General features: G+C 46.1%; 1 protein-coding gene across 1 annotated transcript; it reads left to right on the top strand.

Moving 5' to 3' along the window:
- The first annotated feature begins 42,269 nt into the window (after nt 1–42,269).
- Nucleotides 42,270–47,029, top strand: S100A11 (S100 calcium binding protein A11). Its single transcript, XM_081306671.1, has 3 exons — nt 42,270–42,427; nt 45,998–46,150; nt 46,718–47,029. Exons 2-3 carry the CDS (start codon nt 46,004–46,006, stop codon nt 46,877–46,879), a joined length of 309 nt encoding a protein of 102 aa, XP_081162797.1. The 5' UTR covers nt 42,270–42,427; nt 45,998–46,003; the 3' UTR covers nt 46,880–47,029.
- The last annotated feature ends 25,060 nt before the right edge of the window (nt 47,030–72,089 follow it).

The following is a 72,089-nucleotide window of genomic DNA, read 5'->3' as shown; positions in this document are numbered from 1 at the left end:
GCAGAATTTCACGAGCTCTCAGCTCTGAATCCTGCATTTCTCTTAGCAACTTAGGTAAGTCCCGGAGAAAAAAAAATTCTATCCTTGTTTTTATAAATGTTTCTCTTTCTTGGTATTTTTACATAGACGAATAGACTATGCAGATGTGTTTCTGACTTTCTGGAGAATTCTATGTCATTTCCCACACTGACAAGTTCTTTTTAGAATGAGAGGAGCAAAATCCTAGTGGACACTGCTCAAATGCTAAGATTTTCAAAGTACTCCTCTGCCATCGTTAAGAAGAGCCACATCTGAAGAACACTTTGCGTTTTAGTCCCAGCCACTGCCAAGTGTCCCTCAGGCGACTGCACAGGGAGAATCCAGCATCTCCTCCTTCAGACTGTTAGTTCTTTAAGAAGAACTCGTTTTTGTTCATCTCCCACTCCCAGGACACATCAAAGCACTCACACAAAGGAAATCATTATTAAAATGTTCAGTTAATTTATTAGAACTGCCATCACCATGACAGTGGCAAAGGACCTCAGAGTCAGGCGGCCGGTGGTGCTCACGGCTGCGTCAGGATCCGGCAGGAACTTTTTAAAAGCAGAATCCAGGGTTCCTCCAAGACACTACGGAATTGCCATCTCTGGGGGTAGGGCCTGGAGACTTCTACTGTGTTCTAGGCACTAGAATAAAAAATAAAGGTAAGAAATGGTCCTAATGCTCTAAAGAGGTCAGATAAAAAAAAAAAAAAAAAAAAAAAAACAAGCAACTAATACACATCGTGACTTTTATCCTAACAGGGGAAAGAGTGAGGGAAAAGATAATCGGATGTAAATGATTCTCCAAACCTACTCCTAATCTAGCGTAGGCAGCCTTCAGGAATCTTCCATCAGCACGGTCCCTTAGGGACATTTGTGATGTAGAAGAAGCGGCCTCACTGTCCTCACCGCGGGTGAAGGTTCCAGAGTGAATTCTGCCTGGTGCACTCATGGCTACAAGGCCTGTTACAAGGCCTGTTTGGCTCATGCCCTTTGCTTTGGAAGGACTGCAGTCAGAACACTATCATCGGACACAAAAAGGGAGGCCAGATTTCACAAATGCCTTCTAGACATCCAGCATTTCAAATAAGTCAGATCCTGACATTCTAGTGTGAGTTCCACAATGTCCCACCTAGCAGTGGCTGGGGACCAAGACAGGAAGTGTTCTTCAGATGTCGCTTTTCTTGAAAATGAAGGGACAGCTTCTTGAAGGACTTACCTAGCTTGCTGGGAGAAATGGAGAACTTAGGCCCTGAGTCCTCTAAGAGATGGAAGAAGAAAGAATGATAGAAATTCAGGAAAATGAAACCAATTGGATGTGCTCTGTTGGGTTCCAGGAATTCTCCAGTTGGAAGGACAAGATGCGCCACTGTCTCCTGAGGAGTGCCATCAGTATAATTGATGTATTCCACAAGTACGCCAAGAGCCTTGGCGGCCAGAGGCTGAGCAAGACAGAACTCAAGACGCTCCTCAAACAAGAGTTGGAAGTGACCCTGGAGGTATGGAGGTCGGGGCCCATTCCCTCGCGGCCCATTTACTGGGTGGCTTAGGTCTGTCCTCCTGGCTCCAGTGACACTCCGAACTCCTGGTTCTCTTCCTAGCTCCTACCTGCTTTCTCTGAGGGTCTCTTCAAGCTCCTCTTCCTCTGTCCATCACTTAAGGACTGATTCTCTGGAATCCTGTCCCCGCTCTATGCACTTCCCCTGGTGACTTCACTGACACTCTTCGCTGTCACCACTCTGGAGGCTAAAGCTATCAGAGTCCCCTCGTCAGCCAGATCACTGTTTTGGACTTCAGACACACGGAGCACCTCAATTAGACATCACACCGCACCTCAGCTTCAACCCGTGCAAAACTGTCCACTAGACCTGATCCTCCTTCTGCATCCTGTATCTCAAACAATACAGCAGCATTGGCCACTCGTGTGTCTACGCCACGAACTTGGGCACCAGTCCTGACCCTTCCATCCCTGTTACCTCTCACATCTAATTCCATCACCAAGTCCTGCTGATTCAGACCTCCAAATAAACATCTCTCCGACTTCTCTTGACCCCTGCCCCTGCACAGGTCCAGGACACCAACCACAGCCTCCTCATTGGTCTCTCCATCTCTATTTTGCCCCTCACTATGACCACTACCATAGTCTACTACCTAACTGCAGGCAAAGTGATCTTGTTTAGGTGTTTGTCCTACAAGTTCCCATTTCACTTATCTCAGTGTGTTATTGAGGGAAGGGTTGTTTGTTTTTGTTTTGTTTTGGTTTGAGTCCTGGGGATTGAACCCAAGAGACGCTGAGCCACACCCCCAGCCCTTTTCTTATGTTTTGAGACAGAGTGTCACCAAGTTGCTTAGGGTCTCGCTAAATTGCTGAGGCTGGCTTGAACTTGAGATCCCCGTGCTTCAGGCTCCCAGGTTTCTGGGATTACAGGTGTGCGCCACCGCCCAGCTATCACGGTCTGTTAAGATTTACTGTTTACTGTCTAGGAGTGCAGTGACCATGTCAGTTGTCCCAGTTGACCTGGCACCATTCTTGGCACCTAGTCACTTATTTAATCTATATTTACTTAGCCTCAGTCGTGTGCCAGATATCTTCTAGGCTTTGGGGAATATTTGTAGGCAAAACGGACACATTCATTACAACATGGAGTTAAATATGATGAAAACGTTATGCTCTAGCAGGGAGTCAAAGAAGGTTCTTTGAGGAAGAGACATTGAAGCCAAGACTTGAATGATATGAGAAGTTGGCCTGGTGACACAGGAAGAAGGACAGGAGCGGAGAAGAATATGAGTAAGGTCCCTGAGTTGGAAATAGCTTCTGGGGCTCACGGGACTGGACGAAGGCTGGATGGACAGGGAGAAAGGCAGGCGGTGAGAGTGGAGAGCCGGGCAGGAACTAAGTCAGGCAGAGCTTTTTAGACCATGCAAAGGAATTTAGACATTTTCCCCAAAGATAACAGAAGCCAGTAAAGAATCCTAAGCAGAGGAATTGCAAGATCTATTTTACAGGTTTTAAAATCCTCTTGATGTCGGAGAGGAGAACAGATTGTAAGGGAACAAAAGAATAAACAAAGACACCAATTAGAAGACTAGGATCACAACAGACGGAAGATGACAGTGGCCCAGCTGGCTGGCACACTCCTGTCATCTCAGCCACTTGGGAAACGAAGGCAGGAGGATCACAAATTCAAGGCCAGCCTCGGCAGTTTAGCAAGGCTCTAAGCAACTTAGTGAGACCCTGTATCAAAATAAAAAATGAAAAGGACCAGGAATGTGGGTCAGTAGTAAAGCACATCTGGTTTCAATCCCCAGTACTGAAAGAAAGAAAGAAAGAAAGAAAGAAAGAAAGAAAGAAAGAAAGAAAGGAAGGAAGGAAGGAAGAAAGAAAGAAAGAAAGAAAGAAAGAAAGAAAGAAAGAAAGGGAGGAAGGAAGGAAGGAAGGAAGGAAGGAAGGAAGGAAGGAAGGGAGGGAGGGAGGGAGGAAGGAAGGAAGAAAGAAAGAAAGGGAAAGGAAAGGAAAGGAAAGGAAAGGAAAGGAAAGGAAAGAAAAATGGCAATGGCTTACAGGGGAGTCTTAGAAATGAAGAAGAAAATAAGTGACTGGATTCATAATATACTGTTTCAGAGGTAGAAACAAACTGCTTTACTAGGGACTGTACTGGGGGAGTAAATTAGTGCTAGAAGTCAAAAATAGCTTCGAAGCTTCTGGCTTGAGAAACTGGAAGGTGAGCCATTCAATGAAACAAGGGAAGGAGAAGCCCTAGAATGAACGTCTCTGGCTTCCTTTCCTTGTGATAGGTCACGGGGAAGACCTCCAACGCAGCTGAACATACAGGTGTGGAACTCAAAAGAGAGATCTGACCCGAAGACAACGATATGATTACCATCCGATAATGGATCATATGAAGCCATGAGGATGAACGAAAAGTAAGACTATAGAACGAGAATGTGTCCAAGACCAAGTCCTGAGCAACTCCAACATTTAGAGGTCGGGCAGAAGAAGAGAAAGGAGAATCAAACATTGAAAAATGGAGCCAGAGATAAAGGAAGAAAACCAGCAGAATGGAATGTCATCGGACCCAAGAGAAGAAAATGATTCCGAAAGAATTATTGCTCATTGTGTCAATTGAAGCCGAAAGGTAGAAGAAAGGGGGACTATGCCCGTTGCATTTGGTGTGAAGGAAGCCAGTAAAATATGGTGAAATATGGATACCAGAGAAACAAGCATCAACAGGATGATGAGGGGTACACACATGAAGACATTTCCAATTCTTTCAACTCTTCCAAGAATCTTGGCATTAAAGGGCGAGAGAGAGAGAGAATAGGTGGTATAAAGAAGGAGAGGAAAGATGTGACCATATGATGAAGAGGAAGATTTTTTTTAAATATAATATCTGATAAAGTATACTGCTACTCTGTTAGGATTGAGCCAGTGGGTATTAAAATATCCAAAAACCCAGAAACAGAGGGATTATCAGAAGCAACTTAAAGAGGATGAAATTTAGAGCACTGAGAGATGGATTTTCCTTTGACAGAAATAGATGAATTTCCTCTATTGTCTCAGAAAGAAGGAAGGTTCATTTCTTTGCATGGATAGATGAAAGAGTTCTAGTGGTTTGTCTTTTATTTTTGAAACATGAGACAGTCGTCAATGAGAGTAGGATAAGGAGAAGGGGTATTAATGATTCATAAATATTTAAGGAAACAATACTCTATTTTAGTAGTACTTGTTAGGAATAAGCATTTCATTCACTGTAATCTCAAAGAATGAAAATATAAATAATATCGCCATAGAAAATATTATCCAATGAGGTAACTAACAAGAAGAACTAAAAATAGAACTCTTAAGTGTCCCCTACGAAATTTTCTAGGAAACAAAGAAGACATAAGAGAAGGAAAAAAAATGATTTTCACACTATTTCTTTTCTTGATTTTTTTTTCTCATAGAAAACAAATAATTCTGAGGCAATAAAAAAAATCCTCCAACAACTGGATCAAGATGGTGACGAAACAGTTGATTTTAGGAATTCGTTTTGCTGGTTTTCAGAGTGACAAAAGCCTATTATGCCTGCATAAAGCCTCTTCTCCACCCTGAATTAAAAGTAAGGGAGAGAAGATACGAAGTTCAAGGACAACAAGCTACAGAGCCAAAAAGCAAGCAACTGGAAGAAGAAAAACTCCAAGAGAAAGTCCAGAACCAAGATCCCCAAGATGTTCAGAGACAGAAAGTAAGAGACCAGATCCCAACAGCCCGGGAGGAGAGTGAAGGAGTGAGACGTGAGAACCGAGGATCACGGCCGGTTAGACGACACCAAGACCTGAGCCCTGAACCACAAGATATTAGAAGACACCATCTGAAAGACCAAACTCAAAGACCGACAGGTAACAGGAGGTACCAAGAGAGTCACCAGAGCCTAAGATACCAGGATGCTGGGAGTCCCCAAGTGAGAGGCAAGGTGCCAATGCTGAAGGATGCTGGACGTCATGGAGTGCAAGAGCAGAGCTTAGACTCTCAGGATGTTAGGAGGCACCAAGAGAAAGACGGGGTCACAACACTGACAACTAATGAGAGTCATCAAGTCAGAGATCACAGGCAAGAATCACAGAATGTTCCTCAACGTGAAGCAAGAAGTCTGAATCCTGAACCCTTGCATGGTGAAGAACACCAAAGGGCAGGATTGATCCCAATACCAAAGCACAACAGGAGGCCTCAAGTGAGAGACTCCAGTGTAGAACACCAGGATGGGGACGAACCCCAAGTAAGAGACATGAGACCTAAATCTCAGGATCTTAGAGGAAACACCAAGCCAGAGACCTAAACCAAGTGGGAAACCAGATCCCAACACCAAGGAACGAAGGCAATCTTCGCGTGGGAGATCAAAGGCAAGATTCCCAGGATATGCAAGAATACCTACTGAGAAACCAAATTTCAAGAGCAAGTGATGATGAACAACAAGTAAGGGATCCAAATCCAGAGTTCCAGGACTCTGAGAGACACCAAGACAGAGACCAGACCCCACCACAAGGTGAATATCAAAGTCTTCAAATAAGAGACCAGAGGCTAGAAGGCCAAGATTACCCAAGACAACCTGGTAGGGAGCAGATCTTGGAACCAAGAGTTGATGAGCATCACCAAGTGAGAATCCAGATCCCAACAGCAAAGGATATTGGGAGGTCCCAAGTGAGAGAAGACAAGACTCTAGTATCTCGGGATGTTGGGAGTCAACAAGGGAGAAAACCAGTTTCAGCTCCAAGCAATTATGGGAAACATCAAGGACCAGATCACAGACCAGAACCACAAGATCAGGTAAGGCTACAAGGTGGTGCACAGACAATACAACCAGGGGTCGATGAGAGTAACCAAGGGGGAAATCAGACCCCAACATCAGTGAATGAGGTAATCTATCAAAGGAGGGACCAATTGACAACATCAAAGGATGATGGAAGGTATCACAGGAGACACCAGAGCCTAGAGTTTAAGTATAATACAAGGCAACAAAAGGGGGAACAGACCCCAACACCAAAAACTGGGGAGTACCACCAAGTCAGAAGTCAGAACTCAGAACTAAGTAATAGTGAAATGCAAATTGAAGAACAGAAATTGTTACCAAGAAAGAATGAGATACATCAAGTTAGTTATCAGACCACATCACCAAGAAATGATGACAGAAGATACCCAATGAGAGAACTGAGTCTGCAGCCCAACAGTGATGAAGCACGACAAATTATAGAGCAAAGACCAGAAGTGAAAGAGGATGAGAAATGACAGGAGTGTGCTCAGACCTCAGCCCCAACAGATGAAGAGAAGCATCCAGTGAGAAAGCTGAATTCAGAAATTCCAAATACTGAGAGACAGCAAATTAGAGAGCAGAGATCATCTCCAAGAGAGGATGAAATACTGAGAGTTAGTGATGAGACCCCAAAACCACAAGAAAACAGGAAATACAAGGTGATGACTCATACTCTAGTAACCAAGAATGGTGAGAAATACCAAGAGAGAGACCTGAGCCCAGGCATTGTGGGAGATACCGAGCTAGGGATCAGACACCAGAACCCAGAAATGATGGGAGAGACCAAGTGAGAGACCTAAGCCCAGAACACAGGGATGCTGGGCGACACCAATTTAGGGAGCAAAGACCAGCTTCAAAGCATCAAGAAAGAGTCCAAGATAGTGACCTGACCCTGACACCAAAGGATGATGGAAAACATCAAGTGAGAGACTTGAATCCACAACCCATGAATGATAAGAGATACCAAGTTAGGGAACAGAGAGCATCTTCATCAGAAGACGAGAGGTACCGAGTAAGAGATAAAACCCCAGCATCCAGGGATGAGGGGAGATATCAAGCAAGAGACCTCAGACCAAAGCCCAGGAATGATCAGAGACACCATGCTAGAGAACAGAGATCAGATCCAGTAGAAAGTGAGAGACACCAAGTAACTGAAGAACACCTAGCATCCAAAGATAATGGGGAAAGTCAAGTTAGGGAACAGAGACCAGCCCCAAGGCTATATGAAAGATTCCAACCCAGAGACCATATATCCACACAAAGAGAAGGTAAGAGAAGCCAAAGGGGAAGCCTGAACTCTGGACCCAAGAATGATGAGAGACGCCGTGTGGGAGACCAAGCCCAAGAACTTAGTAGTTACAGTGAACACTGTATTCTGGACAAGAGACCGGCTCCAACAGAAATTCAGAGACGTCACGTGAGAGAAATAAACCCAGCCCAAGATGATGGAAGACATCAACAGAGAGACCTGAGCCCTGAGCCTCAGGATGATGGAGGACACCAAGTAAGACAGCCAAGACCAGTCTCAAGACAGTTCCCTGCAATAGAGGAGGATGAGAGAAGCCAAATGGGACACCTGGTCCTTGATGGGGAACACCAAGTTAGGGAGCAGAGACCAGAACCCAGAAACAAGGAAAGACAGCTAGACGGAGAGCTGAGACAAACTCCTACAGAAAACGAGAGCCACCGTGTGAGAGATGAAAACCCAGCGTCAAGGGACGGTGGGAGCAGCCAAGTGAGAGGCCCGAGTCCTGCACCCAGAAACGGTGGGAGACACCCAGTCAGGGAACAGGAACCAGCTCCACAACATCATGAAGGACTCCAACAGAGAGGGCAGAGAAGAGATACCCAGTTAGGGAACAGCGAGCATCTCATGATCCCAGCACCAAGGGACAATGAGAGAATCCACGAGGGAGATCTAAGCACCCAATTCAGCAATGATGGAAGGAACCAAGTGAGAATCGTGAGATCAGAACTCGAGAGTGACCGCAGGACTCATGTCAGGGAACAGAGAGCAGTTCAAGGTCAATATGAAGGACTCCAACGCAGAGACCAGATCTCTGCAGGGAGGGATGAGGAGAGGAGCCAACAGGGAGGCCTGAGCCCCGAGCCCAGCCGAGATGAGAGATTCTACAGCACAGATTACAGACCAGCTCGAAGACACTGTGAGGGACTGCAACCTGGAGACCAGGTCCCCACCCAGGAGGAGGGCGAGAGAAGCCCAGTGACAGACCCGAGCCCTCAACGAAGGATTGATAGAAGAAACCAAGAAGGAGGCCTGAGCCCGGAATCCAGGAGGAAGGAAAACCAGAGCTTTGGAAGACACCAAGTAAGGGACGTGAAACCTAAGAGACAAGAAGTTAGAGAGGGTGACGGTCATCTTAGGGGCAACAATGAGTCAAACTCTGGAAGAGGTGCTTCTCTGCGAGGACGAGGACGTGAAGCACGTGAGCGGCCAGGGGAAGAACAGCAGGAGCATCTCCCCAGGCAGGAGGGAGCCGTACCAAGGGAGCGGGATCCCCAGGAACCGGCATCCACCAGGAAGATTGGGCCAATAACCTGTGAGCTCTACTTTTTCCCCAAACAGAAAGGTCATTGGTTATGCGACCTGTTGGAACCAGCGAGCACAAGACACAGGCTCCATGAGGCAGGTTTGGGGACGTTTAAGAATCATAAGAGTAGAGGGAGTTACCATTACTACCCAACTGGGGCTCCAGGAGAAGAGTATCTGCACCAGGACGAGGAGGAAAGATGGAAGGATGATGCTGACGACCAGCAGGACAGTTTCTGTCACGTTAGGAAATGTGGCAGTCACACCAGCTCTTCTGAGGATGAGTTCTGAAGTCGCTGCCAATATCCCAGGAAATTCTTCCTCCCTGGTTGATTGGGATGGTTGATGTAGGAACTCCTGGCTTTTTCCCTCTCTCCATAAACCTCAGCTATTTAGCTCTGATCTAAAATCATCACAATTCTTCAACTTCTTGTTTTGGGGCCTCAAAAATTTTCAGGAATGTTATAAGGAAAAGAAGAATCAAATGTTGTGTGGTATCATCCAATAACCTCATGATTTTAACATTATGACTCTCTCAAGGCTAATCTGCAGGACTTGCATGTTCAAATTATAAACCTTATAAAATTAACAATGAATAATTGCCAAGCTTTCTCTTTAGATTTCTCTTTGGATTTCTTCTATGCTCATATTGAAAACTGTGGTGAAGCATCATAGTTATTACCTGTAGATCAGGACTCCTTTTTTCATTCATAAATCAAATATTCCTTTATCCATTGTATTAATTATAATATTCATATTCTCATTCCCCTATTGAAGTCCAAAACAAAAAACAAATCTTGTTTTATGCTGCTATTACTTAAAAATACTTCTAGGGGCTGGGGTTGTGGCTCAGCGGAAGAGCACTCGCCTAGCAAGTGTGGGGCCCTGGGTTTGATCCTCAGCACCACATAAAAATAAATAAATAAAATAAAGGTATTGTGTCAACTACAACTAAAAAAAAACCAACTTCTAGAGGGGCTGGGATTATAGCACAGGGTTAAAGTGCTTGCTTAGATCAGTACAATTCAACATAAAAAATAATACATGAATCCGTTTTTACCATTGAAGGGTACAATCCACCATGAGGACATAACTGTTATTCATTCACCACCAGCTATTTATTAAACAACTACTGTGTGCTTGCCACTGTCCTAGATATTCAAGATAAGCTGCAAATGGGACAAACCCTCCCACCATGGAGCTTACAACAAGTGGGAAAGGTCATGTATCAGATGTTACATCAATGTGGCATCCAGTACAAAGAAAAATAAGCTGGACATATAAGGTAAAATTGACTAAGAAATTATCAAAGTATGAACACACTTCTTTAGCAGGAAAATAAAAAATAAGTTCATAGAAAATTTGTTTTAATAGTGAAGAGCATGGGCTTTGTGGGCAAGCCAACCCAGTTTAGATGTGTGACGCCATTATACTACCTTTATGATGTTGGGCACTGAAACCTCTTTAAATCTTTAAATCTTAGTGTCCTCAGCTGTAAAATGGAAATGATAAAAATAATATTATAGTCAGGAGCAGTGGCACATGCCTGCAATCCCAACGGCTAGGCAGGCTAGGCTACGCACAATCAAAGCCAGCCTCAGCAAGTTAGTGAGGCTCTAAGCAACTCAGAGAGACCCTGTGTCTAAATAAAATACAAAAAAGGGCTGGGAATGTGGCTCCGTGGTATAGTGCCCCTGAGTTCAATCCCTGGAACCAAAAAACTATATTAAATTGATCATATTAAAATCATTCATACAGTACGTGACATATAGAAATATTTCATATATGCTAATTAATACCTTTACTTGACTATTATTTTCTAATAAATATATAAATGAACTCTATATAATTTAGAAGACACACATATTTTAAGTACCATGAAAGATTTATAAAAACTAATCAGAACACAATTAAAGCTTCAATAAATAACATAAAGTATAGATAATGTAGGTCACATATTTGATGGATAATGCAATAAAACCAGAAATTAATAATAAATATATTTAAAACACTTGAAATTTTAAAAACACTTCTCTAAAAACGAAACAAAACACCTGAGGGTAACTTAGCGGTAGTGGCACATCACTCTGATCCCTGCTACTTGGGATGTTGAGGCAGGAGGATGGCAAGGTAGTTCCAGGCCACCCCGGACAACTCAGCAAGACCAGGTCTCAAAACAAAATTAAAAGGGCTGGGAGGTAACTCAGTGGAAAAGCACCTGCCTAGCACGCACAGGCCCTGGGTTCAGTGCCCAGTACTGCAAACAAAGAGAGAGAGAGAGAGAGAGAGAGAGAGAGAGAGAGAGAGAGAGAGAGAATGAAAGCAGGCTAAGTAAGCAAGACTGCAATTAAGAGGCCATTTTTAGGAGCTGGAGAATATCATGGTAAGTGAAATGAACCAATCCCAAAAAACCAAAAGCTGAATGTTTTGTCTGATATGATGCTGATTCACAATGAGGGGGTGGGGCTAGGAAAGAATAGAGATACTTTGGATTAGGCAGGTGGGAGAGAAGGGAGGGGAGGGGGCATGAGGGTAAGAAGGACAGTAGAATGAGCCGGATATTAATACCTTATGTACATGTATGACTACACGACCAGGGTGATCCTACGTGATGTACAACCAGAAGAATGAGAAGTTACACTCCATTTATGTGTGAGACATAAATCATGACAGTGGAATGCATTTTGACACCTCATACATCAACATATAACTAAATAGAACAAATTTTTTAAAAAGAATAAGCCAAACCCAGAAGGTCAAGGGTCACATATTATTCTCTTGTATAAGAAAGCTAGAGAGGAAAAAGGGAAAGAAAGGTCGGTGGAGGTGGGGAGCTCTCATGAAAATCAAAATCACTAGAGTAGCAGGAAGGGACCATGGGGGAAAATAGAGTGGAGGAAAGGGAGATGCTGGGGATTGGCCAAATCAGGTTGCTGTATTGGGTACAGGTATGAATATGTGACAGCAAGTCCTACCGTTACACATATCCGTAGGAAAAAAATTTAAATGACACCAGGGGGGACAAAGATAGCATTTTTAAAATAACAATAAAAAGTCGCTAAATATTAAAATCTCTAGTTGCAGCCTTAAACTAAGCCAAGAAACAGTAACTGAGGAACAAACGAAGTATTTGATCCAGTAAGGTAGAAAAATAAGACACAAAACAGACATAGAAAGAGCAGAAAAGTAGAATGACTTTCAGCCCTAGATAAAGGAAATGTTGCATTTGCAACACCAAGCTGCGTTGAGCAAGTGACATGAGCCGATTACAAAAGGACCAAGAGCGTATTCCACGTACAGGAAGCCAGACACTCAGAAGAGAGAACAGAGTGGTGGCTGCCAACAGCTAGCAGCAGAGAGAGAGGGGAATTGTTTTCAAAGAGTATAATGTTTCTGTTACGTGAATTCTAGAGCTCTGGGTACAATACAATACCTACAGTTAATAACAGTGATGAAATACCTTAAAATTTGTTAAAAGAATAGACTTCATGTTAGGTGTTCATGTAACAAATAAATCACAAAAGAACACAAGGGACCCTGGCTGTGGTGATGGTATCAAGTGCTCACACTCATCAAGATGTGTTTAGTAAATGTGTACAATTTGGTATATCAGTAAATTGTTTTTACTGAGATAGATAGATAGATAGATAGATAGATAGATAGATAGATAGATAGATAGATAGAGTTGGAAAAATATCATGCTAAGCAAAGCAAGCCAAATCCAAAAAACCAAAGGCCAAATGTTCTCTCTGATTAAGTGGATGCTGATCCATAACAGGGAGGTGGAGGGAGCATGGGAAAAATGAAGGAACTCTGGGCCTGGGGCTGGGGTCAGCAGTAGCACACTTGCCTAGCATATGTGAACCCTAGCACTAGGTTCAATTCTCAGCACCCCATATAAATTTTTTTTTTAAAAAAAGGTCTATCAACAACTAAAAAATTAAGATAAAAATTTTTAAAAAATGGAGTAACATTGATTGGGCAAAGGGGAGGGAGCAGGGAGGGGAGGGGGTATCGGGGCAGGAAAGATGGTGGAATGAGATGGACCTCATTACCCCAGGTACATGTATAACTGCACATATGGTGCAATGCTACATGGTGTACAACCAGAGAAATGAAAAGTTGTGTGCAACTGTGTACAATGAATCAAAGTGCATTCTGCTGTCATATATAACAAATTAGAATTTAAAAAGAAACCCCAAAGATCCTCAGAACTACAGATCAATCTTCTTGTGGTTTGGAACTGAAGTGCCCCCCAAAGTTTTATGTTAGAAGCGGGGTCCCTCATGATGCAAGGTTCAGAGGCAGAGCTTTAGACAACAATTGGATCTGACCTCTGACCTCATGAGTTAATCAATCCATCGGATCCATTTGTCCGTGTCAGGTATTTTGGTCACAGCAATGAAAAGCTAACACAATCCTTATACAAATATAGATGGAAATCCCTAAACAAAGCAGTAGCCAAAAGCAGTTTTTCTTCTCATTTCGGAGCCATCGAGACACCTGAAGCTCACTTCACTAAGGAGATCTGTTCATGCAGCTCCTCCTCAGCCTCACAGAAGAGAAAGCCGGGTCACCATCTCTATGGAGGTGTGGAGTTTTTTAATCCACGTTATATTTTTAATACAAAATTGTGAAAAAAAAGACCTATCTAATATCAATAAGCCAGCATCATGTTTAAGCGTGAAACATAGAACTGCTTTTAGAATAAGGAAATTTCCCTATTTCACCTCTGTTTACACAGCACCTACTATGTGACAGGTGGCAGGGCACAGCCTACACAGTGGGAAAACACGTTTGCAGCTCAGAGCCCTCTACCATTAAAATTATAGAGTATTAATAAAGATCTATGCAGAAAAGAGTGGGCATTATAAAAAAAGAAAAGAGAGAGAACAAAATGCACCCAGGAGTAAAAAAGGCAGAAAGGGAGTAAAAGAAAGCCACCCGAGGAAGTGACCCGGGAACAAAGGTGTGTTCCATGCACACGGGATTGTGCGCCAGTGCAGGGGAAAAAAGTACCCAAACTGGGGAGGAAAAAAAAGAGGCAAAATGATCATCATTCAAGACACCAGTGTTCCTACTTAGAATATCTAAAAAAGTCACTAAAAAAACTATTTACATCATTAACAGAAGAATTACTTGACCCAGGTATAGAGAGTTTAATAACATGTGGCTATAGAATAAACATACCCCACCAAAAACAGTGAGCTTCTATTAAATAATATAGTGGGAGAGTCTGCTCTTGAGAAGAATAACAACATAATGTACCTAGGAATGATTTATGTGCCCATAATGTAAAAGTGACCTCAAAAACATGAAAGAAACTCCAATACACAGCTACATCTTGTGGTCGTGCAGGAGGACTCACTATTACGAGGATGACAATTATCCCCTGTATTAGACTACACCTCGAACAGGAAATGTATAGAAATGATACAGTTCTTGGAGCTGTATAAAAATGACTAAATATTTTCAGGAAGACTACACAGGCAAGAGTAGCCAGGAAAAAATTTGGCAAAAAAAAAAAAACACATCATTAACAGAAGAATTACTTGATTGTATATTAAAAGGATCCTAAGCAAAAAATCTTTAAAATGCCCTGATGGTGTTGGTGATAAAAATGAGAGAAAATCCACCTGAACATAATGAAAAGTCTGGAAACGTATCCAAGTATAACTGTATTTAGTATTTTATGAGGAGGATATTCTAAAATCTGGATGCTCATTCCTTCCAGGAGCTGGCCTCAGAAAGAAGGGAAAATGAGATGCAAAACAGATGGGAGTCGGAGGACTGGAGGCCACTTGGTTTAAGAGTGTTTATTTGGTGAGAAGAAGATACTCGAGAGTAGAAGGCGGAAAATGCAGGAAAGGGAGGAAGAACTGATGAGATGAAGACGGAGGAGACAGACGGGCAGTCGGGGGTCCGGGGCAGGGGGACCCCTAGAGGTAAGGAAGTGCCGATGATTAAGATGCAGGTCAGGCGAGATGAAAATGAAACATCATGTATATTATACAGTATTGCCCTTTGGAGACAGTACCTTGGTACAAGAATGCAACTAGAAATAGCTGAAAGGTTGTTCCCTTATAAACAAACATTTACAACATTTCTTCCCTCAATTTCTCATGAGTTACCCACTATTTGCCCTATAGTCAACTCTTTGTGGCTTCATAGACTTTGTATACTGGCTGTCTCTTACAATGTTAAACTATGAAGATGAGCTATTTGGATTTTAGAAGTTTGTTAAGGCCACTATAAAGCATGAAGCTTTGAGCTGGATCTTGGAAGGATGGATTAGGATTAGCGGTGAGAATGTGAACTTCATGACTTCACTCACATGAGAAATCTACAAATGTTGATTTCAGAAGTTGAGTATAGAAAAGTGATTACCAGAAACTGGGAAGATTAGGTGAGAGGGGTGATGGGGAGAAAGAATTGTCAATAGGTCCAAATCATAGCTAGTTAGGAGAAATAAGTTCTTGTGTTCTATGGTACACTTGGAGAAATATATTTAACAATGATATATATCTCAAAATATTTAGAAGAAAGATATTGAACATAATCACCATAAGAAATGACAGACATTTAGGGTGGTAGATATGCTAATTACCCTGATTTAATCATTACCCAGAGTATACATCAATCAAAATATCACATTGTACCTAATAAATATGTACAAATATTATGTATCAATAAAAAATAAAATGAAAAAGTATTCCTTGATAAAAAAAAAAAAGATGCAGGTCAGGCTGGATCAGTGTGGGGCTGGGGCAGGGGAGAGTGGAAGGAGTCGGTCTGTGCCTAGCAGCTCCGTTTTCTCCAGGGTACAAGAGAAGAGCCAGGCCTCTAATCCCAGCATCTCAATAGGCTGAGGCAGAAGGATCTTGAGTTCAAAGCCAGCCTCAACAACTTACAGAGGCCCTAAGTGACTTAGACCATCTCAAAAAAAAAAAAAAATCTGGGGATTTGGAGCTGTAGCCCAATGGTAAAGAACTTGCCTAGAATGTCCGAGGCACTGGGTTCCATCCTCAGCACCGCATAAAAATAAATAAATAAAATAAAGGTATTGTGTCCATCTACAACTTTAAAAAAATTTTTTTTAATGGACCAGGGATGGGGATGTGTTTCAGTGGCAAAGCACCCCTGGGTTCAATCCCCAGTGCAAAACAAAAACAAAAGCAAAAAACAAGAAATAAGTCCATCCTTAAGAAGAGAGCAGTAGGTAACACTGAACAATGAGATGGGAGGTAGGGGAACAGGTCACCTGAGACCTAAACCCAACTAGATGCAGCTTCATTCCCTACTCTCAGCCCTCTCATGTTACCCCAAAGAACTGGGCTTAGTCCCAGACTTTCTGGTGCCCTTCCAGTGTACATGTGTGACTAAGACACAAGAGATCCAATTGCATTGCATGGAGCCAAGCAGCTCTTACAAGAATCTATTGCAAGAATCTATTCTGTCCCTGTTGCTGTAATAATCCATAGACGCTGAGTGAATTACGTTAAATAAAGAGCCTTCTAGCGCTATCTTATTCTGAACTGTGTTGCCTAACTTTAGCCAGTTGCAGGCATTCATTCAATAGACACAGCTCTAATGAATGACATCTGACTTCTCTCCCTGTCTGTCCAGCTGCTTTACAGGGTCCGTCCTCAACAGACTCAGCCAGCTCACCCACAGTGCATAGAGCTGCTCCACTATCCACTAATGGTCATCCAGAAAGGACAGAACCCTGAAGTGTGTGGGCATCACGCATCATGACCAGGGCTTGGGCACCACCTTGTGGTGACTGACTGCAATGTCCTGCGTAGACCCTTCACTGGGAAGGAGGGAATGGAGAGGACCTCATTTCACCACCCTGGTCCTGGCTGACAGGGAGGGGTTACATCTGGTGTTTCTTCTTGGAAATTCAGATGGACAGGAGACCCCCTTATCACATTCTTCTGTGATTTATATTGTAAAGCAAAAAGTGCTTCACCGTCCCTAAACCCAGATTCTTTGGAGATAGGTGGTGGTATTCTGTTTCCTTTCTTCTAAGACACTGAATTATGAAATTTAAAAGGGGCATTTGGGGGCAAGGGCTTTATATTACATTAAGTGTAAATTTCAATTTTAAGATACATTTGGGCTCTTTCATTAAGCAGACTGGGGTGATCTCTAAAAATGGTTCACTACTCTCTTGACTCAGAAACCTGCACAAAATCATGCAAATCAAGAGATTCCTGTTCACTTTAAGAACACCCTGAAAGTGTCCAGGACATTAGGAGTGCACATATCGGAAAAGTTACCAGCTATCTGAAAACTGTCACTTTAAAGAAGCAATATGTGCCATTCCAGAATTACAATGGTAGAAGCGTTAGGTGTGTCCAGGCCAAATTGGGACAGTACACAAGGTTAGTGGCCAAAAAAAGAGTGCTGAATTTTTGCTGCACATGCTTAAAAATGAAGATAATGCTAAACCTAATGCTAAGATAATGCTAAATGAAAAGATTTTCTGATCACTGAGCATAGCCAGGTTAACACAGCACCCGAGATGTTCTCCTATACTTACGGAAACCGCGACTGGATTATCCCACACATGACACCCCCACACACCCACATGGAGATGTCTGTTTCTTAAAAGGAAGAGTTTGCCCCTAAATCAAAAGGGAAATTTGCACTTAAGAAAAAGGCATCCCAGAAGGAACTGAAGAAATGAACACATGATGCAAGAAAAAATTAGCATAAAATAAATGCAAATAAAAGAAAAAATACATCTAGATTTCATGAATATTAAAACATGTAAATAACAGGCATTCTTTGAAGATTTCATTTGCTAATATCTTAGAAAGGAAGTTGGTGTCTATCAGTCTCCTTGTTTATTTCAGTGTCCATGATTCTCTATCACAGTTGTGGCCATTCATTAATGGCCAGGGTACAGAATTGTAATAACCAATATTGTAGACTGAGAATTGGCTACAAATTCCCACCTGTCACTTGCTGAGTGGTAATCATGGCTACCAATTTCCATTCGCTGCTTACTGAGTGATAACCATGGAACCACAATTAAGTGCCCTTCCTCAATGCACTTTTAGCCACAGATATGGGTTTAGGCATGTACATGAGAAAGGAGGAAATTTTAATATGATAACAAAATATCTCATCTCTTTGAAGTGGGGCTGCCAAGAAAAATGTCTTGACATGAATTTAGGGTGGAGGGTGAGAACCAGAGGATGCACACAGTGGTAAAAGATGATTAATAAACTGCTAATCATGGGAAGAGGAATCTGGCTTGCTCCAAGAAAGAATAGAGAAGAGAATGGAGAGGTGTCCACGGGTGGTAGACGGCTGTGTGAGGCAAGGTGAAGCTTTGCCCAGGATACACAAATCTTAAAACACACACACACACACACACACACAGAGACACACTCACCTATGATGAAAATGTGGATGCTTGCTTTAGTTATTTTTGCCTCTCTCCATTTTCTACATGTTGCAGCATATACACAGTTACCTGTGTATAATGTGATCTTCATGAGATCAAGGGCTTTGTTTTTAATCCCTGCTTCTAAGAAGAGGGTCTGGCAAAAGTAGGTTCTCAATAAATACAGACTGAAGGTGTTAGTCAATTTTCTGATATTGTGACAAAATACCTGATAAAATCAACTTAAAGGAGGAAAGAATTATTTTGGCTCATAGTTTCAGAGGTTTCAGTCCTTAGTTGCTTAGTCCCAACACTCATAGGCATGTAGAGAGGCAGAACATCATGATAGAGAGGGTGTGGCAAAACAAAGCTACTCAGCTTATGATAGAAAGGAGAGAGAGAGAGAGAGAGAGAGAGAGAGAGAGAGAGAGAGAGAGAGAGAAACCGTCAGAGACAAAAAATATACCCTTCAAAGGCATGCCTCCAGTGACCTCCAGTAACCTTTCTCTCCCAAACGGTTTTTACCACCTCCCAATAATCCATTCACCTACGAATCCATCAATGGATTAATCCACTGATGCATTCTGAGCCCTCATGATCATTGGATCCAAGCCTTCAACACATGAACGTTTGAGACATTTCAGATCCAAACCATAACATTTTACCACTGAGCCCCAAAGGCTCCTGTCCATCTCATAATACAAAGTACATTTAGACCATTTCCAAGAGTCCCAAGGTCTTAACAGTTCCAGCATTGCTCAAAAGTCCAAGTCCACCCAGCATCTTGGGAGGCTGAGACAGGAGAATTACAAGTTCAAAGCCAGCCTCAGCAACAGTGAGGTGCTAAGCAACTCAGTGAGACCCTGTCTCTAAATAAATTACAAAATAGGGCTGGGGATGTGGCTCAGTGGTCGGGTATCCCTGAGTTCACTCCCCGGTACCAAAAAAAAGTTTGGCTTCACTCATGTATCACCCTCTCAGGGGCCACCCTAGGGACTCTGACTCTGCCACACATTGCCTGGTCTCCTGGGTCTTTCTTCAGAATCTCAGTGGAAGCCTCCATGACTGTAACTCTTGCATCCTTGAATGCCTACAAAATGAGCAGGACATGGAAGATGCCAAGGTCTGCCTCCAGCAGCAACAGTAACCAGGCTGCTGGGAGCAGAGCTGCCGTGGACTCTGCATGCCTGGCGAGCCCAAGGTGGGGAAATGAGTCCTGGAGAAACAGCCTCCAAACAGCTGTGGGAGCAGGCTGCTCCAGCTCGCTCTCTCCAGTCAGAGTCTCTGAGCCAGCATGGGTGGGGCCCAGCCAATTCCTAAGACGCTTTCTAAGCATCCTCCTTATTGTCTTGGTACCAGGTACTTGGATTCTTTTTAATGATACTAATATATTCAGCAACTACACTGTCCTTGGCTTCAACTGCCCATGAGCTTCTTTCCTGGACAAACTGCACGTTTTTTCAAATCTTACTGCTCTGCTTCTTGCTCCCGATTCTCGCTGTGAACCTGGCTAAAAGGAGCCTGTGATGCCCGTGCTGCTGCCTGAATACTGCACTGCTTTGAAATCTCCTCCAATATATTAATTAGTCCATCGCCCTTAAACTTTCTTAATCAAAGTCTCAGGACTTGGACAACATAGAGGCCAGTTCTTTGAAGGATTATAATACAAAAGGCTTCTTCTTCAGTTCTGATGGAGTCCTCGTTCCCAACTGGAAACCCCCATGAGCACCATCTTTACTGCCCGCAGTCATCAATGTGCTGCTTTTCCAAGTTCACACTGACATCAGCCATTAAGCCCTGCTTATGACACTCTAGGGCTTCTCCAGCCTGCGTTTCCAAAACTTCCCAAACTATTCCCACAAATCAGTCCCAAAGGCTTCTAAACTACCTCCCAGGTATACTAACAGCCACTTTCAGGTACCAATTTTCTGTGCTAATCAGCTTTCCATCACTCTGATGAAACACCTGAGGAAAACAGATTAAAGGGGAAATGTGTAGTTTGGCTCATGGTTTTATTTTGGTCCACTGTCAGCTGATTCCATTGTTTCTGGGGCGGTGATAAGACAGCCTTTCATCATGAAGGGAGGGTGTGGGGAGGCAAAGCAGTTCACTTCATTGGTGCCTGGGAAACAGAGAGAAATAAAGGGGACAGGGATAAGATAGACCCTTCTGTTGTGGCACATTTGAAATAAATCACCAGGTCAGTCTTGAAGCAGGACATGAAACTATATTCAGCAGCAGGTCAAGGGGCAGTGATCAAGTTGCCTCCGCACACCTCTACCCCCTGCAGAAGGTAGAGTATCTCGTTGATAGCCCCAAACCGCAAGATACCCCTAAGTAAAAACCATGGCAACATAGGAAATGAGTCAGAATGACCCAGTTCAGGGTACAGTACACTGCCCAAGAAAAATGGGAACTAAAAGAAAACATCTTACATTGCATCAGAATTAAAAAAAAAAAAAAGAATAAAGAAATATTTTTTCAGCTGCTACACGTTGCTAAACAGGGTGTGCTAGGCAGGGTGGCAGAGGCAGGGTTTCCTCCTGGGAGAAGCATTTCTTATATGAAATAGAGTCTCAGGGTAAATGGAGTTTGCTGATGAAGGCATATGTAATTTGGGCCGTAACACTTCTAGGACACACCCCCAGTGACACTTCTGCAACCAGGGCCTCCGACCAGTTTCCACCACTCCCAATAGTGCTGCTGTCTGATAACCAAATCTCTACACATGACATTTGGGGGCTATTTTAGTCTACTTCATAACACTGAATTTTTAAAAAGTAATAAAGACTTTTCAGTCCACTTTATGCTGCTATAAAGAATACCAATGACTGGGTGATTCCTAGAGAAGAGAAATTGATTTCTAGAGTTCTGGAGGGAAAGTCCCAGAGCAAGGCCCTGGCATCTGGTCTGGACCTTCTTACTGCGTCCCCACATAGTGGGAGGCAGAAGGGCAAGAGAGGAACTCGCTCCTCAAATGATGGAAGAGCGGTTGGCATTACTGTATCTATGAGGGCAGAGCCTCGCAGCCTAAACACCTCCCTAAACTACATGCTCAGGTATACTAACAGCCAAAACCCGCAAGATACCATTAAATCAAAACCAGAGCACGTCCCATTGGGCCACCTCCCCTTGGGCCCCACCTCCAGTACTGCTGCCTTGGGGATCAGGTTTCCAGTATATTAATTTGGGGAACACATTCAGACCATATCAAAATGGAAATTAACTTTTTAAAATCTATTCTAGCAGGGCACAATGACAGGTGCCTATAATTCCAGCTATTCAGGAGGCTGAGGGAGGAGGATCACAAGTTCAAGGCCAGCCTGGGTAATTTAACTAAGCCTTGTCTCAAATTTTTAAAAAGGGATGGGAATGTGGCTTATTGTTTGAGGCCCTGGGTTCAATCCTCAGTATTACAAAATAATAATAATAATTAAGTAATTAAATAGAACCTAACTTAATGTATCTTGGGAACAGATATGATCCCTAATAAGAATTTGCTGTAATATAAATAAATGGTTTGTCTAAGGGTACTTTCTGTCTACTGAGTTCATAAAGCTAGCCTTAAATGGTGAGGATGTTGCTTTTGTTTACAATTCAGGCTTTAACCCCACACAAATCTATGCAATAACATGAAATAGCATTTAGCCTTGATCATTTCACCCAACATCTGTGAAACCCCCTTGCTGTCCAAAAGTGTAAGAGTGCTTGCTCTGAAGAATATCAGCTATGACAAAACAAAGTGAGAGTTACCCAGTAATTCACAAGAGAAAATAATCCAAAGGGGCTCAGTAAAAAACTTAGGACTCTGAATGCTGATACAGGAATTAATAAAGTGGACCTGACATTATGGGTCAAAGGGAAAATATGCTGCCTTATCTTTAGCACCTAGCAAAAGTAAATAGCAGGACTGGAACAAATGCATGTTGAATTTCCAAGATTGGTGAGAAAAGACTTGTGGTTGGAATGCACAGGAAAGGGCATTCCCTCACCAGGGATCACACAAACAGAGCTGCGAGGGGCACGGCACGGGGAGGTAAGACAGCGGTGCACAGACATCTCTAAGACTGAGGATGGACTACTGGGGTAAGGACCAAGCAGAGGGGGCCAGATGTGAGACATTATCAAAACACTAGAGGAGTCCTCGGCCAGATGGAAAACACCCAGCAGTAGATCTTAAATATCACCTCCTAGCACCCATGGGCTGTAACAAGAGGGCACAGAGCAAAAGAATGTGCTGGAGCAACCCCACTTCTGGCTTTGTGAGATTTTTTTTTAACTAATTGACCCTTGGTTTCTTCACTTGTCAAGATAATTATAATCCTCACCTCCAAGTTTTATTGTGAGCATTAGAGAAAATGTGCATGAAATATTGATCCAGGCTGGGATTTTCCTGGCACACCACAAGTGCTGAATGCATAGCAGCTGGTATCTATAGAGCGGTGGAACTCGGTGGAACACAGCTAAAGAGGATTAGAAATTACAAGCTTCAATGAGCACAAATCCCAGGCTGTGGGCAGGGAGCCTCTAGCTGCTACAAGTGCAGTATTTGAAACAGCCTTGACTTTCAGTTATAGCAGATTCGTCTTCCACAATGAAGAAAGTGCTACACAGTAGATGATTTTAAATGAATTTGCTGATATTGAGAAAGTTACAGAAAGGTGGATGGAAAGTAACAATATCATCTTAAGTGTCAAGAAAACAAAGAAGTGAAAAAAACGTAAAACTGAAATTCAGGAAGGAAAATATTCACAAACCCAGACGAAGCTCCATGTTGTTCTTAAGCAGAAATCAGTGGGGTACCATTAATTATGAACACATTTATTTGGTGGCAGTCTGTTGTATGCTCTCTTAAGCAATATTTATAGAACACGTTCCTATAAAATCATTTCACAATGATCTTTATTAATTTCTGTATATTCAAGTCTTTTAGAATTACTGAACTGTTGATATACCTTAGAACAGAGAAGGGACTTCAGTGTGGACATCTTTCTCGTTGACCTGCTTCTTCAAAGGCAAAGTGAATAGGTGCCGCGTCCGGCTAACGGGAGCGGAGTCCGGCGAGGGACGGCGGGGTTAAGACACAGGACACCAAGGTTCTTCATCCAGGAGTCACCACTTTATTACTCACATCATCCCCTTTTATACCCCAAGCAGCAGAAGTGGAAAGTTACTCAAAAGAGGGAGGGAGAGGGGAGAAATTCGGTTGCGACATCTGCCATTGTTAGATACCGGAAACTTCCCTTATCAGGAAGTCCACCAGAGCAGAAAAGGTCAAGACGTTCCTGTGGAGCACATATGTCTCAGGCGGATAAACAGGAGAACCTCAAGTCTGCATCATGGCCTTGTGAGCTGGCCACTTTGACATGCAGAACAAGGAACTGGGGGCTGGGCCCCAGGGGCCAGGGAAGGCCTGCTACCAGCAAGTCCCCCTTTTTTGTTTTTTGCATGTCAAAGGGAATCAAGTAGCCCCTGTCTTAGGTCGTCCTCCGCCCCTGCACTGCTTACCCGTCTCTGGGGAGGCCCCATTCCCCTGGCTTAGGTTGCAGTGCAAGCGTGGAAGTTGCCTGTCACTGGGTACTACAAGATCAGCTCAGGGTGATGTGGCCAGCAGGACATTGTTATGGTAAATGTTTAACCGCCTCCATGTACAGGACCCATGACCATCACCGTCAAATGGCAGGTGTAGTTGGACCGTAAGATTAGGCAGCAAAGATCCTAGTGCAGAAAGGCAGGGAGGAGAGGTATGCACTGAGGAAAGATATGGCAGAAGTTCTTCTTCCGAGAAGGGCATGGTCACGGGGCTTACTGTCTTCATGATTTAGGAGGACAGATCCTCTGCTGAGCCAGGAGGAGGGAATCCAGAAGAATCATGAGAACCTGGAGCAGTTGCTGGGAATGAAGAAATCTGCTAATCAACGACAAGTAAAAGGGACTTCTGAGAGATGCACCGGCTGAAGCTGGAAGAGCACAAATCCATGACGGTGGGATCCCATCACCACGCCCGGTCACGCTGAGGAGACCCAGTTAGGATCTTGTTGGACAAATACGAGGACAATGACTACAGGGAAATGAGAATGCTATTGACCGGACTAGCCAGAGACCAGCTTGGAGGTCAGGGGAAATCCTTTAGGGATTCGGCAGAAAGAGAAACACAGAGGTCAAGTGACTCTGTAAGGACAAAAAGAAGAAATAAGAAGAAATAAATCTTACAGAGCCAGAATGGTGAGAAAAGGACTCCACTCCAGTCAGGCATGGTGGCACACATCTGTAATCCCAGTGATTTGGGAGTGTGAGTCAGGAGGATCACAAGTTTGAGGACAGTGTGGGCAATTTAGCAAGGCCTTGTCTCAAAACTTAAAAAAATAAAAAAAGTTTTAAAAAGGAATGGGGATGTAGCTCAGTAGTAGAACAATCCTGGCTTCAATCCCCAGTGCAAAAATAAATAAATAAATAAAGGAAAACAACTCACACTTCTGGCTCTAAACTACTGATATCTGCTATTCCAGAAACAGACAATTTTAATTCTACGTATATGTCTCACTCCTTCCCTAGCAACCTCCAGATGCTGAGATGGAAAAAGGGAAATTATGATGTCAAACATTAGTTTTCATTGTAAGCTTTAAAAGAAACTTACGTTGTTTGAGTTTCCTTTTTAAGTAGTTTGTAAAGATTCGTATTTCTTCTATTTATATATACTTCTATTTTTACATACTTCTATTCTTTTTTAGAGTTCTTCTGAAGAATGCTGGGAAGATTTATTTAGCTTTCAAAATTGAGCATAAAAGTCATGTGTCTCACAACTGCCCCATGGATTCATAGAACTCTTTTAGAAACTGAAGGTGTATTTGGGGATCTTAGTGGTCATGTTTTTTTCTGTATCTCAAAACACGATTTTATCATCCTAGGAATTATCTTATCATTATTATTTTCAAATATACTGAAAATGAGCAAAATCCTAAGAAACCAGAAGAGTGATGAGTCTCTCACGTGGACACTGCAAAAATGAAATAAATCACTATCATGGCACTACCCACATCATCCTTCGGTATTTTTATGGTGATAGCCAAATATTGCATTAGCTTTCAAAAACTTGTTCTACACCCTACATCTTTTGTGGGGTGTTAGTTTTGGGGTTTTATTATTGATGCTGTTATTATTTGTTTTTGTTTTTGTATTAGCTTCCCTTGACGCACTTGAGAATTTGGACTTTTTCATTTTCTTTGTGTAATGGCAAAAAGAAAAAACTGACAAAAGAATACATTTCGCAATTATCAAATGAATCAAAAGATAAATGCAAACAGTTCCATTTCACCCTCTAAGGACAATGATGAAATTAATCCTATAAGTGAAATATCATACTGTGAGTTTCAAAGGACAATATCCTAGATGAATTTTCTCAGACTTAGACATCGATGCATAAGAGAGTGAAATACAACGTCACTGAGATGCATCACCTCACTCATGGCTGATCAGGCTGACTTCTTCATGGGTGCCTATGTGACACTTCCAAAGTTGTACACTGGGTGTAGGAAGATGGCTGTCCACATGGAGAATTCTGCAATTTGGTCTAGGAGATACACGTACCTGTGCTGCTCTCCAACTAAACTTGCAAGAATCAACTGGTGAACATGACGTTTCACCAAAAGGACAAAAGAGAAATAGATATTCTCATCCCATTAGTGTTCAAAGGAAGAACTGCATCACACAATATTTTACAAAAACTTAAATCACCGCAATTTTGCTAAAAAGATATATAACATTATTCTTTCATTTTTACAATAGTTATGCACTAAAATTAACTTGAAACAATTCATAACTGGACAAATGCTAAAGACAGGTGTGTGTAACAAATAGAAAGAAATAAATTGTAAAGAAATAAAAAGTTTTATTGACCTCTTGAATTGACTTTTATAAATATCAACTTAAAAGGTTTTGCAATTATGAAACAAAGAAGATGCCAGAATCTCTTCAACAACAACAACAACAAAAAGCCATCACAGTTGTTTATTTAAAAACTGCATTCTCAGCTGGTCGAGGTGATGCACTCCTGTAATCCCAGCAGCTCGGAAGGCTGAGGTAGGAAGATAAGGAGTTCAAAGCCAGCCTCAGCAAAAGCAAGGCGCTAAACAACCCAGTGAGACCCTGTCTCTAAATAAAATACAAACTAGGGCTGGAGATGTGAATCAGTGGTGAAGCGTCTCTGAGTTCAATCCCTTTACCCCCCCCCCCAAAAAAAATCTGCATTCTGGATTGGGGGTATAGCTCAGTGGTAGAATGACTGCCTATCTATCTTGTTTGAAGCCCTTGGTTTGATCCCCAGCATCATTTTTAAAAAAATAAATTGCATTTTAACAATGCACGTTTAAGTAGAACCAGAAGTAATGCTAAGATAGAGCCTATCAGAGATGTATTTGAGTTTGGTTTTTGTTTTGTTGTTGTTTTGTGGCGCTAGGGAATTCGGCCTAGGGGCATTCTATCACTGAGCTATACCCCTAGGCCAGCCTTTTTTTTTTTTTTTTTTTTTTTTTTGAGACAGGGTGTCCCCAAGTTTCCAAGGCTGGCCTTGAACTTGTGATCCTCCTGCCTCAGCCTCCTGAGTGGCTGGGCTAAGGGGTGCGTGCTACTTCGCCTGGCTAGAGATCTACTTGAAACTTGAGATCAGTCTTTTTGAGATGGGTTCATGCATAACAGTTGGTGAACAGTCAGCTACATTCAAATACACACAAAATAACTAAATGGAGGTGAGTGTGTCTTCAAATCCTGCTATATCAAAATTTGTATCATAATTTCTAATAGTTGTTTTTAGTATTCTATGAAATAAATTTATTATTTATGAAAATATTTGAAAGAAGGGAAAGGGAAAGGGAAAAGGGTCCATTGGACCCAGGTGTGGGTTTTTTGTTTGATGCCAGTATCCCGGGGTCAGGGCCTTGCCAAGCTCTTCCTTGGGGAAGAAAGTCTCAAGTGGAACCGGGGGCCTCGGGAGACTCCGCGGCCTCCCCTGCCCCTGCCTCCTCCCAGCCCCCAGCCCCCGTGCACCCCGGCTGGAGGAGGGAGAATGCGCACCGTCTCTCGGGCAGCCGCTAGGGCCGGGTCCCTGGCATGTCCACTCCCCCGTCCGCGGGGGACCACGGGTGGCGCCCGCTATCCCCAGTCGGAGTCCAGCGCGGGGTCGGGAACCCGCACTGCCGCCCCCGGCCACGTGGAGACGGCCCCGGGGTCTGAGTCACTTCCTGGGTGAGGCTCGCAGCCTCCGCGCCCTCCGCTCCCCATCCCGCAGGCGCCAACGCGCTAGTTTCTAGGTGGATCTTGAAAACCTCGGCTTCCTGCTCTCTGCGCGGGCTCCTCCTGACCCAGGCGCAGGAGGACCTTTGGGGGGAGGAGGACCGGCCACTGCTGTTGAGGTCTCCGAAGGGAGGCCCTAGTGGCCCTGCCGCCTCGGTGCCCCAAGCCCCCCTCTGCCCCGAAGGTACGCGCTGTGCACCTGGGGCCACTGAAGTGTCACCGCGCAGCTGCAGGGTGAATACCTGCCGAGTGACCATGCTCCGCGCCCTGTGGTCAGCCTGGCCAGCCTGGTCAGCAGGCTTCCTCTGATGTCCTAAGTTTGCCACTTAACGATTCCCACCCCCTTTGCTCTAGAAGGGAGCTCGGTTTTCTCTCTTCCTTGAGACAACGCCCACCAGGCCGCAGGGAGAGGCCCCAACAATTAACGTGTCAATCAAAAATAAAACACGACTGAAAAATAAATAATCGGGAAATAGCCACGGGTCCTAGCAAGCAGAGGTTGGCTGAAAAACGGGTCCTTCCTGTTCAGAGGGCGACGGGGTTTGTTCGTTTTTCGTTTGTTTGGTTTGCTTTGGCTCCTCACCAAGAGGTGACTAAATACGAGGGGAATCCTGCCCAGGGCTGAGGGACTCCAGTGGAGACCCGGGGCTCAGCTGGGAAATGAGGACGTCTGGAGGGGCCAGCTAGAGCCCACACCGCATTCCAGGGGCAGCTGCTCAGCAAGCGCCTCCCAGGAGGCCAAAACAAGATCCCCCTCTCAGCCTCCAACTCCTGGGGCAGAGATGCCCTGTCTCAATTTGACTGTGGACTTAAAAACCTCAAGGAGACTTGTTTTCCCTCCCCAAAAGCACAGACCCCCACCGCCTGTTTTTTATGAACTGCCACCTGGTTTCCCACAACAGCTGCTCTATTTTACATTATGAACAACTGCACAATGGTTCTGTTTCTCCAACCGTCACCAACACTTGCCATTTTTTATTGTAGTCTTTGCCGTGTGAAATGGTATCTCATTTTGATGTTGATTTCCATTTCCTAAGTTATTAACGATTTTGAGCATCTTTTTACGTTCTTCTCTCTCTCTCTCTCTCCCTATCTCTCTGTACCAGGGATTGAACCCAGGGGTGCTTTACCAGTGAGCTACATCCCCAATCTTTTTATATTTTTTTTGAAACAGGGTCTGTTAAAATGCTAAAGCTGACCTGGGACTTGAAATTCTCTGGAGTCACTGGGATTACGGGCCTGGCTTGACCACACCCAGCAAAAAAGCACTAACCCTTGAGGGCCAGCTTTGCAGTAGCTGTCAGAATTTCAGTTGCTCATATCCTGTTAACCATTGATTCTATTTCTGGAAATTTTTCCTGGAATTTCTAGAACATTTTTTTAGGGGGGAAAAATGAAACCATCTAGTTATTTTTTTTTTTTAACAAGAATCCACTATGAGACCTCTGATGTGTTTAATAAAATCCTATGTCATCATTAAATGAATAATATGGAAATATACACTGAGATGAAAAGATATCCAGAACAGAGAATGTTTAACAAAAACAAAGCAAGTGGAAAATGAGCATATTAGTGTAACTCTGTATCTCTGAAACCAACAATTACTGGTGTTAAGAGGAAACACACATAGGCTCTTAAAATTTACTAGAGTTAATTTCAGAAGTATAAATAGAACAGAGCCCTGAATCAAGCAGCCCCCAGAAACAAATCAAGTTCAGAAGACTCCTAACCACTGATACAACTTGATAGCATTTACAGGAAATGGAAGTGCAGTATATGGATAATTTAATTGATTATGGCTTAATTGATTTACTCAATTGCAGGAGGCTCTGTAACCAGTTAAACTCAGGTTCTGTTGTTAAAATCCACGGTGGGCTAGTCTGTTGGTGCTTAGTGCAGGAGCCTAGTGCAGATCAGTGGCCTCCAGCAAATTTTATTTAACACTGAAAAGACCACAAAGAAATTTATTACGGAGAAAAGTGAGCCTAGGATAAATGATAAGCTTTCATTTTCTTCTTTAAGACCCTCTGCATTGTTTGAATTTTTTCTAATAAGTCTGTTTTAAAATAATAACAAGCCAGGCATGCTGGCTCAAGAGGCTGAGACAGGAGGATTGCAAGTTCAAAACCAGCCTTAGCAACTTAGCCTAGGCCCTGAGCAACTTAGTGAGACCCTGTCTCAAAATAAAAAAACAAAGGCTGGGGATGTCGCTCAGTGGTCAAGTTCAGTTCCTGGTACCAAATAAATAAATAAATAACAATTCGCTTAAGGAGAAAAAAATAAAATTCATACACACGATGTCTAAGAGAAGCACTATTTTAAAAAAAATTTTTTAGTTGTTGATGGACTTTTATTTTATTCATTTATTCATATGTGGTGCTGAGAATCAAACCCAGTGCCTCATACATGGCTAGGCAAGTGCTCCACCACTGAGCCACAACCCAGCCCTAAGAGAAGCACTATTACAAACTGTTGAAGCACTTTTATATTCCTAGGTGTGATCATCAAGAGAAGGAACAGAAAAATTGAAATTCAGTGTTATAGGAGAAAATTTTAGATTATGCATTCTTCACTTATTCAAATGATCATTTGTTTACATATTGAAAGCCAAAACTGTGTTATGTGTTGCTGATTAGAAAAAGAGAGAGAGAAGGAGAAGGAGAAGAAGGAGTAGGAAGAAAAGGAGGAAGAGGAGGAGAAGAAGAACTCAGATATGACCTCTGTCTTCAAAAAGCTTACAATTGCTTCAGGAAGAGATTTACATATAGATAAATACGTGCCTGAAACTGTCAGGACATCTGTGGAGGGTACTGTGTAGGGTTTGGCCAGCCAAAAGCAGCAACAGGGGGATTTCCACAAGAGAGCATCCCATAGCATCCCAAGTTGTACCAGTTGAGATTCAACTGGTACATGCCTCTAGGCCTGGCTGCTTGGTAGCCCACCAAGACAAGAGGATCCTACTAAGACAGCAGGATCACTTGAGCATAGGAGATTGGGCTAGCCTGAGCAACACAGCAAGATCCCATTTCAAAAAAAAAAAAAAAAGCATTAAATTCCAGAGGGATCAAGCCAAAGCATTTATTAGGGGAATTTACAGAGCAGTTTGTATATCCTTATGATGGGCATCAAGAAAAACAATGTTCTACCTAGGTACGACCAGGGCAAGAGGGTCAGGTATGGGATTTATGGGAGGGTTTAAAGAATTTGACTCAGAGCTCAAGTCAGTTTCTTTCAGTGTTTTGCAACCAGATACCTTTACTGGGGCCTGGGAATGTTCAGAGCCCAGCTTGGGCTCAAGCCTGCCAGGAAAAACATGAAGCTGGCTGGGTCACAGCACAGGCAAGTTGTTCTGTGACTTCAGTGAAGGCACATAAAGAAGTGGGAGGGGACCGGGGAACCCTGCGTGTAGACAGAGATTAGTTTGACAAGGTGGAGAGAGGGAGAAAGGCCAGAAAGGAAGAACTGCTTTGCTGAGTCTTCAGATGAACGAGCAGCTCCCTGAGACCAAGAACTCAGTTCTGAGCCTCTCTCTGCTTCTCAGCAATCCAGCAACCCACATGGCATCTTCTTCCTTATCTCTAATGCAATCAGCTCCAGGATTACAACCATGTAAAAATCATTCATTCATTCACCCAACAAGGACTTACTGAGTGTCTTGGTGGTCCTCATAACAGAAATTTTGAAATAATAAAAACCCAGATCAAGCAAAGTCACAGTTAATCTGGTCTAACAGTTCAGAAGCAACTGAAGTTACTTCCACACTTGATAACACTGAATCTGGAAGTTTTTCTCATCCTGCCAAAGGCCCTGATGTTCTACCCAGGACCAACTGCTGCCAGGCTGCAGGCAAAGGATGTGAAGAGAAAGAAGATCCATTTCCAAGAACAAGCCACCTAAGCACACTTTGCAAAATGAACTCACCGGGGGATGAATCTCCCACGTTTCAACAATATTCAAGTCTAAAACTGCAAATTTGTTGGTGGAGACTGTGTGCGGTTTAAACTTTAAGAAATTATAGACAGATTCTGAGACTTCTCCTCAAAAAACAGCTTTGTGAAAATCTTCTTTGAATATAGGGATGCAATCCACCTGAATCACAGCCCAGGGAACCAGCTAGGCAGGGGGCAGGGACAGGAATCATAAAGATCAGGGAAAGAAGCAAACCCAAATGACAAAGTGGAGGATCAAGACAGCGATAACTCCTGAGCCACACCTAGATAAGGAGTTTAGCCACGTCTCTAAAGGGAACAGAACTTCTGCCCATCAAAATCATACCACATTATTGTTTTATTACTCACATGTCAATGATGGAGTTAACACCATAAATACCAAATATGGATTTTTTTCTCTAAAGCATAAAATTAGTCATTCTCTTCTTTAGCTAAAGTGAATAAATAGATCCCTTTGGGGAATATTTACTTTAATTAAGTGGAACCTTCTGACAGCCACAGTCAAGATCCTGGTTTCCAGATGGTAAAACATAGAGCAGATCCTTCTAAGAGATAAAAACCTCCAGGGGGGCCACACTTCAAATAAAAAGATGAGATATTATTCACGATTGTTTTCCTTAGATCCTAAACACCCAAATTACAACCAGCCATCTTCCACTGCAGCTTCTTCATAGTTTATTATTATAATGCTTAAATCCAAAACCCCATTAAGAATTCCCAGACCCAATGAACAAGATGAGCTGAACAATAAAACATTATTTAGTCTTTAAATCTTTCCTTAAGCCCTTCACCTTAGTCCTTGTCCTTGATGTCTAACTAGTCCAAGGACAAAAAGAGTAAGTCACTAGAGGACGCTCTGAGGGACCAATGGATTCTGTAGTTGGTCCCTGTTCTAGTTGTCTACTGCTGCATAGCAAACCGCCCCATCATTTAGCAGATTATAAAACAGCTCTCCTCAGCTTCACATGGCATCCGCAGGGGTGTAGGGAGAGTTCATCCCTAATAACCTGAAACCTCTCACTAGGCCCCGTCTCTTACAGTTTCCACCACCTCCCCATAATGCCAACCTTTAGCATATAGGCTTTGGGGGGTTAAGATCTGGTGGGATTTTTTTTAACATATGTTATTTATTGCTTTATTTAATTTATTTATTTACTATGTGGTGCTGAGGATTGAACCCAGTGCGTCCCACATGCTAGGCAAGCGCTCTACCACTGAGCCACAGCTATAGCCCTAGCTGGTGGAATTTGAATGTGAAAAGATGGGGAGAACATTCCAGAATCACAAGAACAAAAATCAGTTGCTGGGAAATTGTGGGACTCCTAAAGCCTGGAAAATATTCAAAATCTGACGCAGCACTGACCAACCCAGGCTGCAGAGCTGGAGCCGGTCCTGGAGACCCTACATGTTAATGCAAGCTGCACACTAACCTTTAAGTTAACTTGATTAGAAATCAGTGGCCCAGGATGGGGACTGGAATAGATGGGGCTCCAGGTGGGGGGCACTCAGGAGTTCAAACAAGAGGCCATTTAGCAACTGATAGAGAAGAACTTCAATATGTTAACACCTAGTGTGGCCAGAGGCCAGTGAGAACTGATTCTTAACAGTGAAAGCTGAAAAATCAACCTGCCTACACAGCAGTGCAGCAGCAGGAGATTCCACTTGACCAGAGTTCACAGTGAATGGAGAGAAATAACTAACAATGAAACAACGCAGCTGGGATTTGTTAGCTCAGTTCTGTCCTCTGCTCCAAGAAGCAGTAAGCTCCTCAGGAGCAGGAACCTTGCCTGTTTGTGTCCCAGGGCTCACAAAAGGCTTGGAATATGATTGACACACAAGACATATTGAAGGAACGAAGTCAAATAATATGAGCGTGGAATTAGAGATGTGAGTCTGCTCTGAGATCAAAGAATAATGGCTCGGTTTTACCCAGATTTGTCTTCACACATAGTTTAATACAGTAGCAGAAATAAAAACGAATTTTTCTATTAAAAAAAAAAAACAGCTAGAATTTGGCCATCAAGAACCTTAGATTCCGAGATGCAGACCTACTGAGTAATATTGTGTTGACACATATTCAAATCACAAAGGATCTGTTGTGGGTGTGACATAGTGTGCCCTCCTCAGAGTCGAAATCTAACATGTATGTGACAATTTCCTGTGTGGGTCATTGTGAAAGAAAAAGTGTCTCAATTCTGCCTAAAAACTGTTGAAGACCAAAAAGCAACGCTCAGGAAATACGTTAATGGCTTCTGACCATCAGCAGGAAAGATTAGAAGAACATGAAAAGAAACGCACCTGCAGGGACCATGGAAAGCAAACCGATAACTACACCAGCATGCACAGGGACTCTGCTACCGGTTTGAAAAGGCCTCCAAAATAGGACAAGGGAGAGAGTTGATGAGCACCAGCAATTAGGGCAGAGGCCATAGGAAGTCAGAGGAGGGAAGGGCTTAGAGGGATCAGATAATGATACCCCACATCAGCAAACCTTAGCTGACAAAGAACGCTTTTGTTTACCCCAGACAGCAATATTGTGAGTGGTCATTAACATTTGGAAAACACTCTACCATTTAAACACCCTTTCATACTAGTTATCTTAATTATTACCTGAATTTTTAGACATGATAAAACTGAACTTCAGAATCAGAGGACAGCTTATTCAGTAAGAGAGAGAGCTGGAATTCAAACTCAGGCCTTTAGATCGCTTGTCCAGCATTTCCATTCACACCAGGCGCCTCAGAGACCCTGGGGTCGTTCTTAATCTTACAAATGTAAGCAGCTTCCCATTAAGAGAGAAACCTGAGGCTCTCCTCTTCCCTCCTTGTCTTCAAGAAATAAACTTCTAGCCCAGGACGAATACGGAAAGAGCCTCACCCCAGAGATTGGGTTAGCAACTTCAGATGGAGATGGTTCCATTTCTGGAACTCATTCCTGTTTTAGTAACCAAATTAGACTTAGGAATCTTCAAAGACAAAAACCATGACTCTTTTTTTTTTTTTTTAATTCTTGCATCCTCTGACCCTTGGTATTCAAAAAATAGTTGTTGGAATTACTTAACGAATAAATAAATGAATATACATTTAAAACCATTAGAAATATCTTGAGGGCTCACCCCTCCAAAACAAAATACAAAGAATCAAACAATTCTGGGAACAATAAGTTATTTAACATTGTCATGGATTTTAAGTCATACAGAATTAAACCAGGACATTGACCCTACTCTGAAGACTCATGAGTCCCACGAACATTCACTGGGTCTTTCTATGTGCAAGTCGCTATGGATGAACACAAAGATGAGCAAGACAGATCCAGAATGTCAAGGAACTCACGCGTTAGCTGAAAAGATAACACCAACATGCATCCCGTGAATGAATCCACAGCAGAATATTACAAATCCTTCTCCCCTACACTCACAGAAAATTCTTTTCAAAGTACTTTGGGAGTACAAAGGAGAGGAGGGTAGTGTCATAAAGCAGGAACTTCGGTAAAGAAGACATAGGATTTCATCAGAAATTCTGAAATTAAAGATTTTCCCGAAACAAAACGCTTGGGCCATGGCAGATATGAGAAAGTTTGAAGGATTTTTTTTGGAGATAATCAGTTGTCCCATTTGATTAAAGCATCAGGGCATGAAGGAAAATAGCAGATGACATTTTGACACCCTTTCTGCCAACCTATCGGTGTCACACGCCAGTTCCTTATAGGAGCTCTACCTATAAAATATGAAACTCACTGAAATAACTTCCTACGCCCCAGCTCTCTCCATTCAGATCCTTTCACACTTGTTCTGTGATCGATAGAGACTTCCTGACCATCCTGTGCCCTTGATCCTTCGGTGTTCTACAATCAATGCCCTATCAGGTGACTTTCTTTCTTGCTTACTCAAACTCCTCCACACCCTTGTCCTTTTGATTATACCCTTCTCCACACCTCTAACCCCAAGTCCATCCCACAGACCTCTCTCTTGGATCCAGTGGCTGACTTCTAAGCACATCTGGAAAAAATCATACAGCTACACAATCACGCAGTCATGCAGATTGTCATCACCAAGAAATTATAGCTTCCCACCGAAACTTGTACACCACTCAGCCATTCTGGGCAGACTCCCCTTTCCATTTGCCTCTAAAACCACAGAACCTCCTCAAACCCCTGCTTAGTGCCAGTGTTCAGAGATGTTCTCATCTTCCGCTTGGTGCATCGGCAGGGTGTGGGGGAGAATGCTTCTCAGCATTCCTCCGTGATATGGTTTGGATGTGGGGTGTTGAGGCAGGAATGCTCAGAGGTAAGTGGTTAGAGTATGAGAGCTGTGGCTTCATGTCCATCCTGGTTTGGATGGATTGACCGGGTGGTAACCTGTGGGAAGCCATTCTGACACGTGATTGGGTGACTCCCGTTAAGGTCCTGAGGTGCTTTGGCTCTGTCGAAGCTTTCCCGACCCTTTCCTGATGAGAGAGCCCATCCGTGTGGGGGTGTGCCTGACCACTGACCCCGGGGACCCAATCACTGACCCTGACCTTGGAGTGCAGCCCCCCCTCAACCTTCATTGGATGGAATTCTCCCCTGAATCTCTTGTTCCCCAATAAAGGGCTACTCCCAGGCGTGTTCGCTCTCTCTCTCTCTCTCTCTCCTGCTAGCCCAGAGTAATCCTCGCTGCCCTGCTGGGCGGTTAGAGGAGGGAACCAGAGAGGGGAGCCGTCTCGGACCTAGCAATAGAAATAAGGTAACTGGTCTGTGTGTTTTATTTCGATCTCTTCTAACTAACTTTATGCCTAGAACCTCATTAATGAAACCACTGCGCAGGCCGCGTGGTAGAGTAACTGCCGGCAGGCAGGCCGTGGCAAGAAGAGATGGGTCACTGGGGGCCTGTCCTAGAAGGGTGCATCTGCCCTGTAGCCCCTTCCCCACCCCTTCTTTCCCTGCTCCCCGGCCAGCCGTGAGGGAAGCAGCTCCCTCTGCAGTGCTCCTCTCTCATGGTGCTCCCCCCAGGCTGAGGGCAATGGAGTGGGCCGTCCATGGACTGGACATGTAAAACCAAGAGCCCGAAATAAACTTGTCCCCCTCTGCGTTGCTCTTGTCAGGTATTTTGGGCACAGAATAAAGGGCTGACTAAAACACTCCCAAACCTAGGGACTCTCCCGACCTCCCCTGCTCCTCTCCCTTTCTACCTCTGTGAGTAATTCCATCCACCCATAAGTCGGGGACCTTGCCTACTGTTTGCATCTTCTCAACCCTATGCCTTTGACTTCTCACCCACCAGGTGCCCATCCACCTGGGGTTTCCTGTCCCTGTCAATAACTCCTTCCCCATGGCTTGTAAACTTCTGAGCTTCTTTTGTTTTTCAATCCTCCTGTGGCCCTAGAGACCCTCCTGCTGCCACTGCCTCCCTTCCCCCTTCACACTCAGTCTCATCAAATGAGGGATCCACACTCCCTGTCCCACTCTTCATCTCCCATTCTTATTAATTTTTTTTTTTTTTTTTGGTGGGAGAGGTACCAGGGATTGAACTCAGGGGCACTCAGTCACTAAGCCACACCCCCAGCCCTATTTTCTATTTCATTTAAAGACAGGGTCTCACGGAGTTGCTCAACATCTCGCCGTCGCTGAGGCTGGCTTTGAACTTGCCATCCTCCTGCCTCAGCCTCCTGCACCGCTGTGATTACAGGCAGGCACCTTTCGTCTCCCGTCCTTTCCTGGCCCATGGCCATCTGCCTCCTCCCTAACCCACACAGCAACTGCTCTGGCCAAGGTCTCCAAGGATATAACTAACTGCCCAATTCGGCCTGTGTCAGCCTGTCTTGTTCTCCGCCTCTCTGAAGTCGCTGACCTTGGCAACCTCTTCCTCCACCTTAGAAGTCTCTCTTCGTGAACTTCAGTAGAAACAGAGAGGTCTCCTGCTTCCTGATCATTTCTTTCTTCTGGGCTGGATCATCTTCCTGTACTTGTGTTTGTTTGTTTGTTTGTTGTTCGTTTGTTTTTGGTTGTGTTTCAGTACCAGGGATTGAACACTGGGGTGCTTAACCACTGAGCAAAATCCCCACCCTTTTTACTTTAATACAGAGTCATTTTAAATTTCTTAGAGCCTCTCTAAGTTGTCAAGGCGGGCCTCAAACTTGTGATCCTCCTGCCTCAGTCTCCCAAGTGGCTAGTATTACAGGTGTGTGCCACTGTGCCTGACCCCATTTGCCTTTTAAATACTGTTTATGCTCCTAAGTTGAGCTAGGTCAGGAACCACCAGGAACAGAGAATTTGCCTGTCTTGTTAACCACTATTGCTCCAGTGCTTAGGCAGCTTGCACATATTAAGACTCACCGTTCATAACTGTTTAATGAATGACTAAATGATCAAGGGACCATCTCTGCCCTCAAACAGCTTGCAGTCCAGTGAGGAAGACCATTAAGGAGATAGAAAGTGATAAAGTGCAGTAAGCATTATGACACAAGGAGCTATGGGGAACATGCAAAGAATACAGGACATGCCTAATTCCCTTAGCATCTAATGTCCCACTTACCTCAGACTCAATATGACCCATCTTGAACCATGATCTTGCCCTAAATTCCCTCCCAAAAAATGCTGTTCATTTTGTACTATCTTGGGGATGCTATCACCACCCACCTGGATACCAGGGTAGCCTCCTAGCAATCACCCTTAATGCCTCCTTTCCAACCTTCCACATCCAAACAGCAGCCAAGTTAGGGTGATTTTGCTTTCTCAGTACTTGGAAATTCCCTCTCCCCATCTCCACGGCCATCCCACTTTGGTCATTGCAATGGAAGCCTACTATGTCCTCTGCTTCTACTCTCTCTCCTCTCTAGGACATTTCCAAAATGTCTCTTGCTTAAAAGTCTTCCCGGAGACTGGGGACACACCTCAGTGGTAGAGCATTTGCCTAACATGCGTGAGGCCCTCTGTTTGATCCCCAGTACCAAAAAAAAAAAAAAAAAAAAAATCACCAGCTTGTGATGCATAACTCTTGGGTTACACTCCAGATTTCTACACATAGCTCTTAACAGTCTGACCCTTGTCTCCCCAGACTCTGGTCACAGGTTTCTGCCTCACATTTACCAACATCTCAGTCCACAAAGCCCAGTACGACCGAGCCCCCTGCACACCCATGAGCACATTGTTTCATCCTCCGTAGGCTTGCACAAGCCACCTGTGAAACTTCCTCTGAAGACACTGCAAAGGCCAAGCACTCCACACAAATTAGCCCTTAATCACACACAACTATCCCTCCACTTCACAGACAGGAAGAGAGCAGATAAGTAAGTGGCCCACTAATGATTGAAGCACTGGGGTTTGAACCCCATGAGGTCCAGACTCCTCAGCCGTGAATACAGGGCCATGCTGCCGGGCTTCACCCGGCTTGGCCACGTGCCTATCCACCGGCGCTTTCTCACCCACCCTCAACACCCATCTTGGACATCACATTTTCCACAACACTTTCCCGTAGTTGACCCCTGTTTCCTCCTCAGCATCGTCACTGTGCCTTAATGACAACCCGCCATCACATTTGTCACACTGTATTGTGTCCACTTAAGGACTACCCTGGACTGTGGAAATTCCCCCACTTATTTCCAGAACAGCTCGTTCACTCACTGGACCTCACTTTTGTCTCTCGATGCCCGTTGACCGTTCTCGCTCGTTCTCAACTCCTCGCCCACTTTAGCCCTTCAGTTTGACCCACGGCTACCTACTTTACCAAAGCTACCTTTGCAGCAACTGTCCTGAACTTTACCTCCTTTGACTTAGAACAGCTCTTCTGCATGGCCCTGGGGGGTGGCACCATTAGGTCCTAACTGGAGAGGGCTGATTCCCCGACCTTGCTGTGAACAATGCACACTTATTCGGTTTATTCTTTGGTTTCACTCAAGTCACCTCGTAGAAAAGGAGTTATTGAATGACTAAATGTCTTAAAGAAAATCAGAAAACCAAATATCTAGGTTTAAGAGGAGCAAAAACATTGATTACGTTGGACTGTGGTTCTTCACTCCCAGGGTTCCACCATTTACCAACTCAGCTAATACCCACGTAACCTCATCTTTTATTTCCAGTTAGCAGTTGGCTTACTTCGCCACCCCCTCTTAGTCCCTGTAGTTCTTCCAGACCTCATCGCCTCTACTTACTTGTGGTATCCTGGGATCTGCTTCATGATTTTGATTTGTCATTCCTTCATGGTCCTCTATTTGCAAATACTCTCCCAAAACTCTTCTGAATGGCTAATTCTCTATATGCTTCTAATTTCAGCTTCCCAAGAACAAAAGGACTGTCCTCATCACTTCTTTTCATGTCATGTCATGAGATATCCACTACTGGCCATCCTGTGGCGTGACAGTCTTTGAGTCCAGAGCTAACCTCAATTTGGTCAGCCAGGACAATAAGCACAAGGTCAAGTCATGAACAACTTGCCCACCAGCAAGAGGCATTTTCCCTAAACCAAGACTCTGGTGTGGAAGGGCCCATGATTGAGGTATGGACTAATTTAGGCTAATGGTTTATCAATAGCTTTGATTGTAGATTTTTATGAGAATCAGATAAAAACGATGGATCCTTCCACGGGGGTTGGGTGATTCTGTTAGTGGAAATCTTCCTATATAACTTTAGCGTATTAAAGAATCCTAGCAGCCATCCACAGAATGCCCTCCACCACACCACATGGGCCTAAAGTCTATCCACAGGCCTCCTCAAAGGCAGGCACCACATCACGCTCGAGTCTGCATCCATAGTGACCAGCTCTGAACTTGGCACTTAGTAGGCTCCCCAAGACATTTGTCAAATGAATAAACTGAAAATGGAATCAAACATTTAATTACAGTTAAAGATGTTGTTCAGAGCCAGATGGAGGCTAAGAAGTCTGACTTTGATAGAAAGGCATTCGGGAAGCCATTCTGTTTTGTTTCTGTTGTGTTGTGTTTTGATCTGAAATAGGCAGTTGACCAAAGCTGCAAGATAGGAAAATGTGTTTTTAACCCATAATAGAACAGACTGGGCGGCAAGAGGCCAGTTAGAAAACTGGGGGAAAGGGAGAATGAAAATCTAAACTAGAAGAGTGAAAGTGGGAATAGAATAATGGGGAACAGATCGGAGAGAAATATCAGTAAAATTAAACTGATATTAATCTGTTCTTGATGGAATTGTGGCTGTGAAAGAGATTTACAGTCTAAACCGTGGTTCTAATGTTCTCACGTAGGGAAAATGAAAGAAGGGCCGTGCCCTTGGCAGAGATGGAGAAGCCAGGAAGAAACAGGCTTAAGGAAAGCAGTTCTTCTTGAATCATTGAGTGTGAAGCACAGGTGGGACTTTGGAGTGGGTTCCTAAACAAGCAACAGAAAATGTGGGTCTGGAGTAGCTGCAAATAGAGATGAGAGTTGGGCTTTATGTGCTCAGGGACCTGGGAGAGCAGGTACCAGGAAGCACTCTACAAAACGTCTCACAGTCCATTATCTTTCATTTGCATCTATACTGTAGGGGTTTTGGTTGTTTTGCTTTTGTTTGGTTTGGGTTTGGGTCCCCCCACCCCCAGTACTGGGAATTGAACTCAGGGCCAATTTACCACTAAGCTACATCCACAGCTGCCCCCCAACCTTTTTTTTTTTTTTTGACAGGGTCACTAAATTGCCACTAAATTCGAGGCTGGCCTTGAATTTGTAATCCTTTTGCCTCAGACTCCCAAATAGCTGGGATTACAGGCCTGCACCACTGTGCCTGCCTGCTCTGCAGTTTTGTTTGTTTGAATTTTTTTTTTTTTTTTTAGTTGTAGATGGACACAGTACCTTTGTTTTGTTTTGTTTTGTTTTTATGTGGTGCTGACGATTGCACCCAGTGCCTCTCAAATGCTAGGCAAGCGCTCTACCAGCCTTACTCTGCAGTTTTGAAGCCCTCTCAAAGCCATCATTTTATTCGACAGTGGAAACAACCATATGAAGTTGACCCATTGCGGATAGGGAGATGGAGGCTCAGATGGTGAAGGGTTTGTCAAAAATAGTGCACTGAAGTAGGCTGGGGTTGTGGCTCCGCCTTAGAGCGCTCACCCGGCACATGCGAGGCCCTGGGTTCGATCCTCAGGACCACACAAAAATATATAAAATAAAGGAACTGTGTCCAACTATAACTAAAAATTAAATATTAAAAATGTATTGCACCAAACTGACAGACCCAGAATTAGAACCCCAAGCTTCTCATTCTTAATATAACTTCCAACTCTCCTGGATCTGCACAGATAAATGCCTTACGAGCGAGGGTCAACTTTTAATTGCAGTAGTTCAGTTTGGTTTTTGTCTGTTTGTTGCCAGTTTATGGTTTGATAGAATGATGGCAGTACCCCCTTGGCGATCCACCTGGCAGTAACTCACACTGTTCATTAAGGGTCTTCAGTGTGGACGAACAGATAGCCCTGGCTCCTGGGGAACCGGCTTCCCACAGCCCTGACCTACCCTCTTAACACTCTGGTTTCCCTGTTTCTGGGGATGGACCCAGGGCCTCGCCCTGCTGGAAAGCGCTCTACCCTGAGCTGCACCCTAGTTCTCCCCGGTTTTGGAGGGACTTTTCTGCCTGTGGAACCTGAACGTGCAGAGTGGCTCCTCCGTGGAGAAGACCAGACGGGGCAGACTTCCCGAGGGTCGGGACCTTCGGGGTTCACGGGACAGGGGAGAGGGGGTGGCCCAAGTCTGGAGGACGGGGGTGTGGGTCTAAGGCGGGGCTGCGGGCGGCAGGCCGAGACTCGCGGAGGGGCGGCGCTGGGCGGCGCTGGGCGGCGGGGCGGGGCGGGGCAGGGCGTGGCAGGGCGTGGCCGGCCAGGGGACCCGCCGCCCGGCAGCCCGCAGTCCGACGCCGCCCCGCTCCGCTGCAGCCCGACTTCCACCCGGTCTTCCTCCTGAGTGGAAAGGAAGGCTCCCTGAGCTCCGTGCGCACGTGGCCGAAACTGACCTGGGACAGTAAGTGACGTGGCGATTAGGGAGAAGGAGCCCTAAATCGCGTCTGTCGGGACGGCCTGCGGGGACGCCCGGTGCTCGGGTTTTCCCAGTGCGGGAAGTTGGGGCGGGGAGGGACCGCGCCAGGCCCACCGCTGCCCGAGCCCCGCGGCAGGGGAGCGGCCACCAGGGCTCCCGGCCGCAGGGTGCGGCCACTCGGGCTCCCGGCCGCTTCGGCTCTGGCCCCGGAGAGGACCGAAGGCCGAGATTTCACTTTCTGTACCTGTTGCCTCCCGCCTCCGCCGCCACTGGCCTCCCAGATGACCAGGACAGCCCGGAGACAGGCCAAAGAAGGGGCGGCTGGGATGGGGAGGCGGCCCGGGGCACCCCTGCGGACCAAAAAGGGAACGTTTTGAAACTCGGCCATCGAGTCCTCGGGGAAAACCCGAGTTTCCGTGAGCAGCGGCAAAAGGCCAGACCCAAAGGGACCGAGACCCAGTCCTGTCGCCGCCGGGACCGCAGCCAGGAGGGAGGAACCCGGCCGGGCCTGTTCCTTTCACCCCCTGGCCTCCTTTCACCCCTGGCCTCCCTCCTTTCACCCCTGGTCTCGGGCGCCCTCTGCATCACGGTTCTGCCCGGCCCCTTCCATTCTCCACGCCCAGCCTTTTGCCTTCCCATCAACCCAACTCCCAGGTCTACTCCCCTTCCTGGTCTGGGGAAGTTAGCAAACTTCCGCCTGGGCTGCTGCCCACCGGACGGATTGTGCATTTCCACGCGCTGGAACAGAGTCAGAAGAACCACGATGCCAGGGCGGTGGGGGGCGCCTGTGGTCCCCGATGTGAGACCCTCAGCAATTTAGGGAGAACCTGCTGCAGAATAAAGCAGGGAGAGCTGGGGCTGTAGCTCCGTGGTAAAGCTCTCCTGGGTTCAGTGCCCAGTACCAAAAAGAAAAGGAGCACGTGGAGTTTATATGAAAATCAAATTTAAGCGTCCATTGATGAAGTTGTATAGGAAGAGCCACGCCCTTTGGTTTAGGATCTGTCTGCAGTTGTTACTGGGCTACAACGGCAGAGTGACAGAAACCTTATGGCCAAAAAGGTCTGAAGTCTCTTCCAACTGGCCCTTTACAAAGAGAGAGAGAGACAGAGAGAGAGAGAGATCCCCAACCCCTCCTGTTTGCCCTTTTCCCTCTTCTCCTTTCCATGCAAAAGGGTAATCACATGTTGTGACAAAGCAGGATGACTGTCTTGAGGGAGGTAGATGAGACAATGAATCTCTGAGGGGGTGGAGGAAGGGTTTGGGTTAAGAATGAGAACTGTAATAATTGAGTCTTTTTTTTTTTTAGAGAGAGGGGGAGAGAGAGAGAGAGAGAGAGAGAGAATTTTTTTTATATTTATTTTTTAGTTATAGGCGGACACAACATTTTTGTTGGTATGTGGTGCTGAGGATCGAACCCGGGCCGCACGCATGCCAGGCGAGCGCGCTACCGCTGAGCCACATCCCCAGCCCGAGTCTTTTTTTTTTCTGTGTTACTTCTTTTCTACATAATTTTTTTATCTTGATATTTTACTTTTGCTTTCCTCAGATGTTAAGTGCTTAGCGAGTGTGTATCTTTCCAGTTCTTTCACAGTATCTGTTCATCGTATTGTTTCCTCCCTGCTATCACAGTCTCCACCAAGTAAAACTGCAGCTCAGGGACACATTCAGAGCACTGATTCTCCTCTCCTTAGCCACTGTCCCCCTTGGGCAAAGCTTTCCCATCTCTGGGCCTCCTCAGGAACTGTCTCCAAGCCCCCTTGAGCTCTACAAATTGCACAGTTCCACTTCTGAAATTTGATAAGTGGGCTTCACTTGCTTTGGAGAGTTACCTCTGGAGCAGGAAGTGCAAAGAGGTCTTCATTTTCTCCTGTAGCTGATGGGAACCATTTTCAAGAGAGAGAAAAAAAATAGTTGAAATTACCATCAACACTAATGTTTAGGATAAAAGAAATGTAAAACAGAAAGTCACTTTTAAACTGGAAAATCAAAGCAATCTGAATTCTGCAAGGAAAGGAACAGGAGAAGCCCCTGTAGGTATAGAAAAGGTACAAAGGCGTGATCCTCAACCAAGAACCTCTTCCCTCTCTCTGGTCCACCCCCCCCACCCACCCAGCCAACCCTTTTTTTGTGTCATCTGATATACTAGTGAGATAGTGAGATTTTAGTTCTGATAAGAAAAGTGTGTTGTGCAAACACATCTGTTTCTAGGCTGTGGTATTTTGTATTTCCTCCAAACCATGACTTTTCTTGAAAAAACAAAACAAGAAAAGCGGAGGGGCTTCTCCAACATTGTGCTGTTGGAAAAGGATCTACCTCTAGAAGGTTCAGGGACTCTAAATGCACTGAGATGCAGTGAACAGCAGCCTCTCAGCTGGGCTGGTCCAGTGCCTAGGGAGACAGAGAACAGCCACTGTGGAACTAAGGTCTCAGGCTGGTTCTTAGCCCGTGTTAATTACAGGACCTGAAAGTCTCCGGCTCTGGGTTCCAGGAAGTCCATCCTAAGGACAAACTACAGGCTAAAGGCTAGGTGGCAACCCTCACCATCCAAACACAAATATTGCTAAAGCCGGAAGATAAAGCCTCAGAGGAAGGGTGTGGCCCTGCAGTTCTGCCCCTGTCCACCAGGGGCAGCACAACAGCTGTACACTCCAGGGCCAGGGCCTTGCTGGAATGAGCCTACTCAGGCCCAAAGAATTTCCTGTGAGCAAAGTAGAGTCCAGCACAAGATTTTAAACTCCTGCCCTTCCTGGTGCAACCGCAGCCTGGGCTCAGCTCTGTAATGAGAAGTCCCGCCAAGCCTGTGGGAATTAGAGGCACATCGGAAGGGAAAGGAGCCAAGACCAAGGTCTACAGATAGGGACCTGGAGGCCCTGATTTTAGGGGTGGCTCTGCCAAGCGTATTCCCTCACAGGTAAAATTAATGTCGCCTCTCAAATATGAAATTCACTTTTGAAATTCACTTTTGAACATCTAGAATGTTCTTATCTCCCACCCCATACACAATTTCAGCTATGTTCTTAGTTTTGTTTTGTTTTTTCAAGAAAATCTGTGAATCCCAGGGATTTGGTATTACTTTTTCTTTAGTACTGGGGGTTGAACTTGGGGGCACTCGACCCCTGAGCCACATCCCCAGCCCTATTTTGTGTTTTATTTAGAGACAGGGTCTCACTGAGTTGCTTAGTGCCTCACTTTTGCTGAGGCTGGCTTTGAACTTGAAATGTTTGGTGTCCTTGTGGATTCGTGGACATATAGCTATACATCTGTTTACTCACATTTTCTAAAAATATCAGTAAGCCCTCATCTAAGCAGTCTCCTACTTCCAGACATACCTCAGTGCTCCATATGTACCCTCACTACCTTCTCATGTGAAATAAACATATGAGAAGTATGGATTTCTACGGCTTGCTTGGCCCCCTTAGGCCCCTGAAAAATGACCTGGTATTTTAGGAAGCTGCTCTGACCCAAAATGAGGAGGTGAGATTCTCCAGTGTGTTCCCCAGTGTCCAACCCTTGACAATTTGCCTGTGTCTGAACCCTTCTTTTTTTTCTCCAAAGGCAAACATGCCCCACCCCACAGAGACTGAGCGGTGCATCGAGTCCCTGATTGCCGTTTTCCAGAAGTATGCTGGGAAGGATGGGAACAACAGCACCATCTCCAAGGGGGAGTTCCTGAGCTTCATGCATACGGAACTGGCTGCCTTCACAAAGGTACTGGTGCTGATCCCCACCCGTCTGCCCACAACAGGAAATAAGACCCGAGGACCAGCAGCTGGCTCCCCCACATTTGTGCCCCCTTCTCACTCACTCCAATCTCAGTGGTCCATGGAACCGCCCATACTGAGTCCCTGGGCCTGGGCGAGCTCTGCACAGCTGCTAAAGAGCCTTTTCTTTGAAGTGAGATGTGCTTTAGGAATCCAGATGTACACACTGCATGAGCAGGGAATGGTGATTTGTTTTTTGAAATCACTTCATGTTTAATGGGTTACTTATTGGAGTTTCATGCGACACTTGAAAGAAATGTTCTACTGGATTTACAAAGTCTGGTAACCCCAAGAGTCACAGAAAGAACCCTGGACCAGGAATGGGAAAGCCTGCTTTAAGCCCAGATCTGCCCTGAACCATGTCCCTTCACCTCTTTGAGTCTGTGTCTGCATGAGGAAAATGGGAATATTAATAACCCCTTTCCTGTTCCTGATACCCCAGTGAGAATAGATGTGGTGGCATACTTGGAAACGCCTCAGGAATTACAGTGTAAAGATATTGTTGTCTTTCTAGAACCAGAAGGATCCTGGTGTCCTTGACCGCATGATGAAGAAGCTGGATCTCAACAGTGATGGACAACTAGATTTCCAAGAATTTCTCAACCTCATTGGTGGCTTAGCCGTGGCTTGCCATGACTCCTTCATGAAATCTGCCCAACCCCAGAAGCGTATGTGAGGCCCCCATGAGCCTGGCCTCAAAACCTCCCTCTTCCCTCGAGTCACCCCGTCATTCCAGCCCCCACACACCCGGAGCCCACCACCTCCACCACACTGGGGAGCCCACTCCTGCTCGTGATAATAAAATAATCTTTTTTTTTTAAACACACACTTGAGAGTCCGTAAATTTGTGTGAGAGAGGGTGGAGTGTGGGGAGAATGTATGTCAGATAAACGGAAGCCGTTACCAGGAGCAGCCCTCGTTCAGTATAAAGACGCTTCTTAGGTATATGCATAATCATGACTAATGACACAAGCATCATCGTCCCCAAATCACTCAGACTACTGGGGAGATGTCATCTATTGTCATCATTTACTCATGTCTTTCCACCCCTGCCACAGCACTGTCATGGACCCTAAGGACACGTTCCGCAAGACAGAGGAGTTCCCGCCATCCATGAGCTTACTTTCCTGAGGGGGGAGAGAACAAGGAGTGAATAACACACCAACCCACAAAGGGCCGCGTCATGGGTCCCGGGAGGGGAGGACGACGTCATGGTACAGGTGTGGCAGGGTCAGGGAGGACCATTCTGAGGAGAGCTGAAGGTCAGCAGAGCAAACATGGAAAGGAGCCAAGAGCACTTTGGTCCCTCCGGGCACAGGGGTCCTCAGGTGGGGAGGGCTGGGACCTGAGGAACGGACGAAGGCCAGCCTCCCCAGGTCGTCATGCCTGGTTGGGGGTTCCTTGTTTGTTGGAGTTAGTGCCAAACCCTCTGCAAAGGCAGCAGGGAGCGAGCCCAGAAAGGGCTGGCCCAGGGCTCAGGTAACAACTGGAAGGGGAGAGGGGAAGTGGGGATTGAGGGAAAGAGAGAGAAGCCCTTGCCAGATGGAGACCGGATCTAGGAGTAGGACCAGCCCTGCTGTCTCTGTCAGATGCACAGAACCTCCAGCGTATGCCTGCATCAGATCTACTAGAACAAAAGCACGATCAATTTAAATGTCACCAGATCCAAAGACCCCGTAAGATGTGCTCACAATTGATTTATGGCTAGTCTGCCTGACCCCCAGTATCAATTGACTGACAAGGGACTTGATTAAAAAAAACAAACTTGCCTGGGAACTTGCACATTTCCCAGGAAAATCTCCTGTACAGTCAGAGAGCTCAACCCAGGTGAGTCACTCCTCAGAGGCAGCGGGTGTCTGCACCCTGCCTTTGTGCACCTTGGCTCTGCTGCCCTTCAGTAAATCCTTGCTTGCGCCTTGCTTTCAGCACATCCTGAAACTCTTTTCAGCAGAACCCACTTGGCTGAGCGTCCCACGGCTTCCTTGGAGGGACATCCTCAGACCCCTGATAGTAACAGGATCATCCCTAAGAAGCGCTGGGGGAAAGCAGTGTACTTCCAGAGAGCCTGAGTTTTAAATAATTAGGGGAAAAAAAACCTCTCTGGATCATGGTTAATTCCTGTGTAAGTAGAAGGGGTCACACCATTTCTGAGGTGGTTTGGGGCTCTAATATTCTAAAATGAAAGCTAGTGTCTCAGACTAGCAGGTCCCAAATTTTTCAGGTAGAATTGTGACTAGCTTTCAGATATCTGAGTCCCTTAATTTGTTGGCTGCACAACAGGAGGATCTGTAGTCACTGAGTCTTCATATTCCCTTGAGGGGTACACCCTGTCTGGAAAGAAGTGTCATCCCAAAGAACACTGTGGCAGGAAGAGATGGAAGAACAGCAGGCAGCGAAGGTCATACTCGTCTAATTGCTATTCTACCAAGAAATCACTGGCCCTGGCCTGGAGATGGGAATCAAAGGAACTCACCAGGAAATCTTTGCTTGCTTGGTGCTCTCAAATTGTGACAAGTAAGATCCACTGGCACCAAGCTTGTGACTCAAGAGTCAAAGAGCAAACCCCTATGGAGGGCCTCCTATGAACAAGGTGAGCTGTAGAGAGACACCGGGGGAGGAGGTGACGAGCTCAGTGGGAGTGCATTGCATTGGAGGTGCCATTGGAGGTCCACTGTGTTGGAGGTGCCACTGGGAGGTCCACTGTGTTGGAGGTGCCACTGGAGGTCCACTGTGTTGGAGGTGCCACTGGAGGTCCACTGTGTTGGAGGTGCCATTAGGAGGTCCACTGTGTTGGAGGTGCCATTGGAGGTCCACTGTGTTGGAGGTGCCATTGGAGGTCCACTGTGTTGGAGGTGCCACTGGGAGGTCCACTGTGTTGGAGGTGCCACTGGAGGTCCACTGTGTTGGAGGTGCCACTGGGAGGTCCACTGTGTTGGAGGTGCCACTGGGAGGTCCACTGTGTTGGAGGTGCCACTGGAGGTCCACTGTGTTGGAGGTGCCACTGGAGGTCCACTGTGTTGGAGGTGCCACTGGGAGGTCCACTGTGTTGGAGGTGCCACTGGGAGGTCCACTGTGTTGGAGGTGCCACTGGAGGTCCACTGTGTTGGAGGTGCCACTGGGAGGTCCACTGTGTTGGAGGTGCCACTGGGAGGTCCACTGTGTTGGAGGTGCCACTGGAGGTCCACTGTGTTGGAGGTGCCACTGGAGGTCCACTGTGTTGGAGGTGCCACTGGAGGTCCACTGTGTTGGAGGTGCCACTGGAGGTCCACTGTGTTGGAGGTGCCACTGGAGGTCCACTGTGTTGGAGGTGCCACTGGAGGTCCACTGTGTTGGAGGTGCCACTGGAGGTCCACTGTGTTGGAGGTGCCACTGGAGGTCCACTGTGTTGGAGGTGCCACTGGGAGGTCCACTGTGTTGGAGGTGCCACTGGAGGTCCACTGTGTTGGAGGTGCCACTGGGAGGTCCACTGTGTTGGAGGTGCCATTGGAGGTCCACTGTGTTGGAGGTGCCATTGGAGGTCCACTGTGTTGGAGGTGCCATTAGGAGGTCCACTGTGTTGGAGGTGCCATTGGAGGTCTATTGTGTTGGAGGTGCCATTGGAGGTCCACTGTGTTGGAGGTGCCATTGGAGGTCTATTGTGTTGGAGGTGCCACTGGGAGGTCCACTGTGTTGGAGGTGCCACTGGAGGTCCACTGTGTTGGAGGTGCCACTGGGAGGTCCACTGTGTTGGAGGTGCCACTGGAGGTCCACTGTGTTGGAGGTGCCACTGGAGGTCCACTGTGTTGGAGGTGCCACTGGGAGGTCCACTGTGTTGGAGGTGCCACTGGAGGTCCACTGTGTTGGAGGTGCCACTGGAGGTCCACTGTGTTGGAGGTGCCACTGGGAGGTCCACTGTGTTGGAGGTGCCACTGGAGGTCCACTGTGTTGGAGGTGCCACTGGGAGGTCCACTGTGTTGGAGGTGCCATTGGAGGTCCACTGTGTTGGAGGTGCCATTGGAGGTCCACTGTGTTGGAGGTGCCATTGGAGGTCCACTGTGTTGGAGGTGCCATTGGAGGTCCACTGTGTTGGAGGTGCCATTGGAGGTCCACTGTGTTGGAGGTGCCATTAGGAGGTCCACTGTGTTGGAGGTGCCATTGGAGGTCCACTGTGTTGGAGGTGCCATTAGGAGGTCCACTGTGTTGGAGGTGCCATTGGAGGTCTATTGTGTTGGAGGTGCCATTGGAGGTCCACTGTGTTGGAGGTGCCATTGGAGGTCTATTGTGTTGGAGGTGCCATTGGAGGTCTATTGTGTTGGAGGTGCCACTGGGAGGTCCACTGTGTTGGAGGTGCCATTAGGAGGTCCACTGTGTTGGAGGTGCCATTGGAGGTCCATTGTGTTGGAGGTGCCATTGGAGGTCCACTGTGTTGGAGGTGCCATTGGAGGTCCATTGTGTTGGAGGTGCCATTGGAGGTCCACTGTGTTGGAGGTGCCATTGGAGGTCTATTGTGTTGGAGGTGCCACTGGGAGGTCTACTGTGTTGGAGGTGCCATTGGAGGTCCACTGTGTTGGAGGTGCCATTGGAGGTCCACTGTGTTGGAGGTGCCATTAGGAGGTCCACTGTGTTGGAGGTGCCACTGGGAGGTCCACTGTGTTGGAGGTGCCATTAGGAGGTCCACTGTGTTGGAGGTGCCACTGGGAGGTCCACTGTGTTGGAGGTGCCACTGGGAGGTCCACTGTGTTGGAGGTGCCACTGGGAGGTCCACTGTGTTGGAGGTGCCATTGGAGGTCCACTGTGTTGGAGGTGCCATTGGAGGTCCACTGTGTTGGAGGTGCCACTGGGAGGTCCACTGTGTTGGAGGTGCCATTGGAGGTCCACTGTGTTGGAGGTGCCACTGGGAGGTCCACTGTGTTGGAGGTGCCACTGGAGGTCCACTGTGTTGGAGGTGCCACTGGGAGGTCCACTGTGTTGGAGGTGCCATTGGAGGTCCACTGTGTTGGAGGTGCCATTGGAGGTCCATTGTGTTGGAGGTGCCATTGGAGGTCCACTGTGTTGGAGGTGCCATTAGGAGGTCCACTGTGTTGGAGGTGCCATTGGAGGTCTATTGTGTTGGAGGTGCCATTGGAGGTCTATTGTGTTGGAGGTGCCACTGGAGGTCCACTGTGTTGGAGGTGCCATTGGAGGTCCACTGTGTTGGAGGTGCCATTGGAGGTCCACTGTGTTGGAGGTGCCATTGGAGGTCCACTGTGTTGGAGGTGCCATTAGGAGGTCCATTGTGTTGGAGGTGCCACAGGGAGGTCCACTGTGTTGGAGGTGCCATTGGAGGTCCACTGTGTTGGAGGTGCCATTAGGAGGTCCATTGTGTTGGAGGTGCCATTGGAGGTCTATTGTGTTGGAGGTGCCGTTGGAGGTCCATTGTGTTGGAGGTGCCATTGGGAGGTCCACTGTGTTGGAGGTGCCGTTGGAGGTCCACTGTGTTGGAGGTGCCATTGGAGGTCCACTGTGTTGGAGGTGCCATTAGGAGGTCCATTGTGTTGGAGGTGCCACTGGGAGGTCCACTGTGTTGGAGGTGCCATTGGAGGTCCACTGTGTTGGAGGTGCCATTGGAGGTCCACTGTGTTGGAGGTGCCACTGGGAGGTCCACTGTGTTGGAGGTGCCACTGGAGGTCCACTGTGTTGGAGGTGCCATTAGGAGGTCCACTGTGTTGGAGGTGCCATTGGAGGTCCATTGTGTTGGAGGTGCCATTAGGAGGTCCACTGTGTTGGAGGTGCCATTGGAGGTCCATTGTGTTGGAGGTGCCATTGGAGGTCCACTGTGTTGGAGGTGCCATTGGAGGTCCATTGTGTTGGAGGTGCCATTGGAGGTCCACTGTGTTGGAGGTGCCATTGGAGGTCTATTGTGTTGGAGGTGCCACTGGGAGGTCTACTGTGTTGGAGGTGCCATTGGAGGTCCACTGTGTTGGAGGTGCCATTGGAGGTCCACTGTGTTGGAGGTGCCATTAGGAGGTCCACTGTGTTGGAGGTGCCACTGGGAGGTCCACTGTGTTGGAGGTGCCATTAGGAGGTCCACTGTGTTGGAGGTGCCACTGGGAGGTCCACTGTGTTGGAGGTGCCACTGGGAGGTCCACTGTGTTGGAGGTGCCACTGGGAGGTCCACTGTGTTGGAGGTGCCATTGGAGGTCCACTGTGTTGGAGGTGCCATTGGAGGTCCACTGTGTTGGAGGTGCCACTGGGAGGTCCACTGTGTTGGAGGTGCCATTGGAGGTCCACTGTGTTGGAGGTGCCACTGGGAGGTCCACTGTGTTGGAGGTGCCACTGGAGGTCCACTGTGTTGGAGGTGCCACTGGGAGGTCCACTGTGTTGGAGGTGCCATTGGAGGTCCACTGTGTTGGAGGTGCCATTGGAGGTCCATTGTGTTGGAGGTGCCATTGGAGGTCCACTGTGTTGGAGGTGCCATTAGGAGGTCCACTGTGTTGGAGGTGCCATTGGAGGTCTATTGTGTTGGAGGTGCCATTGGAGGTCTATTGTGTTGGAGGTGCCACTGGAGGTCCACTGTGTTGGAGGTGCCATTGGAGGTCCGCTGTGTTGGAGGTGCCATTGGAGGTCCACTGTGTTGGAGGTGCCATTGGAGGTCCACTGTGTTGGAGGTGCCATTAGGAGGTCCATTGTGTTGGAGGTGCCACAGGGAGGTCCACTGTGTTGGAGGTGCCATTGGAGGTCCACTGTGTTGGAGGTGCCATTAGGAGGTCCATTGTGTTGGAGGTGCCATTGGAGGTCTATTGTGTTGGAGGTGCCGTTGGAGGTCCATTGTGTTGGAGGTGCCATTGGGAGGTCCACTGTGTTGGAGGTGCCGTTGGAGGTCCACTGTGTTGGAGGTGCCATTGGAGGTCCACTGTGTTGGAGGTGCCATTAGGAGGTCCATTGTGTTGGAGGTGCCACTGGGAGGTCCACTGTGTTGGAGGTGCCATTGGAGGTCCACTGTGTTGGAGGTGCCATTGGAGGTCCACTGTGTTGGAGGTGCCACTGGGAGGTCCACTGTGTTGGAGGTGCCACTGGAGGTCCACTGTGTTGGAGGTGCCACTGGGAGGTCCACTGTGTTGGAGGTGCCATTGGAGGTCCACTGTGTTGGAGGTGCCATTGGAGGTCCACTGTGTTGGAGGTGCCATTGGAGGTCCACTGTGTTGGAGGTGCCATTAGGAGGTCCACTGTGTTGGAGGTGCCATTGGAGGTCTATTGTGTTGGAGGTGCCATTGGAGGTCTATTGTGTTGGAGGTGCCACTGGAGGTCCACTGTGTTGGAGGTGCCATTGGAGGTCCACTGTGTTGGAGGTGCCATTGGAGGTCCACTGTGTTGGAGGTGCCATTGGAGGTCCACTGTGTTGGAGGTGCCATTAGGAGGTCCATTGTGTTGGAGGTGCCACAGGGAGGTCCACTGTGTTGGAGGTGCCATTGGAGGTCCACTGTGTTGGAGGTGCCATTGGAGGTCCATTGTGTTGGAGGTGCCATTGGAGGTCTATTGTGTTGGAGGTGCCATTAGGAGGTCCATTGTGTTGGAGGTGCCACTGGGAGGTCCACTGTGTTGGAGGTGCCGTTGGAGGTCCACTGTGTTGGAGGTGCCATTGGAGGTCCACTGTGTTGGAGGTGCCATTAGGAGGTCCATTGTGTTGGAGGTGCCATTAGGAGGTCCATTGTGTTGGAGGTGCCACTGGGAGGTCCACTGTGTTGGAGGTGCCATTGGAGGTCCACTGTGTTGGAGGTGCCATTGGAGGTCCAGTTGGCGATGCCCAGTGGGCAGTCACAATTGGGGTCTAGAGAGAAGGGCCCAGCTTGAAAAGCAAAAAGAGATCCCCCTGCATCTGGGGGAAGGGGCAGAAGGACAGCACCAAGAGGTGGAGCTTGGGCCACAGAGCTGACAGGGGAAGAGAACATGATTCTGCAGGCAGCGCTGGGGAGCCACACGAAACACTCCTTTAAATGCCGATGATGCTCCTCGGGCTTCCATGCCAAGCCTCCCTCCCTCTCTTCCTCATGCTCTTCCTCGTGACTGTGGCCTCCACTCCCAGAGACCAGTGACCACTCACATGTGTCTCCCAGTTCTAGCTCCCAAGCTTCAAAGCTTTCTCCCAGGCATCTCCACACAACGTGATAAGGGTATCTTGTTTTCGTGTATTTATTTATTGAAAAATATTCCCTGATAAGGTGTGCGACAGGGTTCTGTGTTTCGGGCACAGGGAGAAAGAGGGTAAAGAAGGTTCTCATCCTGAAGAAGCTTGCGTTCTTGAGCTCATTATATCTCAAAGTGAACTCACCATCTTCACAGGTGCGTTCCACCAATGTCCCCCATCTCAAGAAATGCCACCTCCACCTAGGTGTCCCACCCAGCGATGTGGCAATCAGCTTTGACATCTTCCTTTCCTTCATGCCTCGCTCCGTTTCTCCACCTAAATATCCCCTGAGTCCCTCCCCAGCCCTCCCTTCCTGGGGCACACCAGTGTTCACCTGGTCAAGGTAGCCGTTCCCTAACTAGCCTCCGCCCCCGGCTTTGCCCCTCTACAGTCCTTTCCCCTCCTCTTGCCCAAATGCCCTCCAGATGCATGCCCTTCAGTGGACCGTCTGTGCCCTCGGGCATGTGCAGCCGGGCACAGTCCACCCACCTTGGCTCACCATCTCTTCTTACCTCCCTTCCCGGCCCCCTCCCACACATGCCCTCTAAATCCCAGCCACCCTGAGCTTGTTTACTTTCCCTCCCTCCTGACCTGAGCTCTGCCTGAGCACCCTGACCATCCTCACCCCGAACCCTCCATGGCCCAGCCTAGATGGTCTTTTCTCCAGGACATTTTGCTGAACTCCTTAGTTGGGATGAGACATCCCTTCCGCATGGGATCGTGCCACGAACCTCCCCATAGCGCTTCCTTTGGGTGAAGTGTATGTCCGTCTTGTTTACTGTCGCATCCTCACCCCCGATACCATGTCTGGACACCACACTCTGTTATTAATAGAGTGATCGAATGGTCAGGAAGATAAAGCTGTAGGGTCAGTGTCTAGCGGAGGGAACGTCTCAACAGAACGCCAAGAGCAAGTGTAAGAACGCCGGGGGCTCTGAACCGAGTGGCGGGAAGGATGCGGGAAGTTTTGGGTGCAGACACATTTTAAGACACAATAATTTTGACCAAAAAGAACTATCTAAGGGAGCAACTTGAAGGTGTGGGAGTCTTTTGTTTTGTTTTACCTCTTTCATTGGAGAAACCAAAGATGACAAACTTAAGATTAAAAATGTTTGAAATCACCATTATGTGAGTTGTTAGGGAATCAGCCAGAATGTATTTTAAAAATTATAGCTGCATGTTTGATATTGATCGCTGTGGATGACCACAAACTTAATGACTTCGAGCAATGCATTTTGCGATCTCAGTTTCCCTGCGTTGAGAGTCTGGACATGGTGTAATTGGATCTTCTGCTTTAAGGTCTCCTACAAGGTCCAAAGGTCACCCAGGACTGACTAAAAACATCTCTGAGGATTGACTAGGGAAAGAATTGCTCCCTGGCTCCCATGGTTTCTGGCAAGATCCAGTTCCTCAAGGGATGGGGACATCAGCCTTTACCTGGCCAGTGGTCAAAGGTCACCTCAGTTCCTTGACATACCAGTCTTTCCAGGCTTGCCTCATTAAAGTGTGAGAGCTGGGAAGGTAACAGAGGGTCAGCCAGCAAGATCAAAGACACAGTCCTGTGTAACCAAGGCATGGTCACTGTGGGAGGCCAACCTTACACGTGACTGAGTTACACTCCCTGGCTGGGTGCTGAGGCGCTCAGTCGCAAAAATGTGGCACCCTTCTTGGGTTCGAGGGTCAGTGTCTCGTGCATGGGTGTGTCTTGCTATAGCCCCATGGGTGAGGCTACGTTCACCTGTTCCTTTGTAATCTAACCCCTTACCCTGTTTAGGATAGAATCTTCCATGGAAGTGCCTTGTGTGTGTCCCCTTCTCTTACTGTGCCCTTGGGTGTGGCCCACCCAGGTGTCAGTCAACCTGCTGACAGTGGACATCATGAAGATAGACTCAGCCCCTGAAACCTGACCCCTTGCCTCATTTGAGTAGCTTCTCCTCAATAAAAGGGGTCAGCGTGTGCTCTTGCTCTCCCTTCCTGCAGACCATTAAGGTCAGAGGAGCCGTCACAGCGACCCCAAAGAAAAAGGTATTTGTGTCTCTTGTGGGGTTATTTTGTGCAGCCCAGTTAGCTTAGTTTATCTGGAGTGACCCCTGAGCCTTTTAGTTGCGAGAACTGAAACCCGGCAGGTCACCTTTGCTGGACTGAACAGTTTGAGTTTCGGCTCTAACACCAGAGTGTGGATACGAAGATAGGGGATAAATGGCAGCCCTCTATCATCCACTCCACAAGCTGCATAGCAAGAATCTACTCACTGAAAGTGAGGACCGCTCTGAGGATGGGATCGCTGACATCCCTGGAACTGGAACCTGTTACAGGGGTACCTTCCTGACTACATCCTACACACCTCCTTCCCACCACTTCACTATCTTTTAAAAAGGGTGTGCTACCTTCCTGCCTTTATTTCCTACTTTACCTTTTTAAAAATTTGCCCACCAAATGATTTTCATACAAGTGACCTGTAGACCATATTCAGGGAACTCTTCTCTATTTGTTTTCCCTGGATAACTTCCAACTCACGGCTCTGATCTGTGAGCTGCTGACCTACAATAATTCTGTATTCCCAGCTCAAATCTCTCTCTAGAATTCCAAGCTTATCTATTAAACATAGCACCTCTACCTCTCACCGTTAGGATAATTCTTATTGATAGAAAATTCCATTCACATTGCTTTAAGTAAAAGCAGGAATCTATTGACTCAAGTTACTGGACAATCAGGGGTGGCTCTAGCCTTAGCAGAGCTTCCCTGGTTCTGCTTCCTGAGTGTTGGCTCCATTCTCAGAGCCCTTCCAGGGGTCTTGAAGTGGCCAGCAGCATTTCTAGGGCTACAGCCTCTCAGATTCTGATCCACTAGGAAAGGGGAATAAAATAACCACCTCCATCCTAGAATTTTCAGCAAAGGTACTGAGAGTTCCTCCATTTGGACCAACTTAGATTATGTGACCAGCCCTAGGCCAATCACTGTTTCCCAAGGAATGCAGGGTACTGATTAACTCAGGCCCACGTGTCCTTGACTCTCAGGACTGGGGTAGCCCCCACCAAACTATGAGAACCAAGAAGTAAGAAGAGCAGATCATGGGCTGTTTTAGAAGGAAGGGGTAATGGATGCTGAAAACAAGGGACAAGCACACAGAAGGGACACACACCTCTAATACAACAAACATGTCCGAACTTTACCCATTTCTCCCAGAAACCGGCCTTCTTGCCTCATTCCTGATTTCAGTGAATTGCGTCATCCTTGACCTGACCTGGCCAAACCAAGAACCTAGAGATCACCCTGGATTTCCCTTCCTCCCCTTCACCTCTCGAATCCCCTCCTTTCCACCCTCAATGCCTTATTTCAGAACCCTAGCTGATCTACTTAACCATCTCTCCATTCCTTCTATTTAACAAAAAGAAAATGCCGCTGGGTGGTGGCATACACCTGCCATCCCAGTGACCCAGGAGAATGAGACAAGAGGACAGAAAGGTCACGGCTAGCTGCAGCAACTTAGCAAGACCCTCTCTCAAAATTTTTTAAATGATTTTTTTTTAAAGTCTGGGGGTGTGGCTTTGTGGAAGAACAATGGGTTCAGTCCCCCACACAGAACCACAATTGCCCAAGGCAAAAAGATCTCTCTAGTAACCCATAAATATGTGAGCCATTCCCAGTGGAACTAGGTGTTCCAATAGAATATTTGTGATTGGTCCCAAACCTGTTTAAATCAGTTGTGCTTATTCTTATAACATGTAATTTAAATATCCCAAAAATTAATAGCAAATGAGTGCAGACAGTTGTTTTATTTATGAAAGCCAAAATGAATTCTTTTCAAAGACTTGATTAGAGAAATTCACTAAAGAGAACTGCAGTCAACATAGGTATAGCCAAGGCAACTAAAAACTGAAAAAAAGCAACTCATAAAAAATCTAGAAGTGTCTTTTACTCAGATTGCCTGAGTAAAACTGTCTCTAAGTTCTTCTCTTGATAAAAGGGAACTGAAAATCACTACAAGTGTGATTTATGCAAGAAAGGTAATTTAGCAAATATTGGTAAATGCACATGTTTTAACTTGAAGTAAATATTTCAAATATTATAATTTTTATGAATACCCATTTTAATCAATTTTTGTTAAATTAATAAAACCAATTCCTGGTCCCCACCCTGCAGAGAAGAAGGCCTCTACCATTTTGCAGTAAGCTCTTACTCTTTTCCCTGTCCCATCTTGACCTCTTCCATTCCTTTCTCCACCCTGTGACTAAAGAAAGCAGGCTCTTTCCGGGGTTCCTCTTCACAGGCAGAATGGTCCACCGTCATTGGGGCCCAGGAGCCTGCTCCCTGCCCACCTCTCAACCTCCCCTTCTGCTTTCACCAGAACAGCTTCTCTCTCTCTGAACTGTCCATTTCCTGTTCCTGTTGGCAGTGCCACAGACGGGGGAGTGATAAAGGAAGGAGATTTATTTCAGCGCATGGTTCTGATTCAAGATCGAGGGGCCACCTGTGTGATGGCCTCCTTGCTGGCAGAGTCCAAGACAACACAGGACATCACATGATAAGAGACAGCGAGGATGTGTGTGCAGATGTGTACCTGTGTGTGTGTGTGTGTGTGTGTGTGTGTGTGTGTGTGTGTGTTCTGGACTCTCTCCCTCTTAGAAAGACACCAGGGATTTAATCATGGGGTCAGTCCACCTGGTGAATTTATCTAACCCTAATCAGGAATCCCCAAGGCCTACCTCTAAACACCAGAGTTTCCAGCAAAGATGACCAAACAGGGGCTGGCCTCAAGGGACCAGCCCTGCCTTTTATGAAGCAGCGGAGTCAATCAATCACTCAGGCATTGGAGGAGCACATTTTCAGGGTAGAAAATGGTGGGGGCTGCAGCAAAGGTCAGGGTTTTTTAGCGTTTCAGGAAGACCAGGTCCTGGGAGGAGACAACTACTCCTGGCAGGCTTTGGGCAGGCAGGTGAATTTTGGCTGAGTCATAGCAGGAGAAATTTCTGAGGCGGCAGGAAGAGAGGCCTGGAGCAACTGGAGGAAGGATGACAGATAAGGGAAATGGTACGTGCTCAGGGGATGTGTCCTTCCTGGGGGACGTGATTTTCTGTATCCTTCAATAGCTGGACGGACTTCCACCGTTTTACTCTTCACAATGGGAATTAAATTTCAACACAGGAAACCCCGGGGCCACACTCAAACCAGACACAAACCTGGGCACCAGCCTCGAACTCACCTTATAGTGCCACGCCTCTGCGCCTTCATGCACATCCTGGCTGCTCTGAGAGCACTTTGACTCCTTCCCACTGGTCCCTCTCTGTCCTATAAAGCACACTGGTGTCACCTCCCCAGGAAGCCTTCCATAACACCACCCTTACCCAGAGCTGATTCTATGCCCTTATTCTGCACTCCCACTGTGCTCAGTCCTTACCCCCACCTGGCCACTTATCACTCTGTGTGGTCACCAGGTTTTTACTTATCTTCCCCCCCTCAATCTGACTTTGAGCTGATGAACATGAACCTACTTAAATGCATTTTTGTATCAATGATATTTAATGTGGTGTCGAGAACATAGTAGCCGAAAAAAAAAAATTGTGTTGAATGAATGAATGTTAGATGATGCTGTAAAATCAGACTTGAGACACACTGTGTGCCTCCATCAGGGTCCCCACAGGAAACAGGTACACCGAATGGGTCATCGAAAAGTTTAATGAAGGGACTGTTCACAAAGAAGTGGGCAGGGATAAGATCAAGAGGTGGCAAAGCACCAAGACTAGCAAGATTAGGAAGCTGTTCCCACCTCTAAGCCAGGCCGGACCAGGCAGGGGAGTGGTCTTGGAACCCACCGAGAGCCACAGCCCAGCCAGAAGGGCCTCTCACAGGTGCTGAGGCCATGGGTGTAGAAACACAGCCCCCGTGAGCCACACCCTGGCAGGGGGGAGCAGGGGAGCAAAGCCCGGGCCCATCTCCTGGTGTCCTGCCTCTCCTGGCCACACAGCTGGAAGGCTGAGAAGGGCAGGGAAGTGTGGAAAGTGGCTGGAGGACATTGCAGAGGGGCGGGATGGGCGTTTCCCTACCACCCAGTGCTCCAGCGACAGGCAGAGAATAAGGCGGAAACACAAATTCAGGGAGATCTTTTTCCTTTTAATTTATTATCTTAATTTATTGAAAAACTTTATTATATCTTTAAATGTGGGTATACACAGAGAACATAGAAATTTAACATTCATCCACCTCTGTGTGTCTAGTTCAGTGCATTAAGTCTATTCACATTGTTGTGTGAACTTGACGACTGTAGATCTCCATGATTTTCTCATCTTCCCAAACTGAAACTCTGCACCCATCAAGCAATAACTTCCCATTCTCTCCTCCCCGTCCCTTTGTAAGAGCCATTCTGCCGGCTGTATCTTTATCTAGGTGGGATCCTACAGTATTGGTCCTTTGGAGTCTGGCCTCTTAGCATCACGTCTTCCAGATTCGTTCATGTCGGAGCATGTGGGAGGATCTAATTTTTTAAAGAAAATATTACATTCCATGGTGCCTTAATCTATGTTGCTATAATAGGATACTACAGGCTAATTTGTAAATTAATGTATAAATGGCACAAGTTTATTTTTCACAGTTCTGGAGGCTGGGAAGTCCAAGATTAAGGTGCCAGCAGGTTCAGCATCTGGTAAAGACCCAGTCTCCCCCGCGTCTGCGTTCACTGGAGGGAAAAACACTGTTCCTCACATGGAAGAGGAGTAGAAGACAGCGAGCCACACCCACAGCTGTTTCTATGGAGCATTAATCCATTCATGAGACAAGTCTTCATGACCTAAACACTTTCCGTTAGACCCAGTCCCCAATTATTGCATTGGGGATTAAATTTTAACCTATGAATTTCAGAGGGGATGCAAACATTCAAATCATAGCATATTATATGTATATACCACATTTTCATCCACCCATCTATCCATGAACTTTTGGATTTCTTCCACCTGTAGGTTATTGTGAATGATGCTACTATAAACAGGTGTGTGAACATCTGCTCAAGTCCCTGCTTTCAATTCTTTAGGGTACATACCCAGAACTGGAACTGCTGATCATATATAATTCTATTTTTTAGTTTTTGAGGAACTGCCATGCCATTTTCCCACAGTGCCTACACCATTTTACATTCCCCTGCAATGCACAAGGGTTCCAGTTTCTCTACCTTCTCACCAACACTTGCTATTCTCTGTTTTTTAAATAATGGTCATCATAATCTGTGTGCAGTGGATTTCACTGTGGTATTGATTTGCACTTCTCTAATGATTAGTGATGTTGAGCATCTTTTCATTCGCCTCTTGGCCATTTGTATACCTTCTTTTGAAAAATACCTATTTGAGTCCTTTGTCCATTTTATTTTTTGTGCATGCTAGGCAAGTGCTCTTCCACTGAGCTACACCTCCAGCCCCCCTTTTTGAATCAAGTTCTCTTTCTGGTTTTGTTTTTGTGTTTGTGGTTTTGTTGAGTTATGTTATACTCCAGATGTAAGCCCCTTATCAAATAAATAATTTGCAAATATTTTCTCCCACACAGTGGGATGCCTTTTCACTCTATTGGTGATGTCCTTTGATGCACAGAAGTTTTTAATTTTTGTCTTGTATTTGTTTTTGTATTTTTGTAGTACTGGAGATTGAACCCAGGGCCCTGCACATGCTAAGCAAGTACTCTACCACTGAGCTACAACCCAATCGCAAGTCCTTTTTTTAAAAAGACAAGTTGCTAAACTTCCTCCTGCTTCATCTTCCTAAGTAGCTGGGATTGCAGCCATGCACCACCATACCCAGCCAAAGTTTTTAATTTTGATGAAGTTCAATGTATTTATTTTTTCTTTTGTTGCTTGTGCTTTTGCTGTCGATCATATCTGAGAAATAACTGCTAAATCCAGTGTGTAGTGGCGGCGGGGGGGGGGGGGGGGGGGGGGGGGGGAGATGCCGCGCTGAATGACTGGCACTCTGCTTCCCGTGATTGGAAGAGGTTCTGTTGGTTACTTCCGCAACCTCCTGGAAGTAGCACAATGTGTCTTCAGACATAGGCGCGCCTTCCTGCAGCCCCAGGGATCGAGTTACTCTCAGCTGTTCCTTTGTGATATTACCCCTTCGCCCTGTTTGGGATGGAATGTTTCATGCAAGTGCCTTGTGTGTGTCCCCTTCTCTTACTGTGCCCTTGGGTGTGGCCCACCCAGGTGTCAGTCAACCTGCTGACAGTGGACATCAGGAAGCTAGACTCAGCCCCTGAAACCTGACCCCCTGCCTCATTTGAATGGCTTCTCCTCAATAAAAGGGGTCAGCCTGTGCTCACGCTCTCTCTTTTTGTGGAGCCTTAAGGTCAGAGGAGCCATCATAAGACCCCCAGAGAACAAGGTCTCTCTGTCTTTTGTGTGGTTATTTCGTGCAGCCCAGTTCCCCTGGAGTGACCCTGAGTGTTTTAGTCTCGAGGAACATAACAGTATAGTTTGCTTTTCAAGAAAAATATCAAACATCTGTCCTTTTTGATGAAGATTTGGGCTATGATGGTAGAACTTCTACAAAGATTGAGAGTAGAATAGATACAAAAAGCCCTTTTTCTACTACAAATAATGCTGGATAAAATAGAACCTTCCCCACCCTCCACCCACCATCCCCACTAACAGGGAGATGGGTAGACTAGAGGAAAGAGACCAGGAGGAGAAAGAAGGGCAGGGAGGGGGAAATACGGGAGAATGATATTGGCCAAACGGTGCTGTTTGTCATGGGCCTGTAGGAATACGTAACAGTGAATCCCACCACTGGGTATAATTACAAAGCACTCATAAAAACCGTGGGGGAAAATTGATGCACCAAAAAACAAAACAAAAAATAGCATTCCCCCGCATCCCCCACCAATTAAAAGCAACTAAAAGGCAGAAAAAGAAATGTCCAAGTGCCCGAAATGAAAAAGGGAGCTGTAGCTGTGACAGTGCCCTTGTGGAGGCCGTGTGGCCCTGGGCTGTGGTGGACAACAGGACCGAGGCTCTCCGCTAAGGAGACAGCTCACCATGACACCAGAAAACCTAGTCTGTCATCCAAGGACAACGCTCAGATGAGCCCCGGAGGGAAACAAAGTCCTCCAGGGTAAATCACCTCTGTGCCCATGCTTCTGGGAAGCACAGGATTCGAACATACTACCCCTGGCCCAGGATCCCCAGGCTTAGAAACTAACTGAAAGCTATTCCAAAGCACCAAGCACCCTGCACAAATGCAAAGACTCCACATGGAGTGCCTCTGGCCCTTTGGAAGATAGGGAATAAATCCCTCTAAAACAGGATCCAAGGCCAACATCACACTGTATAAGCAATGAATGATCCACACATGCAACAAGAGACTCTACATCCACATAACAAGAGAGAGCAATCGGGAAGGAATTTAGTGTGAGTATGTTTAAAAGTTCAAATAAATAAAGCATGAAATTGAATGCCTAAAACAAGAACAAGAACCAAATTCCATAAATAAAACACACAGCCATACAAATACATCAAGGATCCTGAAGCAGGGTGTTCCACTACCAATCTGTGGCTGAGCTCCAGAGAAAATAGGGGAGAAACTCCCCTTGTCTCACTGCACTTTAGGGAGACCTCAGTGACTCACCACACCCACCTCACAATGACCCTATTGTACTGTCCTGGGACCTGATGAGAGGTGTCATGGGAATTCAGACAGAAACGGGAGAGCCACACCTGTGCAGCAACTGCCATAATTCATGCTTTGTTTCTGGCTCTCCCTAATCTCCTAAATCTCCCACAGGCACCACTGAAAGCATTCCTGGATGGCCCAAGTCAAGATGAAGACTGGGGGGAGGCAAGTCTGCACTGGCTGGGAACTGGGCTGTGAGTGGCTCCCGCAGCCAGTGAAAAACAGGCAGCCAACGCAGAGAGGAGCAGAGAGGAGCCGCGGTTCCTTGGTCCACCTCCTCAGCTGAGAACACAACCCAAGCTGAGAGAGACGTTCATTTCTTACCTTCCTGGGGGTGGCTGAGCGTCACCACCGTCATTATTTATGATCTGTGATGGCATCACGGCTCCGGTAGGAATGCAAAACAAAGTCAGGAACTCAGGAGCATTGCAAATCCTGGGCACGGACAGACGGACTTCTAGCAGAGAAAGAAACCCAAATGTGAAAGTTGAGAAGGAGATAAATTAATACCAAGCAGGCAACAGAGGTTGCTTCATCAACGCCACCTCAGCCTCCCCACTTCCTCAGCCTCCCCACTTCCTCCCTCCTGTACTAAGCTTTTTCTCCAGTGCTGAAATCATTTTCCCGGGGGTCAAACAGGTCCTTACTTGATCACCTGGCAATGGCTCTCATTGATTAGCAGAATGGGTGGACACTGCTGATGGCCCCACAGCCCTGAAATCACCTCCTCCTTCCTGGATTCCCACAACAACACATAGCCTTCTTCCTGTGCCCTAGATAACCTGGATTGGCCTCACACCTGCCACCCATCAGTTATATGACCTTAAGACCTCTGAGTCTCCCTCCTTAGCTAGAAAATGGAGATAAACTAGGCACAAATTGCTATTTTTTTACCTTCTGTCCCTTTTTTTATCATGGAAAATTTGTACCAAAATCGACAGTCTGATGTGGCTCCTGGGTACTAAGTGTTGTGCCCCTACTGAAGGTTTTAGTAGTAGTTAATGATGGTCGCAGCTCATGACAACAAGCACTAGGCATGTGCACACACCGTCAAGGAGCTGTACGCACATTATCTCATTTAGTCCTCTTAACAGTCGATAATAAAAGCTCATTTTACAGATGGGGAAAGAGAGGCCCTGAGAGGCTGGGCACTTCCCCAGGCCTCAGGGTGAATAAGGAGCAGACAAGACAGCGTCGGCCTGACTCCAAAGCTCCATCGATTTGGCCCAATCTCACATATTCTGCAAAATCGACTTGATGTCTTCCAGGAGGCCTCCCTACCCTCTCATCAGCAGGGCTCTCCCTCTCCTCTGAACTCCTTCCTGCAGCCTGGAAGCACTTCAGAGCTCCCCAGATCCTTTCTGCTGCAGATCTGGATGCTGCACTTGCACCAAGCTCCCAGGAGATGTCGCTGCTGATGCTGATCTGCAGACACTCTGTAAGTGGCCAGGATCTGATCTAGTGCACACACAGACCTCCTCCAAATATGTTCACCAAATTATAGACAATGACCATCTCTGGATGTTCCTTTTGTTTTTTCTTTTTGTTTCTGGACTTTCCATTTTTCCCTCAATGGCTACTTTTTTTTTTCTTTTTTTTGGTACTGGGGATGGAATCCAAGGGCACTTTACCCCTGAGTCACATCCCCAGGCCTTTTAATTTCTGAGACAGGACCTCACTAAGTTACTGAAGCTGTCCTCAAACTTGCGATCCTCCTGCCTCTGCCTCCAGAGTTGCTGAGATGCACCACCACACCCAGTTCACCCATTACTTTTATAACCAGGAAAACGTATGCAAGTTAAACCATTAGTGTATCCTCACATTATTCAAAATAAGGCTCAAAGTTCCTCACTCAGCATCTGAGGCTCTTTGTGATCTGGCCCTTTGTAGTCTCTATGTCCTGACCTCCTGCAACTTCTGAACACCAGCAACCCCCTGCCCAAATCTCACAACTGCCTGTATTTCTCCAGCTGCCTCTCCCCTCGCCCTTCATTACCCCACCTTCCTCACCTGCCTAACTCATACTCATCCTTCAAGATTACCTGCATGCCCTCCTCGTCCAGGAAGCCTCCCCTGACTACTTTATCTGGTTCAGATATCTCTGTGCTCAGCTCTGCACTACGGCAACAACCAGAGTCTCCTTGGGTCAAGTTGACGGACAGCTCTGTCATAACAGGAACCTTTTCTGTCATTAATAGACCATGACAATGATCATGGTCAATGCATCTATCACCACCCTTTAAAGCTGAGAAGTTTGGGCTGGGGATGTGGCTCAAGTGGTAGAGCGCTCGCCTGGCATGCGTGAGGCACTGGGTTCGATCCTCAGCACCACGAAGATGTTTTGTCCACCAAAAACTAAAAAATAAATTAAAAAAAAAAAAAGCTGAGAAGTTTGAACGTCCTTTAAAACATGCAGGACTCTTACCCGTGTACTTGCTGGAATAGGCCAGAGATTCAAAGGCATTTTCAAAGATGAGAGACAGAAAGAAACTGAGTATGCTCAATTGAGATGGTGTACGGGATGTCAGTCTACTCTTCCCCTCAGATGCCCCAGTAGGATCCTTAAGTATAGGGCATGCACATTCCAAGACAGGCCCATTCTCCTCCTTGTTCCTGTCAGCATCCACTGAGAGCACACAGCAAGTCTCTGTCCCCAGGAAATCTACAGGCATTAAGGGAGACAACAGGTCATATAGGGTGATCTCTCTGCTCTGTGATGAGGGCTAGAGACGCTAAGGGGAGCCCACAGAAGCACCGTCCAATCCCAGCAGAGAGGAGGTCAGGGAGCTTCATGGTGGAAATGACCTCTGGCCAGACTCTGGTTGTCCGGTTTGGCTCTCAATGAGTCCTCAGCCATAGATCTACTGTGGCTCCCTTGGTTGCCTTCCCCCACAGCCTGTCTCCTCAGCAGGAGTGTGGATTCCTCAAGTGCAAGGCCTGGGTCACCTGGGTCTGTGCATTCCCCACAGCACCCTGTCAGCAGCTGCACCCAACTCCCAAGCCTACAGCTCTCCACAGACAACGGAGCTCTGCATCCTGCGAATCCCAGCCCGGCCACGCAGGTGCCCCGAGGAAGCAGCTCTCCACAGAGTGAAAACTGGGAGAACCCATCTACAGTCCCCCTGGCAGCCACAGTGCCAGGGGTGGGACCGGCAAATTGGGACCAAGAGCACCTTCCTTCCCCACTGCATTCGACTCCAGGTGCCTGGTCTGGAAACTTCCCGATGGTGCCTTCCCTCCTCTCCCTCAGGCCTGAATCTCAGCTGTGTTAGCCCTACAGATCCTTCCTGCAGTCTCTCTCCCTCCCATCCCTCCTGCCCACTCTCACCACCACCATGTCTGGGTCAGGGCTCCATCACCTCCTGCTTCACCTCCATCTCTCCCAGCCCTCATCTTCTCCCACCTTCACCCCCAGAGCATCACCGTGCTCTTACCCAACTCCACAGTCAGCCCCACTTGTGCCCTCTGTCATTTAATAGGGTCTACCCAACCTTCAAAACCTACTTCAAACTCACTTCAAACCCTACATCCTCTGACAGTACTCTTTTTTTTCAAATATTTATTTTTTTGTAGTTGTACACGATAACTTTTATTTATTTATTTTTAAGTGGTGCTGAGGATCGAACCCAGGACCTTGTGTGAGGCGAGCGCTCTACCCATGAGCCATAACCCCAGCCCGATCTGACAATACTCTTTAGGACAACTGCCAGAAAAGAGCCTGCCGTTCGGAATCCATACTGTCATACCACGCACCCTCACGCAACCCCGGCCACCCACACTGCCACCCATCAGAGTGACTTGTGAGCATTCCTCGCGTTCCTGCCCAGGTGGTGGATATGTTCCTAAGCAGCTTCCACCGTTGTTGCTCCGCCCAAGGAAAGATGGGGGTGGTGGCCAGAGGGGAGGCTTTGAGATTGGCCTATCTGGGTTCCAGTAGGGTCATATGTATGTTCACCCTTAGGAAGTGACTGAACCCTACTGAACCCCATCCAAAACCAGAATTAGCATCTATCTTACAGGACTTTGGCCAGACTTAGAGATTAAACAGTATAACACATTATAATAATATTGTATTATATAATATATGTGATATATAACATATCTTAAATATGCTATATATAATATATGTAAATTTACATTGCAATATAATAAGACACAATAAAATATTACTATAATCATAACACTAATCAATCTAAAATATTTTGGGAGTGCTAGGGATTGAACCCAGGGCCTTAGATACGCTAAACATGTGCTGTACCACTAAACTACACCCCTGACCCTAAACAACATCTTGAGGTAATTATAAAAAACAGAATTTCGTGAACTATAAAATTATTAAGTAAATCTTTAGTAGGCTAGTCATGAAGAACATTTTTGTCCTAATGTGATATGACCAATATAGACTTCAAAAATGACCCACTGATTACCAGCAAGCCCGTTCTCTAATAGCCTGGCACTTTGGCTTTCAGAATATGTGGGACAGGTACAGGGATGAGGAAAATCATAATAATGCTCAAAACTGGAAAGCACTATGGAGATTCCTTGGAGAACTGGGAATGGAACACCATTTGACCCAGCTATCCCACTCCCCAGTCTATATCCAAAGGACTTAAAAACAGCACACTACAGGGACACAGCCACATCAATGTTTATAGCAGCACAATTCACAATAGCTAAACCGTGGAACCAACCTAGATGCCCCTCAGTAGATGAATAGATTGAAAAACTGTGGCATATATACACAATGGAGTATTACTCAGCAATAAAAGAGAATAAAATCATGGCATTTGCAGGTAAATGGATGGCATTGGAGAAAATAATGCTAAGTGAAGTTACCCAATCCCAAAAAAACAAATGCCAAATGTTTTCTCTGATATAAGGTGACTGACCCATAAAGGGGTAGGGAGGGGGGGAGCATGGGAGGAATAGACGAACTCTAGATAGGGCAGAGGGGTGGGAGGGGAAGGGAGGGGGGGCATGGGGTTAGCAATGATGGTGGAATATAATGGTCATCATTATCCAAAGTACACGATGAAGACATGAATTGGTGTGAACATACTTTACATACAAACATAGATATGAAAAATCGTGCTGTATATGTGTTATAAGAATTGTAATGCATTCCACTGTCATGTATTTTAAAAATAAAATCAATTAAATATTTAAAATAATAATAATAATGCTCAAAACTGCCTAATTGAATTTACTTAAAAGCTGACTAACAGTCAGGTATGGTGGCACACACCTGTAATCCCAGCTACTCAGGAAGCTAAAGCAGGAGGATCACAAGTTCAAGACTGGCCTTGGCAATTTAGCAAGATCCTGTCTCAAAAAATAAAAATACAAAGGTAGCCCTGGGTTCAAAAATAAAATAAAATGAAAATTGGGATTCTGTGCCCAAAGTGAAGTTCTGATCCACCTAGCACCAAACAGTTGGACCTCACCTCTCCCTTTCCCCTTTCTTTTCTATTTCCGTTTGTTTTTAGCATCTTGCACACTGAGCACGACTTTCCTTACTTATTGCTCAAATCCTGAGAAATGCTTGCCAAGACGTGAGAAAACGGGGCAGGGCCAACCCACATCCCAGTTCCCTCTCAAGCCCACGGGGGATTCTTCGCAGCCTGCATTCTATCATCTGGATTCCAGACACAGCTCCCGGCCCCTTTTCTGCTGGGCCACTCAAGAGAAAGCAACCCCCTGCAGAGCCTCTCTGTGGCCACCAGAGGGTCCCCACAGCATTAACCAGAAAGCAAGGACACACCCTTTCTCAGTACAAGTATCTGATCTTCAGTGTTTCCCAGCACACTCCGCTTTCAGCAAAGGACTGTCCGGGGGGGCCCCCAGGCTAGCTGCTCGAAAACTTTGCTGAGGTGACAGTTCACAGCGGGTTGAGTCACTGGGGCCCCACAGAGTCAAATTTCTGTGTATCTGAGCCCTCCCCAGGCACATTCCAATATCACTGATGAACAAAGAGCGTCTGTGACTTAAGTAACTGTTTCCCTTTGTACAGCCCCTATATTTCTGCCTAGGGCACTATTTGCCCTGAAGTTCTAATAGAGAGAAGGCAGATGCCCATACAGACTGGCAGTTGGCAATCCCTCATCACTTCTTGCAGTTCTCCCCCCCGCTCAGCGCTAGGGTTCAGAAAAGCAAGTGTTCTGCTAGAAAATGCTCAATGGGAAAGGGAGTTAAATTCCATCTTTTCTCTGTCATCCACTCCAACCCATGACACCATGACATAAACAGACCCAAAACATAACTGCTTTTCATTCTGTATTTCATTCCCCCGTCTCACTATTTATTTTATTAATAGGCTAGCATATTCAGGAAAACATTTTTTGAACAACAAAAAGACCTCAAAAGATTATTTTTAAATACCTAAAAGTGGGGACTGGGGATACAGCTCAGTTGGTAGAGTGCCTCACATGCCCAAGGCCCTGGGTTCAATCTGGCACCATGAAAAAATAAATAAATAATAAAATCTACAGTTGGGCTCTTCTTTTATGATAACTGCATATAAATCACCCCATATAATTAAATTATAACCTATCCATAGCAGGCAAGATGGCATACATACCTGTAATCCCAGCGCACTCAGGCTGAGGCAGGAGGATCACAAGTTCAAGGCCAGCCTCAACAACTTAGTAAAACCTAGTCTCAAAAAATAAAAAGGGCCAATATGGAAAGTAGTATGGAGATTCTTTGGAAAAATGGGAATGGAACCACCATTTGGCCCAGCTATCCCTCTCCTCAGGCTATACCCAAATGACTTAGAAACAGCATACTACAGGGACACAGCCACATTAATGTTTATAGCAGCACAATTCACAATAGCTAAACTGTGAAACCAACCTAGATGCCCTTCAGTAGACGAATGGATTAAAAAAAAAAAACTGTAGTGTATATATACAATGGAATATTACTCAGCATTAAAAGATAATAAAATCATGGCATTTGCAGGTAAATGGATGGAGGTGGAGAATATCATGCTAAGTGAAGTCAGCCAATCCCAAAAAACCAAATACTGAATGTTTTCTCTGATATAAGGAGGTTGGTTCATAATGAGGATGGGGGGAGCATAACTCAGACCCTTGTTTATCCATCACAATTCAACAGAACTTAAATTTTTAGTCATCTTTTATTATTTGCATTTTATGTCTCTCCCAATATCTAGAAGAACTCTAGACAGGGCAAAGGGGAGGGAGGGGAAGGAAAGGCAGTGGAGTGACCCTAAGTACATGTGTGAAGACACGAATGGTGTGACTCTACATTGTGTACAACCAGAGATATGAAAAACCGTGCTGTATATGTGTAATATGAATTGAAATGTATTCTGCTGTCATATTGAACAAATTAGAATAAATTTTAAAAAATACTATAAAAAAGCAAGTTGATAGATAAATAAATCTTTCTTAACAAAAAATAATAATAAGATAAATAAAAAGGACTGGGGGTACAGCTTGGTGTAGTGGTAGAGCAGCCCTGGGTTCAATCCCCAGTACCAGAAGGGGCGGGGAGGGGGGGGAAGGCGGAAGGAAGGAAGGAAGGAAGGAAGGAAGGAAGGAAGGAAGGAAGGGAGGGAGGGAGGGAGGGAGGAGAAAAAACAGCAGCGACTTGTGACCATGGCACAAAGCAATCATGCAGAAGAACCAGGATTCAACCCAGGTCTGTCTGGCTCCCCCCAGCCCCCACTTGTTAATGTTAACTAAAGTCAGCATGAGTGGAGTACTTCCTACGCGCCAGGCACTCGGCTAAGTTCTTACGTGCATTTTCTCATTTATAATCATAACATCTCTATGCAACAGGTGCTACTATCAAGTCCATTTTCCAGAGAAGAAAACTGAGGTTTGCAAAGGTTAAGTGACACCCAGGATCACATAGCAGAGAAAATGAATAGCAGAGAAAATACGATCCACTCCCAAGCCTGTCTGAAAGTCCAGAGCTGCCCTTTAGCCACGTGTTACACAGTTTTGTTTTTCTATTGCCAGAAGTCTTGAGCAGATTCCTGCAAATGCTGTCTTTCCAGTGTCATCTCATGTCACCACCCGGCTGCGGTTTTTCAGTTCTGCTCTCTGACCCAGAGCCAGCCCATCTCTGAG

Source organism: Spermophilus citellus (genome assembly GCF_964194105.1).
Source record: "Spermophilus citellus genome assembly, chromosome: 9".
Lineage (NCBI taxonomy): Eukaryota > Metazoa > Chordata > Mammalia > Rodentia > Sciuridae > Spermophilus > Spermophilus citellus.
The sequence above is the reverse complement of the archived record's forward strand: the minus strand, read 5'-3'. Positions and strand labels throughout refer to the sequence as shown.

What these genes read in the sequence shown, in the direction of transcription:
- S100A11 (XM_081306671.1), top strand. Translation starts at nt 46,004, where the DNA reads ATGCCCCACCCCACAGAGACTGAGCGGTGCATCGAGTCCCTGATTGCC. An exon ending in AACTGGCTGCCTTCACAAAG is followed by an intron (nt 46,151 to 46,717) that starts GTACTGGTGCTG and finishes TTGTCTTTCTAG; the next exon opens with AACCAGAAGGATCCTGGTGT.